Source organism: Nicotiana tomentosiformis, chromosome 3, assembly GCF_000390325.3.
Source record: "Nicotiana tomentosiformis chromosome 3, ASM39032v3, whole genome shotgun sequence".
Lineage (NCBI taxonomy): Eukaryota > Viridiplantae > Streptophyta > Magnoliopsida > Solanales > Solanaceae > Nicotiana > Nicotiana tomentosiformis.
Genome location: NC_090814.1, coordinates 141,789,247 through 141,861,335, shown reverse-complemented (window position 1 = coordinate 141,861,335; position 72,089 = coordinate 141,789,247). Strand labels below are relative to the sequence as shown.

Genomic DNA, 72,089 nt, shown 5'->3' with positions numbered 1-72,089 from the left:
GATTTTAATATCCAACAAAACGCCACGAAGGCTTAACTCTCCAAAACGGGAGTACACAAACCACAAAGGTTTTAGTTTGCAGAATAATAAGAATAACACAAATACAGAAATAAATATTAAATTCCTTAAGATTGTTATTCCCGTCAATATTGCTGTATTTGTAAATAATAATTCTGCAAAATATAAGTTAACGTAATGAAACAGTAATAATAAATTCGAGCCCACTGAATTCACAGTGTTTCCTTAAGGAATTTAATCCCCTCCTAGTACCCAAGGTAATGGATTATTTCCTCCCAGGATAGAACGAATCACACACTGGTGTAGAGGTACTTCAAACCCCAGTGTTTCAGCGAACATAAAGTTCGGTAGCAAATCACACTTACAGTTACTTTGTTTGAAGTTAAGGTGATTGGAGTACTTACCGTCGAGAAAGTCAAGTTTTTTATCAATGGATCTGCGGCAAAGAAAAGGTTGACATGCTACACTTGTTATTTGGAATGAAGGTTTCTGCAGTGCAACTGCATTTGACTCTGTATACACCTTCCATGAAAAGCTTGAATGTCATTGTGGAAACTATGGAGCATCTTTGGAGGAAATCAAGTTTTTATACAGCTAGGATCTAGCCCAGGATACAACACACTTTCGTTAGGATCTTGAATTGTATGCTTGGTAATACTACAAGGTAAAATCAAGATTCTTGGATCTCTCTTATCCAACAACGTCCTTTCCTATTTAGTATTGATAGCTTTATTACAAAATTTACCTAACTGCTTTCATTGTTTTCTTTTGTCACTTGCAGTGAAGTGCTTCCTGGTTACATTAAAGAGGACAACATTAAAGGCATATATGACACTGTTGAGGAGCGTGCTTTATTGGCAAACCAACTGGAGGAAATAGAATATTTATGATTTACAAATATAAAGTATCTTATTGTGTTCAATTTATCACATTTGCAATGTATATAGTAAGTTCATTCTTCGATCTTGGTATGACTTCTTTGAACTCCCTTTAGACAAGCTACTCGAAATTAAACTTACACCATATCTCTCTCAATTGAAAAATGTTTTGTATTCTAAGACTACTGTAGGGGTTGATAGCTCAATTTCTTGGCCGGACAAGCTTTGGTAGGAAAATTACTTATTTATTTTCATTCTTTAACTCTGTATTTCTTACTTCCATATCATCTTAGTTGTTTGGTTAATCTGCAAGAATGTGACTCATCCTAAGAATCATTTGATTCAGTTAGTTATAATATCCAATGTAAATATGCTGAATTCTACATTCAGGTTTAGTAGTTTCAACTCCCTTATTCTTGATAAAAAAATTAATTTCAACTCCTTTCTTCCGGCTTTTCAGGTGATTAGTCTTTTCAAAGAAATAACTCTGACTAGCTGAGGAGTTGTGCCAACAGATTACCCATGAATCATAGGAACCCAACCAAAGTTGTCCCGAGACAAGGTATTGCTAGGCATTTTACTAAGAATAGATTATTAGAAATGAATGAAGAGTGACTAACCAGTACTTCTTTAGGTCCAATAGATGATACAAGAAAAGAAAGTAGAATAAGAAAGCAAAATGATGTTGCTACTTTCTACGACAAGTCCAGCCTTTAAAACACAAGTTGGCCATTTAGCATGCCTATGGTTTGAATATCTTAGACATTAGTTAGAGTAGGCAAAACACAGTATAAAGTGAAGCTTGTTTGATATTTAAAAGGTTTTTTCTTCTCCATCTCAAAAAAAAGGTTTTTTCTTCTACTCCATAGATTCTCATTCTTAATAGTACATGCATCATGTTTATTGACTTTAAAATTGTTCAACGACAACATAGCACCTTTGTTGATCGGTTTCTAGGATTTAATTTCGCTACATCTACTTTCTTTCTTGCCGCCATGAAAAGCATCTGTATTTTGAAAGGAAAAAGAAAGAAAAGAAAGTATCTGTATTCTGTACAATTCATTCCTTTACTCCAATTGAAAACAATGTTGTCGTACTGTGCATTGCAATTTAAAGACTTTATCTAGGTTTTAAGTAAGTTTTTCCTTTGACACAATAATTTGAAAGTGTAAATATTTATTATGGTGCTGCTAACTTTATTATACTAAAACGTTTTGGAGTTGGTTCACTTGAAGATGTGGTTTGTTACCTCTTTAGAGTGTTCACGATAAACTCTTTTTTTGGTTGTTTCGGTATATAAACCTAGGAGTTAAAGAGGCGATGCTAAATGCAAATTGATTTTGTCTTTAAAAAGATTGCCTCAATGGTAAAGTAAACAATCATTTAGGGTGCCATTTCTTGATTTCTTCTTACATAATTTACCTGATTGGATGACTTTTTTTTCATTGTGTCATGACTTTATAAAACCTTGATTTACTGAGTATGCAACATAGTTTAATGATTCTATGTCATGACAACTCAAAATTCCTACTGGAACGGATCTTTGCAGGCAACTTGTGGAATTAGTTGAGGTGTGCATAAACTGGCCTGGACACCATGGTTATTAAAAAAAAGGAATAATTCGTCAGAGATAGTTAATTGGGGCTGCTGGATAATGGAGAAGTATGAAGCAGTGAGTGATACAGATACACCTATGAGCTTTTCTTCTCTTCAGATAGTTTTATGTTTATAATTTAGGAATTTTGAGAAGACTATTAAATTGATGAAATCAGTCGGCAGCTCCATCTCTCAAATGAGCTCTTCAATCATGTGCAGACCGTTTATTAGTAAAATATCATCTGCAATTTATTTAGTATTCAAATAGGTCAATAAGCCTGGAATAGTGCAAGCAGGTAAAGAAGTTTTAACAAATTAGTACCACAGATTTTAAGTGCAAGCAGGTGACGCAATTGCCTTGGTCATCTCTGATTTACTGAAGTCCGTGAGCCATATTTAATGTATCTGATTCATACTATTATAAATAGGAGTATTGCTAGCTTATTTATGTGTGGAGATTTCTAATAAAATATTTTCTGTCAGTATCTAAGATATTTTTATTTTCTTTGGTGGTTGCAGCACAATGAACTTGCTTGTTGACAAATTCAACCCTGCATATGATAGACATAACAGGATGAGACGAACTGCTTTTATTTGAAAATTTATATACTGCCAAGATTGCCTTTTTGCTCCTGTTAAATCTCCTTTGTAGCAGTAGCTTCATGTTTTGCTGAGTTTAGGGATCATATAGGAATCAAAGTAGTGAGTTTGCTTTTCTTTTGTCTCTCTTTAGTCGTAGTTGCCCATATATATAACCTTGATTCTTGTGGCACCATTATATACGTGCGTGAAAGTGGTAGAGGATTTTGGCTTTAGAAGTTTTACTTAGTATGTTTGGGCCCATTGTTGCCCGGTAGCAGTAGTGTTATGCAAGTACTAATTTAATTTGAGATTCTGGGCATGTGTTCTTCCTTTCCCGCAACCCAACCCTTTTAATACCAAGTTAATCTTCATCGTATTTTCTTGGTGAATGTTAGTCTTTACTCGCCTCAAAATTACTTTCAAATTTGCAATTTTTTTCCCCGTTGGAATGAATTTCAGTTTGATTTATACAAAACGTTACTATAAAGTTTCCCTATCTTATGGAATATGAGTTCTTAAAATTTTACAAGTTCACTTGAAGTGCGAAAATACACTGTTTTAATCTTGTTAATCAATCCAATTCTTTTGTGGCCGGTGATGACAGAAAGAACCCATTTGTTTTTCTGTTGAAGATGAAACTCATTGCGATCAAAGATGATGTTTGAATATGACAGACTGCAAATAAGCTAATGCATTTCTCTTGAGAGTTGAGAAGAGATCCTTTTTAATAGGATGGTATCCATTACAATTTAAAGGGTTTATACAACAAAGAGAGAAAAAACAAGACAATCATAACGTTACAACTCAGGCTGCAAATAAGGCTGAAATAAGCATAACCAAGTCTAGCTCAAGCACAAGTACAAACGCAAAAATGTGGTTGCAGCCTTGTAGGCTATCCAACGTGCATCATAGTGAAGCTGTATTTTAGACAAACTAAAGTACAGAAGCAACATTTTGTTGGTGTAAGAACAATGGACTTCCAATTATCTTGACAGCTCTCTCTTCAGAAAGTAATGATACTGAATGGAGTTAATAAATGGCAAGTGCAAAAGCTCAAAGTTCAGTTTTCTATACCCAGACCGTCTAAGAAAGATCATCGAAGGTCAATGAAAAAAAAACTAATAAAAGATTAGCAGATAAATGAATTGGCTCCCAAATATATTTGTATGCCAAAAATTATTTAAGTTAGCAAATCTGCTTCTGGAAATTGAAATGTAATGGCTCAAGTGAACTATTACAATTAAATAAAATTCATTTATGCAGAGAGAATTCCAGGATAATAGCGTTCTCAAACTATATCTCTAATAACAAAAACTTGATACATCTCATAAAAATTTATCCACTTTTTATAAAATAAAAGTGAGAGTCTGGGCTCAGCACAAGCCAATTCTACACTAGTTTCTTAAAGAGAGAAATTCATTTATAGCCCATCGGGCCAAACATATATCATCCGGTAGCCACAAATTGTCTCATACAAGTCATAGCCTAAAAACAATAACAACTGCTAGCCGGATACCTCACTGACCGAATTCCTTTCGTTTAGATACCTCGCTGGAAAATCCTAAAACCGGCCAGATCTAAGAAGATCTGGACTTTTACCCGTTAAAACAACATCAAAACAAGAGAAATAGAGATGAAGGATGAGAGGGATGGCGTATCAATAGCGTGGAACAGTCGCAGTCGATGGGGGTAATACCGTCGCCAGCCAGTGGTCAATTCCGACGGTGACTAGTAAAAATCAGTAGCAACAACCTATAGGGAAGAAGAGGAAAGCGAGAGGAGCACTCATGGTCATCGTTGGCCGACCGGATTTCGACAGAGGTGTAGCATAAGGCAACGAGAGAGACAACCTTGTCTTATTTTTCTGATTTTCTCTTATAGTTTCTGTGAATATGAAGTTAATATTTTGAAGATCTTTTGCTGAAAATTTAAAACTCCGGCGATCTTGTTACCATTTTCGGCGACTGTGAGGCCATGGACGTTGGTGGCTGGTCCCTCAATGAGAGGAAGATGAGAGGAGATAACTATACGTAAAGTTGAAATATATACAAAATAGACTGTCACTATACAAAAATTATACAAAATAGACTGTCACTATATAATTTATACACAATAGAGTGTCATTATACAAAATATATACAAAAATAGAATGTCATTATACAAAAAATATACTAAATAGACTGTCACTATACAAAATATATACAAAATAAATTGTTATTATACAAAAATATACTAAATAGACTGCCACTATAAAGTTTATATGGCTGTCACTATACAAAATATATATAAAATAGACTGTCACTATACAAAATAGACTGTTACTATACAAAAATATACAAAATAGACTGTCACTATACAAAATATATACAAAGTAGACTGTCAATATACAAAATAAACATTTCGGGCTACTAGATGCAATATGTTTGGGCCGAAAGGCCATTTCGTGTCAATGGGAAAAAATATGGGCTATTAAAATTTTGAGGGGCTATAGAGGATAGTTTTCTCTTTTTTAAACACTACAATGCAGCATTGGGGCCCACAATAATTTCATAGTAAAGCCTAGAGCGATGTGCATTTTAAAAAAATTAGAATTATATTTTAATAGTATTAAACCAAACAAAAGTGGATAAAATCAATCTACATCGAATTTAACTATGTATGATATTGATTTAGTATTTTAAAAAATAAAATATCGAAAATATCGAATCAAAATATCTAAAAGATATACCAAACTCGAGTTGAATCCTTCAAATAAACGAAAGAAATAATTTAAATTATGACCTTTTGTTACAAGATCACTGTTCCACGGCTACAGAGTTGATCTCAACACTGTAAAGGTTTTGCTTTTAGGAAACAATATTGGTATAAAATGTATGATGCATAATTACTAATTAGTTAGAAAGATAAACGAATGTCCTTGATGTTATTGGTAATCTTTTCCAAAAAGAATGAGATTAGGACGATTTTTGGCGTCTAAAATTCTCCACCTTAATTTTCGTTTTCCCCTTATAATTATTCTTTAACCTTTTTATTGTTACTTAAACACATGATGGGCCTTAATGTTGGTGTTTAAGAGATGGGAAAAAATGGCAAGCACATTGACATAAACAGCTGTCGTTAGTTTTTTGTATTTTCTAATAATTTTTAATTCAAAATTGCCTTACCTTATTTAATTTATTTACAACAAAATGAATCTAAGCCATGAAATAGTTGGGTGGACACATGGCATGAATCTGTCTATGCATTGAACAATACTGGACCAACTTTCACTATAGGGGATCTCATCCCGTGTGGGTATTGAGTTTATTGAACTCGCAGCAAAGAAATTGCACATTCTTCACTAGTTGCAACATGAATGAGATTTATGTTCTAAATACTACATACAATAACTATAAGGGTATTTAGATTAACTTAAAAGCTGGTCAAACCGCTCTTGTTTAGTTTGAATTTTCTCTAAACATAACTAAACTCGATTTCATGTGCTAAAAGCTCTAATTTTGACAACTCCCTCGCATATAAAATACTTGTTATAAAATAAACACTATAAAGTAAAGACAAGTATAGAGAGAAACTGATATATTATTCAAACTTCAAACTTATATACATAATGAACTGAAATCTTCTCTATTTATAGAAGAAAGCAAGATGTTGTGTAAGTTGTTTCTGCAAGCTGCTGTGTAAACTGCTACTGTACTAAAAATAGATAATCTTTTACCAGGGGGAATATTTATCTGTAACAGAGTACCGACATGATAAACTCATTGTACCAGATATAGATAATCTTCTACATGGGGTGATGTTTATCCATAACGAAGTACTGAAAGGATAAGCTCATTGTACCAGATATAGATAATCTTCTATCGGGTGTGATATTTATCCATAATGGGGTACCAAAAGAATAAGCTCATTGTACCAGATATAGATAATCTTCTACCAGGGGTGATGTTTATCCATAACGGGGTACTGAAAGGATAAGCTCATTGTACCAGATATGGATAATATTCTACCAAGGGTGATATTTATCCATAACGGGGTACCGAAATGATAAGTTTCTTCAAGAGACTTATTTCCAATAGAGTACTAAATAGATAAACATATTTACGACGGAGTCTCATATAGATAAGCTTCTTCAGGAAACTTATTTACAGCGGAGTACTAAATGAGCATCCATAATATAATATATTTATAACATTCTCCCTTGTATGTTCATTAAAAGATAATGTGCCTCATTAAAACCTTATTAGAAAAAATCCCGTGGGAAAAATCCTAGTGAAGGAAAAAGAATACACATATTTAGTAATACATATAACTAGTTGTCTCATTAAAAACCTTATAAGGAAAAGCTTGTGGGAAAAATCTTAGTAAGGGAAAAATAGTATAGCGCGTATTTTACTCCCTCTCATAAAAATCTTGTTTCAAATATTTGAGTCTTCGCATTCTAATATCGTATACCATCTTCTCAAAAGTTTAAGTTGACAAAGATTTAGTGAATAAATCTGTTGGATTGTCACTTGAACGGATTTGTTGCACATCAATGTCACCATTTTTCTGAAGATCATGTGTGTAGAATAATTTTGGTAAAATGTGCTTTATTCTATCTCCTTTTATAAATTCTCCCTTTAATTGGGCTATGCATGCAACATTGTCTTCGTATAAAATTGTGGATCTTTTATCACATTCCAAACCACATTTTCCTTGAATAAAATGAATCACTGATATCAACCATACGCATTCCCTACTTGCTTCATGAATAGCTATTATCTCAGCATGATTTGAAGAAGTAGCAATAATATATTGCTTTGTGGAGCGCAATGATATGACAGTACCTCCACATGTAAACACGTACCCGGTTTGAGATCGAGCTTTATGTGGATCAGATAAATAACTTGTATCTGCATAACCAACAAGATCTACACTACCTTTGTTAGAATAAAATAAACCCATATCAAGTGTGCCCTTTAAATATCGCGATATATGCTTAATCCCGTTCTAATGTCTCTGTATAGGAGAAGAACTATATCTTGCTAGTAAATTAACAGAAAATGCTATGTCAGGCCTTATAGTATTAGCAAGATACATAGGTGCACCAATTGCCCTAAGATAAGGTATTTCGGGACCAAGGAATTCCTCATCCTCTTCTGGAGGTCGGAACAAATCTTTTTCACTTCAAGTGATCGAACAACCATTGATGTACTCAATGGGTAAACTTTGTCCATGTAAAAGCGTTTTAAGGCCCTTTCTGTATAGGCAGATTGCTGGATAAAGATCCCGTCTGCTAAATGTTCAATTTGCAGACCAAGACAAAGTTTTATTTTTCCAAGATCTTTCATCTCAAATTCTTTCTTAAGATATTCAATTACCTTTTGGAGCTCTTCTGGAGTTCCAACAAGATTTATGTTATCAACATAAACAACAAGTATAACAAATTCTGATGTCATTTTCTTTATAAAAATGGACAAATAACATCATTTATGTAACCTTCTTTCATCAAATATGCACTAAGGCGATTATATCACATGCGCCCAGATTGATTTAGACCGTACAAAGATCTTTGTAATCTGATTGAGTACATTTCACGATACTTTGAACTATATGCTTCAGGCATTTTAAATCCTTCGGGGACCTTCATATAGACTTAATCAAATGAGTCATATAGGTTATGACTTGCATTTAGATGGCATTACATCTTCAGGTATTTGGACTACAAGTCTGATCCTCACAATCTTTTATAATATTGTGAACTATATTGTATCAAATATATTGCCGACGATTATTTTGTATCGGTTCCTAAGCGACATAACTTGTTGAGATCTCATCACTTTAATTTTTTATTTTCAAGTACTTAAACTTCTTCTGGAGTTTCATGAAATGTTATGCCGTGGGCTCTTCTAGAGCTCATTCTTCCTCATTATGATCATTTTGATCATTTGCACTTATCATTTTTCAAGGATTGTTACCTTTAGAACCGATCGGTTTACTACGCTTCATGTGTGCAGTAAACTTTATCCTTCAGGGACTTTAATTTTAATAGGAGCATTTGCAACTGATATATGATATTTAATTTTGGATCAGCAAATGCTTTTGGCATTTGACTTGGATTATCTTCTAAGTGAGGATCATATTAATGATAATTCGATTCATATAGCATATTTTTCAGCTGTTTATTTCATCCCCCAAATGTTAGAAAAACTAACACATATCCAAAATCTTCTTTGGGAAACCTATCTTTGTGTATTGTGGTAGAGAAATTAATCATATACTACACATCAAAATTTATTAGATAGTAAAAATATTTGGTTTCTGATCCTAAACCAATTGTAAGGGAATGACTTATCATATTTTGTTGGTTTGATGCATACAAGTGCTGCTGTATGTAATATAGAAAATCTTAAACCAACACATGATGTTTTGTTCTCATAAGCAATAGTTTAATCATTAATAGGAGGTATTCAATGTTAAACTAGCTTGGATATAAACTAGCATCATCAAGATGAACTATCTTGATTTCATAATCTGAAATCTATGCCCTTAATTGAGAAAAGCAATTTCAAATGCCAAACTGCAGGTTGACAATAAATACACATGTAACCATCTCATATATGCATCTATAAGTGGTTTGCATGATAGGTGAATGTGCCCATATTAACCTTGTATATATTCCAGAGTTTAGGGGTCTTAATCCCAACTTTAGTTGGTATAATCAATTTATTATGAGAACAATTAACACAAGAGAATTCTTAAAGAATCTTCTAGTTCTTTAGTATATGCTTATCTGAATTCTCAAATAGCTCATTTAAAAATGGCAAATGAAAACTTCAAGTTTATCATGGCATGTATTATCTCTTAGTAAGCTTCTGATTTACTATGGCATAAACTTTTGCATTAGTAAATTTCTGATTTACTGTGGCTACTTTTGTATCAGCGAATTTCTGTTTTACTATAGCTACCTTTGCCTTAGTAAAACTTCTGATTTACTGTGACTGATTTTGCATTAATAAACTTCTAATTTACCGTGATACATGATATAGTACAAATTGAAGAATAAGGTGGGTCACTTCTCACATACATATTATTTTACTCCCTATAATTGTGGAAACATGAAAAATTCCAATCTTTCAATCATTTGTAGTCTCAATATGATAGCCATTTGTATTAGTAAACTTCAGGTTTACTACAACATATATTTTGACCATAATCATATAATATGAATGACATATTTGTATATAAGCTCTTCGAGAACCTTTGTTTATTATCCACAATCTAATATTTATCGGACACTACTGGTGTCATGTGTCTTCTAGACAAACAACTAGCTCTTCAGGAGTTGTTGATACATTTTGTACTATCAAAAATTACTCACACACTTCTAGTATCATGAGAGAAAATTTCTTCAAAATGACATAAATAAAATAAATATGATAGTAAACATCATTATCAAAGCATAACTTTTATTTATGTACAACAATTACATAACCGTACTATCTACTATAAACAACAAAATTAAAATATTTACATTTCTACATATTCATCACCAATCACATGATTTGTTTCTCCTTCTAGGAGTGTAAAGTAATCAGCTACATCCAAATGCATGAAGTCTAAATTATCTTCAGAAATAAAATTTGCTTCAATATTTTTTTCTGTCTTCTTCAGGGAGGCTTGATATAGCTCAACCAGGTGCCTTGGCGTATGACATGTACGTGACCAATGCTCTTTTCCTCCACATCATTAGCATGCATTTTCTGCCTTTGCTGCTTGCACCGCTTCATGCTTTTGTTCTTTCCTTTTCCACTGATGGTGGTAAGGAGGGTTCTTTGATGCATTATTATTACCATGAATAGAGTTTCTTCCCTAACCATGGCCATGACCATGACTGGGGCCACATTCTCTTCCACGCTTAGCTTAGTGGAAGTTCGTCTCATTCACTTCAGGGAATGGACAAGAACCAGTAGGTCGGCTTTCATGGTTTTTCATTAATAGCCCATTATGTTGCTCGGCTACAAGAAGATGTGAGATAAGTTCAGAATACTTTTTGAATCCCATCTCTCAATATTGCTGCTGCAGGAGCATATTTGAGGCATCAAAAATGGTAAAAGTTTTCTCCAACATATCATGATTAGTAATATTATTACCACATAATTTCAATTGGAAAATAATTTTGAACATAGGAGAATTATACTCACTGATAGATTTAAAATCTTATAGCCTTAGATGAGTCCAATCATAACGTGCCTGTGGAAGAACGACCTTCTTCAGGTGGTCATATCCATCTTTCAAATTACTCCACAGGCCTCTTACCTGCCGACATGAGTGATGAAGACGAGGGTGAACCCATAGACCGAGTTGATTGGGAGAAAAACTTTGTTAATGAGAAGGCATTCCGTGCCTATAAGAAGATACTATTTTCAAAGAAGTATATTCCGGAAAAGCAGATCAACATCGGAGCACTTAAGAAAAAATACTAAGAGTTTCTAAACTCAATTCGAGAGGTGCAACAATGGGGGCCCATCTTGAAAGGTCACGGCAAGGCCAACCTCACCATTGTTAGAGAGCTTTACGCCAATTGGCGTCACACCAAGGGCAACAGTGTGCGAGTAAGAGGGGTCGATATTAATGTGTCAGCTGAAGCTCTGAATAACTTCTTAAGGGTGCCACACACACTTACAGATAGGTTTGACTCCATATGCAAAACACCCGATTATGCACACATTAAGTCTGTCCTATGCCCTACCAGGAAGGATGCAGAATGGAAGCATGGGAGCATGGAGTACCATTCTATAGCCAAGGAATTCATGAGTGCGTTAGCACGTGTGGCTCTAAACTTCATATGTAACCGCCTGATGCCATGCCAACATAAAACTGATGTCCCTCGTCACCACGCACTAGTACTATATGCTTTATTAGAGGGGATACCGCTCAACCTAGGAGCCATCATGCATGATCAAATGCAGCGCACCAGGTTGAATTACAAGTGGAGGTTGTTCTTTGCTAATACTCTATCAGCCTTCTTGACAGAGATGGGAGTACTATGGGACAAGGAGCATGATGACATTGAGGCTAAAGCTCCAGGACCATACGATGTCACTCATGTTCTAGAGCCAAGCAAGGGAAGGTCTTCTAAGCTCACCGTTCAACAATTATTTGAGCAGATGCAAGCAGACATGCAAGAGAATAGAGCTGAGCTGATAGCGACTCGTGTCGAGTTGAGTGTCACCAGGGATGAGTTGAGACAGACTCGTGCGGATCTAAGCCGAGTTCAGACCGAGCAGGCCACGATGATGAAGGAGATATCATTACTTCTCAGAGCCCTGGTTCAATGCGTAGGTACAGACATCTCACAGCTGATTGCATCATCCACTGCCGGACCTTCCACTCTTGTTCCTCCTATAGTCACTGAGGCTCCACACAACAGGCCTACTGAGGTCCCTGTAACACCTGCTACAGAATCAACTTCAGTTGTTGATGATAGGACAATGTCAGCCCTCCCTATGCGTGAAGATGATGTTGAAAGGCCGGAGGGGATCCTGATGGAAGCTATGGATACAGATGCTATTCCACAAACTGCGAAAGAGCCCTCCACCATGACTTGAGGGAGTTCTTCTCACCCTACTCTACCTTGTTTGTGTGCATTGGGGACAACGCACAATCCTAAGTGTGGGGTGGGGGACTATTCATATTTCGTTGTATGGATGAATGTATTAAACCAGTGAATACTAAATTCATCTATATGAAGCCTTCATGTATTGGATATCATGTTTGTGATACCTATGTCTCGTTTAAATGACTTATGTTCACTTTGCGCTTAATGTTTAATATCTCGTGGCTTCGTGAATGCGTGCATTGTTTGAGAGTCGAAATGTGACTGTCCTTAATGAGTCATGTGCCATGTGTGGTGAGGTTTTTGTGTTGTCCATGTATTGTACTTGTGTCTAGAACTTGCCCGGTATGTGAGTTGAAGCGAAATTTTAGGTGATGCTCGGTTTGAAAAATGATTTTTGGCTTTTTTTGATATTTTTGAGCTTATTGCTTATCACAAATAAAATCTATCCCTACTTAACCCTTTTGAGCCTGTAGACCTGTTATTTGGCACCCACATTACAAGCCTATACCCTTTTTATTCTTAATTGACATTGTGTTGATCCTTTTACCTCTTAAAGCACTTTAATTGTTAGATGAGCGCTAAAAGAAGTAAGAAGGGACTAAGTGTGGGGTGACTTTTGAGTGGAACCAATGAAAGAAAGAAGGGTGCACTTATTTCGTAAAATAATACACCACTAGCGGAAATCACATTAAAAAAAAAAAAAAAAAACAGAGAAAGAAAAATATAGATGAATAAATTGTTGTCTTGTTCTTGCTAGTGGGTATGAATTAAAGTAGTGCTTAAAGAAAGAGGAAATATTGTTGGGGTGATATTATTTGTGAAATTGATGTGGTGTTGAAGAATTTGCGCTTAAGTTATTTGATGATGTGTTAAAGTGCTTAGGAGGTTGAGTCACTATTCCTAAAATATATCCTACCTTTCCCTTAGCCCACATTACAACCATGAAAAAGTCCTAATTGATTTTAGATCGAGCGAGCGTACATTAGTAGATATTTACATTAAGGGCAAGCCTATGGTACCAATTGCATGCATGTGACTTCTTTGTGAGAGTGAGCGATTTTCTTTGATATATGTGAGTCATTAAAATATATTTGATCATGAGATTCGAATGTGTGTATTGAACTCGCTCTCTTGTTCTTGTTGTGAGGGCACATGGTTTCACGAGGGATAGGTAACGTTATTAGACTTCTCTATGATGTTGGGTGTTCAAGCCATGAGTGCATAGTGACATTGAGTCGTTCTTTGAGGTTAGGGTTATTGTGAGCATGTTGTCTTTGTTCGAATATGTTTAAAGAAGGGCATAATTAAAGGGAAGTATATGTGATGCATAGTCTAGAGCCTAATTGCTGCAAATTACCATGATCATAGGTGCAGTGTGCTTTGAATGATAAGAGCTTAATTCTGTTTCGTCTACTACAGGATGGTTGTTCGAGGACGAACAAAGGTTTAAGTGTGGGGTAGTGATGTTTGGCATATTTCGATATATGTCTATGTTACTTTACCCATGTTTTAACCGCTTCTTGTTGTTATTTGATCTTTAAAATGCCCAACATGGTTTAATTATTGGTTTGATGACTAATTAAGTTATGTTTGACTATTTAAAGTTTTTGGAGTGCAAAAATATGCAGAAAAGGTGTCCTAGGTAGAGGAAGAGAGATTGGATGCGTCGCATCCAATCTAGAAAAAAAAAACATCATCGTGCATACACCCTGAGCAGTGAAGTTGGACCATAGCGTCCACCATAGCATCCGAAACTGGAAAGTAGAAGAAAAGGGTGGATGCGTCGCATCCACCCTCGCATGAAAAATTCGGAAGTTGAAGAGAATGTGGATGCGTCGCATCCATCCTCACATGCTAAGTTAAGAAATGGAGGACGAGGTGGATGCGTCGCATCCACCTTAGCATCAACCTCTGAAGCCGATTTGGGCTAGGGTAAGGAGAACTCTAGCCCACGACTTTTGGACGCAATATATAAGCTTAAAAACGCTTCTTTTGGAGCGAGGGGGGTGCAAGATTGAAAAAAAGACAGAAGCTACAACCAAGTTGAAGAAAAACCAAGGAATTCGTCTGGAGTTCTTATTCTCTCTTTATTTTATTGATTTTTATGCACTCTTATGAAATTTTGGATGATTACCTGAATATGAGTGGCTAAGAATCCTATTGTTCTAGGGTCATGGGTATACATGAATGTTGATTTTTGAAGTTTATTTTGACTACATTGAGTTTATCATATTGGGTTGTTTATTTAATTCTATTTTTAATTATTTTGCTGAGTAGCTAACAGTGAAATACTATCTATGAATCTAGAGTTGAACTCGAAAGTGGGAGCCCTAGATTGCATATAGGAGTAAATAGAGTAAGTTCTCATATCCGGGCATCGGGGAACGGATTCGCGATTAGGATAGAGATATACCTAATTGCCTTGCTCGGTTGTAATATAGAAATTGTAAATGCGTTCTTGTTAAACTTAATTCCATAGACATATAGGTATTAAGCTAACTTGAATAGGTTTGTCAGAACTCGACAGATTCTTACAAGTGAAATTAACTCTGTGAATCAACAATTCCGATAAATCATTTAGTTATTTTAAACTAAGAATGCAACATGAATGTTAGATGACCCGTGACCCTGGAATATTATATCTTATTGATTGTTATTCAAAAACTATTTAAGTGTTGTGTTTCCTTCTTAGCAATTCATTATTTGATAGTCTGTAGTTAGTAATTTAGAAAATTATATGTTTTGTTAAGAATATCTTGAATCAATAAGCTATTCGAGTTTAAATTAGTCAAAAGTTAATCATAAGTCTTCGTGGGAACGATACTTTATTCACTACTTTATTACTTGACGACCACGTATACTTGCGTGAGTGTATTTGGATTGGACAAGTTTTTGGCGCCGTTGCCGGGGACTTAGAAATTAGCTACTTGACTAAGTTAAGCTTTTATTAGATATTTGTTCAAGTTTTAATTTTCAGTTTGCCTTGTTTGTATCAACGCAGGATCTTCTCTCGAATGCAGAGGAGTATAAGTGCAAACAACCTCATTCCTCTTGATCCAGAAATCGAACGAACACTACATAGAGTGAGAAGGGAACTTGAAGCTAGAACGAGAATAGAAAGAGAGTTGGACATCGCCGTTCAGCCACAGCCAATAGAGATGGCAGGCAATGGAGAGCGTCCGGTGATTGAAGCCGCAAGGCCCAATCTTGCGAATATGACTCAGGCTATTGTGAAGCCTGATATCACTGGGCATTTTGAACTCAAACAGTACATGGTACAACTGATTCAGTCCACAGGACAGTATGTGGGTCTATCTCATGAGGACCCGCAGAGGCATATTCAGAACTTCTTGGAAATTACGGACACTTACAATTATCCGAACGTTTCCAAGGACTATGTCAGGCTGACACTGTTTCCTTTTTCACTGTTGGGGGAAGCTAAGGAATGGTTGCAAAAGGAGCCCGCGAACTCTATCCACACTTGGGATGATCTAGCAAGGAAATTCCTGATCAAGTTTTTCCCAACTAAGAAGACAAAGTCGCTGAGGAGCCAAATTCTTGGGTTCCAACAACGGGATGGCGAGACACTTCGTCAAGCTTGGGAAAGATACAAGAAGCTACTCAGAGACTGCCCGCATCATTGTCAAACTGATGAGGTATTGGGTCACACTTTTGTTGATGGGTTAGATGAAGCATCAAAAATGAATCTTGACTCAGCTTGTGGGGGTAGTTGCATGGCAAAGCCGTATAGTGAAATACAACTCTTGCTAAACAACTTCACTGCTAATGACCATAATTGGCAAGGAGAGGGGGATTCAAGAAGGGGAATTAAACAGAGGGCAGCCGGATTGATTGAGCTTGATGACTTTTCCGCCATGAGAGCCGATATAGCAAAACTGGCAAATCAGATGAACAGAATGACAACACAACAAATTCAACATGTACAGCAGATGTCTATTGGTTGCGACCTATGCGGAGACAGTCATATGATTGACATGTGCCCCACGAATCCTGAATCTATATACTATGTGGGGCAACAAAACAGAGGTCCTATGAATCAACATGCGCAATATGGGAACACTTACAACCCAAACTGGAGGAATCATCCTAACTTCTCATGGGGCGGAAGTCAACAGAATCAGTATAGGCCTCAAGGGAATTTTACTCAACCTCAGAAGCCACCCCAACAAATGGAAGAAAGTACGAATGACTTGCTGAAAAAGTTGTTGCTAGACAATCAACAGCTCAGGACCGATTTCAGAAATCTTGAGAGGCAAATGGGGCAGTTAGCAGCAAACCAAAATACTAGACCTACAGGCTCACTCCCCAGTGATACAGAAAAGAACCCTCAAGTTAATGCAGTTACACTTAGAAACGGGAGGGAGCTAGAGGAAGTGCCAAAGAAGATAAAGGAAAAACCCATACCTGAGGGAGAGCTGACACCTAAGGCAATACAAGAGTCAAAGGAAAATGATGCAAGTTCAGAGCGAATGGAGGTTACAAGGCCACCACCACCTTTCCCCCAAAGGTTGCATAAAAAGAATGACGATCGCATGTTCAACAAATTTCTCTCTATGTTCAGTCAGGTTCAATTAAATATTCCATTAGTGGATGTACTTCGTGAAATTCCAAAGTATGCTAAGTACATAAAAGACATAGTGGCTCACAAGAGGAAATTGACTGAGTTCGAGACGGTTGCACTTACTGAGGAGTGCACATCAAGAGTCCAAAACAAGCTTCCCCAAAAGCTTAAGGATCCTGGCAGCTTCACCATTCCAGTGCGAATCGGTAATATCGACGTGGGACGTGCTCTTTGTGATCTGGGTGCAAGCATAAATCTGATGCCTTTATCCTTGTTTAAGCAATTGGGTCTGGGAGCTCCGAGACCAACTACGGTGATGTTGCAATTAGCTGATAGGTCCATAGCCTACCCCGAAGGAGTGATTGAAGATGTGCTGCTGCAAATTGGAAAATTCATCTTCCCAGCTGACTTCATTATTCTAGACTTCGAAGCTGATGAACAAGTCCCAATCATATTGGGACGACCTCTCTTGGCTACTGGTGATGCAATAAATAAAGTGAGAGAAGGGAAAATGATTATGAGGGTGGACAACGAGGAAGCAGTCTTCAATGTCTATAAGGCAATCCAACTTCCCAACCACTATGAGGAGCTCTCTATGATATCTGTAGTGGAGGTGCATGAGAATCTTCTTGACACGAGTGTATATCTAGACGATTCTCTAGAAAACGAAATCATGATGTTTGATATCTTGGAGATGGATGATGAGTTTGAGGAGATGATGCATATCCTAGATGCATCATGTGCTTACATGCAAGGAATAATCCCGTTTGAGCCCCTGAATAGGCCAAGTGGCCCCCATCAAAGCCGTCAATTGAAGAAGCTCCAAAATTGGAACTTAAACCCCTACCCCTCACCTTCAATATGCTTATTTGGGAAGTTCTGACACTTTACCTGTTATTATTTCTTCTCACTTGTCCAAATTACAGGAAGAAAAGCTATTAAGGGTGCTACGTGAGCACAAGCGAGCAATTGGGTGGACAATGTCTGACATTAAAGGCATTAGTCCAGCATTCTGCATGCACAAAATCCTCATGGAGGACAGACACAAACCAAGTGTAGAGCACCAACGCCGACTAAATCCAATCATGAAAGAAGTGGTAAGAAAAGAAGTGATTAAGTGGCTTGATGCAGGTATTGTATTTCCAATCTCTGATAGTAAATGGGTAAGCCTCGTTCAATGTGTGCCGAAGAAAGGGGGGATAACTGTAGTAGCTAATGAAAATAATGACTTAATCCCTACAAGAACTGTCACTGGATGGAGAATTTGCATAGATTATAGAAAACTGAACAATGCCACCCGGAAAGATCACTTTCCCCTCCCCTTTCTTGACCAAATGCTTGATAGATTAGCTGGCCAGGAATACTACTGTTTCCTGGACGGTTATTCGGGGTATAATCAGATTGCTATAGCCCCAGAAGACCAAGAGAAAACTACATTTACATGTCCTTATGGCACGTATGCGTTCAAGAGAATGCCCTTCGGTCTTTGTAATGCACCTGCGACTTTTCAAAGGTGTATGATGGCTATTTTTACTGACATGGTTGAAAGATTCGTAGAAGTATTCATGGACGATTTTTCTGTGTTTGGATTTTCTTTTGATAGTTGTTTGATGAACCTTGATAAAGTGCTTGCTAGGTGTGAAGAGACGAACCTGGTGCTAAACTGGGAAAAGTGCCATTTCATGGTACGTGAAGGTATAGTTTTGGGGCACAAGGTTTCAAAAGATGGTCTACAGGTGGATAAAGCAAAGGTGGAGACGATTGAAAAATTGCCCCCACCGACATCCGTAAAAGGCATTCGCAGCTTCTTGGGCCATGCAGGTTTTTATCGTCGTTTCATTAAAGATTTTTCAAAAATTTCTTCTCCTTTGTGCAGGCTTCTAGAGAAAGATGTCACCTTCAAGTTTGATAATGCATGTCTGAAAGCATTTGAGGAGCTGAAGGGACGATTGGTGACTGCACCAATTATCATTGGCCCCGATTGGGCACAACCATTTGAGTTGATGTGCGATGCAAGTGACATAGCAATCGGAGCGGTTTTGGGGCAAAGGAGGGATAAAATCTTTCACTCCATTTATTATGCGAGCAAGACTATGAATCCAGCTCAAATGAACTACACAGTCACTGAAAAGGAGTTGCTTGCAGTGGTGTGGGCGTTTGACAAGTTCAGATCCTATCTAGTGGGAACCAAAGTCATCGTCTACACAGATCATTCAGCTATCAGATACTTATTCGAAAAGAAAGACGCCAAGCCAAGGCTGATTCGTTGGGTCCTCCTCTTGCAAGAATTTGACTTAGAGATCCGAGATCGAAAAGGGACAGAAAATCAAGTGGCCGATCATTTGTCCAGATTAGAAAGTCGGGACCATGTAGCTGAAGGAGGGCCAATCAAAGAAACATTTCCGGATGAGAAAATATTGGCAGTCTCCTCGGGTGAAGCCCCATGGTATGCAGATTATGTGAATTTTATTGCAAGTGGGGTGACGCCACTAGAATGGACACCTGACAATAGAAGAAGATTCTTACATGATGTAAGGTTCTACATGTGGGATGAGCCATTCTTATATAGGCAGTGTGCAGATCAGTTGGTGAGAAGGTGTGTTCCTGAGGAAGAGATGAAGGCTATACTGCATGATTGTCATGCTTCGCCGTATGGAGGTCATCACGGCGGGGATAGAACCGCCCAAAAAGTGCTACAATAAGGTTTCTATTGGCCAAAATTGTTTAAGGATGCACATGCCTTCGTTAAAAATTGTGATAGATGCCAAAGAACTAGAACTATCACGAGGAAGCACGAGATGCCCTGCAAAATATTCTGGCAGTAGAACTTTTTGATGTTTGGGGGGTTGACTTTATGGGACCATTCCCATATTCTAACGGGCACAGATACATCTTGGTGGCGGTCGACTATGTTTCTAAGTGGGTGGAAGCCATTGCTCTTCCTACTAATGACGCAAAAGTAGTGGTAAGCTTTGTAAAGAAGCACATCTTCACACGTTTTGGGACTCCAGGAGTGTTGATAAGCGACGGGGGCACTCACTTTTGTAACAAATTGCTGAATAATATTCTTGCAAAATACGGAGTTAAGCACAAAGTTTCCACTTCCTATCATCCCCAAACGAGTGGTCAAGTAGAAGTTTCCAACAGAGAGGTAAAGCAGATTTTGGAAAAGACAGTAAGTATGAATCGAAAGGACTGGGCCGGGAAGCTGGATGAAGCATTATGGGCATATCGCACTGCATACAAGACCCCAATAGGTACTTCTCCGTACAGGTTGGTTTATGGGAAGGCCTGCCATCTTCCCGTCGAGCTTGAACACAAAGCATATTGGGCGATTAAAAAGCTAAATATGGAAATGGACTTGGCCGGTGAGAAGAGATTGCTACAACTCAACGAGCTTGATGAGTTTCGATTGCATGCGTATGAAAATGCCAAATTGTATAAAGAAAAGACCAAAAGATGGCACGATAAGCATATCCAACATCGTGAGTTTGAACCAGGTCAAAAAGTTCTACTGTTTAATTTAAGGCTAAAGCTTTTTCCAGGAAAGCTAAAATCTCGATGGTCGGGTCCGTTTGAAGTGGTTAGCGTGAAACCTCATGGTGCGATAGAATTGTGTGATAAGGGGTCCAATGCGACATTCTTGGTAAATGGCCAAAGAGTAAAACACTATTGGGGTGGTGACATTTCACGTCACAAAACCACGATGGATTTAGTGGAGGCATGAAGAACATGTTGCGTCGTGCCGCGACGTTAAATCAGGCGCTTCTTGGGAGGCCACCCAAGTTAGTTAGTTCATTGTTTTGTAGGAACTAGATCTTATGTGTAAAAAAAAAAAAATAATAATAATAATAAAAATAAATAATAATCAGCTTCAATATGAAGCTGATTATACTAAAAAAAAAAAAGTCGGAAGGCAGTGAAGTCTGCCTATCGCGTCCGTGTCGCGTCCAACAATTTTTTGAAGAAAAAAGAACGGATGCGTCGCATCCCTCTCAGCATGAAAAAATTGACGGGCCAATTGCTCAAGGCAGTGAAGTCTGCCTATCACGTCCGTGTCGCGTCCAACAAATTTTGAAGAAAGAAGGTGGATGCGTCGCGTCTAAGCTCGCACGCACAGGTAAGTACTATATATTTTAACATATCTTAAGAATAAACTGAGGCATACAAACGCACACAAAGTCGTTCAGCGAACTTGCGACGCATACAAACGCATACACATCCCTTTAATTCAACTTGCAAGCATACAAACGCAACAGGTACGCATCATCTCCTTCGTTCTTTCTTTGGCTTCTCTCCGAATTCTTCTCTCTTCTCTCTTTCAATGATAGCAACAATTAGGTTTTACAATTTCAAATATCACATGTATTAAGAAAGGAACTGAAAAAGCCTGGGGTTTAGGGCTGTCGTTCTTGGTTGTTGTAATGGTTGCGAGATGATAAACTATAATTCCTTTCATCTCGTCAAATTTTGGGAGGGTAGTCGAATACCCAACTGATAGAATGCTCTAGGCACACTTGTTGCATATCACATGTTCGACGAATTGTCTATGAGGAAAATTTAGGCGTCGGTGAAGTCTGAGTAACCGAGCAACATTAGTATATGCTTGATAATAAGTGTGGGGTCGAGTGAGGTGCTATGTGAAATTGACCGTGGTTAGTGAGTATCGCTAGGATAGACTTCATGTTGGGCATAACAATATCTATATAGCGCAATGCTTCTCTGTAAAAAAAAAAAAAAAAACAATTTGCAGAGAATTATCACATACTTGCTGAAAACCATGAGCTATAATTCCATGCAGTATTGAATGGCATGACTTTACGAATAGTTGGAAGTGCAAGCTGTTGCAACGGCTTTAAAGCTGAACTTCACTGTTTCATATGCTAATTGTTGATTTCTTTGTATTGCAGGTACTTAGAGTTGTAAAATGACAGCAACAAGTAAACCGTCAAAGCAACAAGACAAAGATGGTAACAAGCAACCGCCCAAAACGCCTACCGGAAGGGCAGCAGGCGGCCCAAATCCACAGAGAAAAAGGAAGCGGACGGAGAAGGAAATGGAACTGCTGCCTAGGCAGTTAAGTGATGAGTCGGAGCAAGAGGAAGAGGATACATTAGTCAGGAGAACAATGAAGAAGGGTATTACACCAAGCAAAGGAATAGAGATAAGAGAGCCTGTGACATACCAAAGAAAAGCCTCCAAAAAGAGAGCTCCGACTGATAAAGGGAAGGAGAAGATTACTACAGAATCTGAGTCCGAATCCAATTCGGATAATGACCTCTTACCTGCCGACATGAGTGATGAAGACGAGGGTGAACCCATAGACCGAGTTGATTGGGAGAAAAACTTTGTTAATGAGAAGGCATTCCGTGCCTATAAGAAGATACTATTTTCAAAGAAGTATATTCCGGAAAAGCCGATCAACATCGGAGCACTTAAGAAAAAATACTCAGAGTTTCTAAACTCAATTCGAGAGGTGCAACAATGGGGGCCCATCTTGAAAGGTCACGGCAAGGCCAACCTCACCATTGTTAGAGAGCTTTACGCCAATTGGCGTCACACCAAGGGCAACAGTGTGCGAGTAAGAGGGGTCGATATTAATGTGTCAGCTGAAGCTCTGAATAACTTCTTAAGGGTGCCACACACACTTACAGATAGGTTTGACTCCATATGCAAAACACCCGATTATGCACACATTAAGTCTGTCCTATGCCCTACTAGGAAGGATGCAGAATGGAAGTATGGGAGCATGGAGTACCATTCTATAGCCAAGGAATTCATGAGTGCGTTAGCACGTGTGGCTCTAAACTTCATATGTAACCGCCTGATGCCATGCCAACATAAAACTGATGTCCCTCGTCACCGCGCACTAGTACTATATGCTTTATTAGAGGGGATACCGCTCAACCTAGGAGCCATCATGCATGATCAAATGCAGCGCACCAGGTTGAATTACAAGTGGAGGTTGTTCTTTGCTAATACTCTATCAGCCTTCTTGACAGAGATGGGAGTACTATGGGACAAGGAGCATGATGACATTGAGGCTAAAGCTCCAGGACCATACGATGTCACTCATGTTCTAGAGCCAAGCAAGGGAAGGTCTTCTAAGCTCACCGTTCAACAATTATTTGAGCAGATGCAAACAGACATGCAAGAGAACAGAGCTGAGCTGATAGCGACTCGTGTCGAGTTGAGTGTCACCAGGGATGAGTTGAGACAGACTCGTGCGGATCTAAGCCGAGTTCAGACCGAGCAGGCCACGATGATGAAGGAGATATCATTACTTCTCAGAGCCCTGGTTCAATGTGCAGGTACAGACATCTCACAGCTGATTGCATCATCCACTGCCGGACCTTCCACTCTTGTTCCTCCTATAGTCACTGAGGCTCCACACAACAGGCCTACTGAGGTCCCTGTAACACCTGCTACAGAATCAGCTTCAGCTGTTGATGATAGGACAATGTCAGCCCTCCCTATGCGTGAAGATGATGTTGAAAGGCCGGAGGGGATCCTGATGGAAGCTATGGATACAGATGCTATTCCACAAACTGCGAAAGAGCCCTCCACCATGACTTGAGGGAGTTCTTCTCACCCTACTCTACCTTGTTTGTGTGCATTGGGGACAACGCACAATCCTAAGTGTGGGGTGGGGGACTATTCATATTTCGTTGTATGGATGAATGTATTAAACCAGTGAATGCTAAATTCATCTATATGAAGCCTTCATGTATTGGATAGCATGTTTGTGATACCTATGTCTCGTTTAAATGACTTATGTTCACTTTGCGCTTAATGTTTAATATCTCGTGGCTTCGTGAATGCGTGCAATGTTTGAGAGTCGAAATGTGACTGTCCTTAATGAGTCATGTGCCATGTGTGGTGAGGTTTTTGTGTTGTCCATGTATTGTACTTGTGTCTAGAACTTGCCCGGTATGTGAGTTGAAGCGAAATTTTAGGTGATGCTCGGTTTGAAAAATGATTTTTGGCTTTTTTTGATATTTTTGAGCTTATTGCTTATCACAAATAAAATCTATCCCTACTTAACCCTTTTGAGCCTGTAGACCTGTTATTTGGCACCCACATTACAAGCCTATACCCTTTTTATTCTTAATTGACATTGTGTTGATCCTTTTACCTCTTAAAGCACTTTAATTGTTAGATGAGCGCTAAAAGAAGTAAGAAGGGACTAAGTGTGGGGTGACTTTTGAGTGGAACCAATGAAAGAAAGAAGGGTGCACTTATTTCGTAAAATAATACACCACTAGCGGAAATCACATTAAAAAAAAAAAAAAAAAACAGAGAAAGAAAAATATAGATGAATAAATTGTTGTCTTGTTCTTGCTAGTGGGTATGAATTAAAGTAGTGCTTAAAGAAAGAGGAAATATTGTTGGGGTGATATTATTTGTGAAATTGATGTGGTGTTGAAGAATTTGCGCTTAAGTTATTTGATGATGTGTTAAAGTGCTTAGGAGGTTGAGTCACTATTCCTAAAATATATCCTACCTTTCCCTTAGCCCACATTACAACCATGAAAAAGTCCTAATTGATTTTAGATCGAGCGAGCGTACATTAGTAGATATTTACATTAAGGGCAAGCCTATGGTACCAATTGCATGCATGTGACTTCTTTGTGAGAGTGAGCGATTTTCTTTGATATATGTGAGTCATTAAAATATATTTGATCATGAGATTCGAATGTGTGTATTGAACTCGCTCTCTTGTTCTTGTTGTGAGGGCACATGGTTTCACGAGGGATAGGTAACGTTATTAGACTTCTCTATGATGTTGGGTGTTCAAGCCATGAGTGCATAGTGACATTGAGTCGTTCTTTGAGGTTAGGGTTATTGTGAGCATGTTGTCTTTGTTCGAATATGTTTAAAGAAGGGCATAATTTAAGGGAAGTATATGTGATGCATAGTCTAGAGCCTAATTGCTGCAAATTACCATGATCATAGGTGCAGTGTGCTTTGAATGATAAGAGCTTAATTCTGTTTCGTCTACTACAGGATGGTTGTTCGAGGACGAACAAAGGTTTAAGTGTGGGGTAGTGATGTTTGGCATATTTCGATATATGTCTATGTTACTTTACCCATGTTTTAACCGCTTCTTGTTGTTATTTGATCTTTAAAATGCCCAACATGGTTTAATTATTGGTTTGATGACTAATTAAGTTATGTTTGACTATTTAAGGTTTTTGGAGTGCAAAAATATGAAGAAAAGGTGTCCTAGGTAGAGGAAGAGAGATTGGATGCGTCGCATCCAATCTAGAAAAAAAACATCATCGTGCATACACCCTGAGCAGTGAAGTTGGACCATAGCGTCCACCATAGCATCCGAAACTGGAAAGTAGAAGAAAAGGGTGGATGCGTCGCATCCACCCTCGCATGAAAAATTCGGAAGTTGAAGAGAAGGTGGATGCGTCGCATCCATCCTCACATGCTAAGTTAAGAAATGGAGGACGAGGTGGATGCGTCGCATCCACCTTAGCATCAACCTCTGAAGCCGATTTGGGCTAGGGTTAGGAGAACTCTAGCCCACGACTTTTGGACGCAATATATAAGCTTAAAAACGCTTCTTTTGGAGCGAGGGGGGAGCAAGATTGAAAAAGACAGAAGCTACAACCAAGTTGAAGAAAAACCAAGGAATTCGTCTGGAGTTCTTATTCTCTCTTTCTTTTATTGATTTTTATGCACTCTTATGAAATTTTGGATGATTGCCTGAATATGAGTGGCTAAGAATCCTATTGTTCTAGGGTCATGGGTATACATGAATGTTGATTTTTGAAGTTTAATTTGACTACATTGAGTTTATCATATTGGGTTGTTTATTTAATTCTATTTTTAATTATTTTGCTGAGTAGCTAACAGTGAAATACTATCTATGAATCTAGAGTTGAACTCGAAAGTGGGAACCCTAAATTGCATATAGGAGTAAATAGAGTAAGTTCTCATATCCGGGCATCGGGGAACGGATTCGCGATTAGGATAGAGATATACCTAATTGCCTTGCTCGGTTGTAATATAGAAATTGTAAATGCGTTCTTGTTAAACTTAATTCCATAGACATATAGGTATTAAGCTAACTGGAATAGGTTTGTCAGAACTCGACAGATTCTTACAAGTGAAATTAACTCTGTGAATCAACAATTCCGATAAATCATTTAGTTATTTTAAACTAAGAATGCAACATGAATGTTAGATGACCCGTGACCCTGGAATATTATATCTTATTGATTGTTATTCAAAAACTATTTAAGTGTTGTGTTTCCTTCTTAGCAATTCATTATTTGATAGTCTGTAGTTAGTAATTTAGAAAATTATATGTTTTGTTAAGAATATCTTGAATCAATAAGCTATTCGAGTTTAAATTAGTCAAAAGTTAATCATAAGTCTTCGTGGGAACGATACTTTATTCACTACTTTATTACTTGACGACCACGTATACTTGCGTGAGTGTATTTGGATTGGACAAGTTTTTGGATAAGCTTCTTCAGAAAATTTATTTACAACGGAGTACTAAATGAACATCCATAATATAATATTTATAACAATACTAACATTCTATCTATCTTTTTTTAATTACTTTTTCGGCATTCTCATTTGGATATGATTAGAAGAGACCGGCTTAAGTTACAAGTAACCACCTACCAATATACGGGCGGGTTGACGAATCATATCAAATTGTCAAAATAGCACGGGCTAGCCGGTTTTCGGACCGGTCATTCAAAAATAGCCAGCGTTTGCCAAGTCATTGAAAAATAATTACTATTTTGCTACAACAGAGACCGGTCTAGTATAATATACTGGAGTTTCAGCAAAGTATACTGGAACTCCAGTATATTATGTTGGAGTATTTTTCTAGATTTTGAAGAGTGTTTTCATTTAGATTTATCTTTACATGAAAAGTGGCTAAATTTCGATAACTTTTGAAACTTTGACTATTTTTGAATGACCACTCGTAAATCTGGCTATTTTGAATTTCTCTCTATCAAATTGGATCGTCAAAGCCCATATACTTCGCAGATTTGTCCATTGGCCTAATTCCAAGTTCAAGTCCAGCATACGTGGGCTTGGGTTACTCGGATCCTAAGAATAATCTTGTTTCTTTTTCCTTTTCTTTTCCTCCAATAAATAACCTTGAGATGGAACTTTGCCCCTTTTGCAGTTCTCTTGGATTATTAATAGACCATAGCTACCCCCACCCATAAATTTATTAAATAAAATAAGCATCTCATTGAAGGAAAAAGGCACCTTTCAGATTTTGTGAAGTCACGATTTCACCATCTTTGTACTGACTTTTCGTGCACGGAAGAGCTGATTGGATTCACAAATACGAGCTCGACACTCAGACTTCGCCTGACTCCTTATCTTGTACTTAAATTGTCCAGTTGGCCAAAACGTATTTGCAGATATAGACAGAGTAAGATATTTATTTGTGCTTTTCTCGATCAACATCAAAAAGCTATCACAGATGGGAATGAATTAATAGCAACGACTCTTCACATATCTAGTAGGATAGAAACATTCCTCACAAGTTAAGAAGAGAAATATGATTAAAGACTATATATTATTGTCTAGACTTTAGCACATATATATGGAACTAATCAAGATTCATACCCTCCATTCGAAATTAATTCATCTTAATATGTATATATATGCTTTCTTATAAAGTGGAATTTAGTTAATTTTTAGCAATGGTAAAAAGATAGGTATATTAGTTATAGTAGTCACTAGAAGAACTTTAGAAGAGAAATGATTCCTTTCATAGAAGTGGCGCTTACTAACATGGAACTTTCACCCTCGCGTTACCAAAATGGTGAATGTTTGCCCATAAAATGGTATATTTAAATTTGTTCGCGGTTTCTAGACAGATGAATCAATTTGATCCCAAATATAATGAATTAATCGATTAGATGTAAGATACTTAGTTCAAAATGTAGATGAAATGATGGATTCGAAGAGCCAGGGAACAAGGTTTCCGGACACAATGATGATAAGATTAACAAACGAGAAAGAGAGAAAAAAGGTATTAGATTGTTGTGTAGAATTTAGTCAATGTATTCTAGAAAAATCGTGCATTACAATGATAGTTGAGCCTATTATTTATAGCTCAGTGGGCGTAATGGTCGGTCCCATCACTAATGACAATTATTGGAGTGTGATAATGAAAATCCAACGGTAAACATAAATGCTTAGATTTCTTTAATGAGCCATCATTAATGCTATGGAATATACTTCATTAAATGTCATCAGGCGCAACATGCTTAATGCCCTTACGAACTTGCCTTTCTCGGTGACACACGGGGTAGTTGTGCCCGATTTTATATCCTCCCGATTTTGATTCCATATGTCCCCTTCTTAGGTGGCCACGTAGCAATACGTATTTTACCCAATACAAATAGTCCCTCTACTTTCCGGTGACATAACTTTGTGTTATCGGAAAGTTGATGAGAATTCTCTTTTGGCGGGAATTACTATAATCCCTTTTGTAGGTTACTGACGGTTGATTAGACGCCTGTCTCCCCACATTTAATGCCTAGAACACGCGTCCTCCTATGATTTAGCATGCTTTCTTCCGGTTATCGAGGTAATTAGAGCCAAGTATTTTAGCCGCCCAAAAATTTACCTATACGTATCAACTCCCTTTTTCTTTGGGTCTTACCAGTTGCTTGAATTTCCAGCCTGCATTTTTGCTCTTCATCTTTTCTTTAATTTTTTCCGAGCACATAATTTCGTCTTCCCCTCTTCTAATGGCTTCTTTATCTAAACATTCTGGTTTTTCAAAAAATAAGAACAAAAACGAAGATTCTGCTCCCCCAACAGTAAGTTCCATAATCCCTAAAAGGCTCAGTACTTTGAAGGAATTAGAGGAGAAATTTTCCACTGATAACCCCCATACATGGGCGGTTAGTGGGTATCCATCTTGCATTCATCCTTCCAGTATCCCTACTGTGAAGGAAGACAGTTGCTGCCTGAATTTGGGTATCATCGCTCCTGACCTATCGGTGCGAGTGACCCTTCCCAGAGAGGGTTTCACATATTTTTACACGTACCTTTTTACCATGGGTACGTTCTCTTTGAGTGGGAAGCTCGATTCTGTGATAGCGGAATTTTGCCTTCATTACCAGGTATGTTTGGCACAAGTAAGCCCCTCCGTGTAGAGGACGGTTGCCTGCCTTTGGCGCTTGTGCTTTGAAACCAGAGAAGAGCTGACCCTGACTCATATGATGAATCTATTCCCCCAAGATCTTCCACGGGAAGATGATAAATCTTTACAAGCGTGGTCACCATGCTTTGATTTCCAGCATGGATGATGACAATGATCGAGGGTGGATGGACAGGTTTGTTGTAGTTGCCTCCTATGACATTATTCCACTAACGACCTCATCATTTCCGGTTGCTTGGAACCGTTCCCGTGAGTTTCTTTCAATACGTTCTCCCCTCCTAAATGATTTTTTACGCCTGTATTGATCTTTCAACTTTTGTATGTTATAGAGACCCGATGGGCCCCACCGGAGGTAGAAGGTTTGGACCAGTGGGTTCAAAATATCTTGGACATTACCACGCCCGAAATTCGCTTGTGGAAAGAACTGTTCATTAAATACGGGTGGAAGGCCAAAAATCATGGTAACTATAATTTCCTCTGCTTCAGTTTTTGCATATGTGGATTTTGGTTGAATTTCCTGACTTGTTTGTCAAATTAGGTCTACCCTCGGGCTTAGTCGAGATCCCCGAAGAGGATGTTTTAGCCGACCCTGCTGATGTAGCGAGACTGCTCCAGGAGGCGCTTTCTCGAACGGGTGCCTCCGGGTCTACTCCGGGCATAAATATTTCTTCACGGAGTCCTCGGCTAGAGAACAAACAACCAAAAAAGGTGTTCTTATGCGCCCGGGGAGAAGAATAGGGGAGCAAATGTTGATGCCCCCGAATCATCCCAGGTGGCGACATTGGCCGGTCCTCCCTCCGGGCCGGTCATAGACACCGTAGTGATTGATGATGAATAAGCTAGTGATGAGGGAGCTTCTCTTCATAGAAGACAACAATCTTTATCCTCTCAACAGGATGCCCAACCTGTTGATCTAGTCATACCCACCGAAGATGATGTCTCGGCACTTTGGGGAGAGTTTGATTTGGTGGAAAATACCAGCTCCCGTTCTCGGCCCCAATCGTTGTATTCGGTACTACGAGGCAGAGTACCGGGTCCTTGCCGTCCTCAGTCGGCGAGCACTCAACTATCAGTGCTGCCTTTGGTGTAGCTGCTTCCCGTTCTTCTTCTTCACCAGCTTTATCACCACCTTCTTCGCTACCAGCAACTGCTACATCATTTTCATATCCATCCACCCTTCTACCGACAACATCATCTCCAACGGTCGCACCTGGATGAAGTCGTTCCTCTTCCTCAGTCCCCTGTTCATAGAAATTTAGGGCAAAATTATGTTGCCCCTTATGAAGATCCTCAGAGGATGAGGAGTGTTACCCTTTCGGTTTCTACCAGGTGTAAGTTTCTTTCCTGGCCGGTGGAGCTTGCAAATTATCTAAAGCCTTTGGCTTCAGAGAAGGATTGGGAAAAGATTCATATACTCTCGGGAGAGTATTTGTCGAACAATGCCATGCATAATGCCGCAACGGTATGTTTATGTCTTTCTCTACTATTTCTCAGTGAGTGCATTTTAAATTTTATCTCTTCTTATCCTGCAGGCCAATTTTCTTGCTTCCGAGGGCCTATAGCGGTTAATCTGTGAGAAGGAGGAACTTTCTTTTGAGCGAGATCGGCTTTTGGCTGAACGAGACCAGACCCTTCTTCGCCTCTCAGAACTGGAAACCAGGGCCACTGAGGCCGTTGCTTTGGAAGCCCGCTTGCAGCAAAGTGAGCAGGAAGTAGATATCCTTAGCCACGAAATTGGGCCGCTGAGGACCAGTTTTGATGAAATCAAAGCTAAATGGGATGAGGTCGAGGATTCAATTCTGGCTGCCAATGACCGTGAGGTTGTTGCTACCGAAAGGGTAACTAATTTAGAAGTTGCCTTGAATTCTAAGGTCGAAGATGTTACTGCTGCGGAGGCAAGATATGCCTGGTTGGAGGAGAAGTATAAGAAAACTACCGAGCACAAGAGGCTCTATAGTTCAACTGTCTGTGATCTCGATGTTAGCCTCCAGTCTGTTAGGTCCGCCCTGGACAATCTTTCTACCGAGACGGCTCAACTCAAAGAAGAACTCAGGCGCCGAGAGGCTTCCCTCGTTGTTGAAAAAACTTACGCCATGTACAATATGAGGAGAAAAACCTTGGAAGAAGCCAAAGCTGGCATTATTGATATTGCATGCGAGCTTGAGTTGGTTGCAAAAAATGGATTCCCAGCACGGTCTGATGTTCCAGGACCTTCTGATTCTGGTTCCAAGATTTCAGACACTGAATAGGAATCAGAAGGCGATGATGCCGAAGATCAAGCTGGCGAAGATGTTGAGCCATCGGTTGAACCGGCTACTACTCTCGATGATGCAGATACTTCTCTTCCTTCTGATTCTTGCGACGTTGTAGCTTAGCGTTTTCTTTCCCTATCTTGTATTTCCTTTTGAAACACCTTTGTAAATAAAGACGTACTGTTGCTCAACTATTTGGATGAGTCTTACTTTGCTAGGATATCTGTTCAAGTTTTTTAACCCTTGTGCATGTCTTCCTGCTTTTCTGCATGTGGTCTCGGGTGCATTTTCTTCGATGCACTTCTGTCTCCGAGTATTATCCCTTTTACATGAGGGTTTCAATAAGTATTTGTGTATGTTTGGTTTCTGTGTCTTTTTTCGTATGTGGCTTCGGGTGTATTTTTTACCGATAGTATTTTTGGTTCCGGGGATATATTCTTCCCGAACTAACCCTTTAACATGAGGGTTTTTATAAGTGTTTGTGCAAGTTTGGTTTCTACATCTTTCTCATATGTGGCTTCGGGTGTATTTTTCCCAGATAGCATTTTTGGTTCCGGGGATATATTCTTCCGAAACTAACCCTTTAACATGAGGGTTTTTATAAGAGAGGACCATCTTATATTTACGGTGCTCTTAAAGAAGACGTCTCATGTTCATTATGACACTAACATTTGAAGTACTTGTTTAACTTTCAAATGACAAAATTAGTTCATCGTGCAGACAAGAAACAAGATAAAAGCAAAAGGATTTCATTTCATTCCTTCTATTTTTATAGTTTACATACGCATTTTGCTATGTAGAAAAGAAGTTGTCATGACTTGTAGCTATCTTGTATAACTTGTTTCTTCGGGGCTGGCTGTGCAGTCCCCGGTCCCGATGATGCGTGGCATTTAGTGTTGCCTTGCCAGATTTTCGTTCCCGGTTGATGTGGCATTCAGTGTTGCCTTGCCGAATTTTCGTTCCCGGTTGACGTGGCATTCAGTGTTGCCTTGCCGGATTTTTGTTCCCGATCAACGTGGCATTCAGTGTTGCCTTGTAAACATATCATTATACCCCCCAGTGTTCTAATGTGAAGAATGCGCGTTGGAACACAGGAATTCTTGTATCTTTGAAGGTTGCACCGATGAATTTCTACATAACCCTTCGCTCGGTAACATATTTTGCTTTCCCCTTAGGAATTCATATTGTCGAGCGAAAGAATACATGACAATCCTCTAGTGGTTTGTGCTCGTGAACGATCGTGTAATCTTTGTTCGGTAGCAAACTTAACTTCCTGGTGGGAATTTGCTAACGAAGCAAAGATTACCTTATCGTCCCAGAATGAAAACTTGTCATAAAAAAGTCTTATTACTGGTGTTTTGTATGCTAGTGGTCACTGCCTCGTTAAAAAACCTTGCCTGAAAAAACTCAATTGAGACAAAAAGCATAACGAAGGATAAAAGAGTGTAGCACATACTTTCCGTCTCACTATTGTTTGTCAGCAGTAATATTTTTTTAGATGAGCCACATTCCAGTTGCTGGGCAACTTGTCTCCGTTGTGGTTTTTCAACTCGTCTGACCCTTTACCGGTGATAGCTGAAACCCGGTAAGGGCCTTCCCATGTAGAGGCTAACTTGCCGGTGTTGTGTTCTCGGGTGTTTTGAGTCACCTTCCTCAAGACCAAGTCCCCTACTTTGAAGTAAAGAAGGTTGGTTCTTTAATTGTAATATCGCTCCATTCTTTGCTTTTGAGCTGCCATTCTAACTCGTGCCAGGTCCCTGCGTCCCTCGAGCAGTTCTAAGTTGATTAGCATTGCCTTGTTATTTGATTATTCATTTATCTAGGAATGCCTTAAAGTGGGCTCCCCCACTTCCACCGGTATCAAAGCTTCTGCGTCGTACACACGGGAAAACGGAGTTTCTCGTGTGCTTGATTTGATAGTTGTTTGGTAGGCCTAGAGTACCCCTGGTAATTCCTCGGGCCAAATGCCTTCTGCTGCTTCTAGCCTTTTCTTCAGATTTTGCACAATTGTTTTGTTTGTTGATTCTGCTTGTCCATTTGCACTCGGATAGTACAGTGACGAGGTAATCCTTTTTACCTTCAAATCTTCAAGGAATTTTGTGACTTTTGCGCAGATAAATTATGGCCCATTGTCGCATGCAATATCATTAGGTATTCCGAACCTGCATATTATATTCTCCCAAAGGAAGTCGACCACTTCGCATTCTTCGATCTTTTGGTAAGGACCTGCTTCCACCCATTTGGAAAAATAGTCAATCAAAATTAAAAGAAATCTTACTTTTCCCATAGCCGGTGGTAGCGATCCGACGATGTCCATTCCCCATTTCATGAATAGCCACGGGGACAGAATTGAATGTAGTGGTTCTGCTAGTTGATGTACCAGTGGTGTGTGGCGTTGGCACTTATCGCATTTTCGTACAAAGTCCTTGGCATCTAGACCCATACGGGGCCAATAATACCCTGCCTGGACTAATTTCAGCACCAAAGAATCTGCGCTCGAGTGGTTGCCACATATTCCTTCATGGATTTCTTTCATGACATAGCTGGCTTTAGACGCTCCTAAGCATCGGGCCAGCAGTCCTTGGAATGGTTTTCTATATAATTGGCCTTTCTCAAAGCTGTATCGCGCAACTTTGGTCCGCAGCGCTCTTGATGCCTTGGGGTCTTTGGGTAGTTTCCCATGTTCGAGATAATCAATTATCTCGTTCCTCCATTCCCAGACCAGGTTGGTCGAATTCACCTTATAGTAACCATTCGTGTCTAAGGTTGAGTTCATCAGTTGAACTACCACCCCCGATTCTAGTCCCTGAATTTCTCTTAATGAGCTCAGATTTGCTAAAGCATCTATTTCCATGTTTTCTTCCCTCGGGATGTGGGCTATTGACCATTCCCGGAATCGTGACAACAAGGCCTGAACCTTTTCCACGTACTATTGCATTCGTTCATCTTTGGTGTCAAAATTCCTTAAACCTGATTTACCACCAGTTGCGAGTCACATTTGATGTTGATTGCTTCAGAGTCAAGCCCCCGGGCCAATTCAAGTCCTCCAATTAAAGCTTCGTATTCCGCTTCATTGTTAGTTAAAGTAACAGTCCTGATGGCTTGCCTTAAGGCTTCTCCCAAAGGCGTGACCAGGACTATTCGAAGCCCGGACCCTTTCACATTTGAAGCTCCATCCGTAAATAAGGTCTACACTTATGATGTCGGCTCTGACACTATTATTTCCTCCTTGGCAGCCAGGGGCATCAACCCTGGGCTGAAATCGGCTACGAAGTTAGCCAGGACCTGCGACTTAATCGCAGTCTGTGGCTTATACTCTATATCGAACTCGCTCATTTGAACGACCCATTTGGCCAATCTACCCGAGAACTCAGGTTTATGGAGGATATTCCTCAGAGGAAAAGTAGTCACCACCGCTATCGGGTGGCACTGGAAGCCTCATCTTCCGGGCGGCTACCACGAGGGCTAATGCCAATTTTTCCAGATGTGGGTAGCGAGTTTCTGGTCCCGATAAAATTTTGCTAACATAATATGTTGGGAATTGCGTACTGTTTTCCTCCTGAACTAAAACTGCGCTTACCGCAACTTCTGAGACCGCCAGGTAGACCAGCAATGTTTCTCCTTCTTTAGGTTTCGAGAGCAAAAGAGGGCTTGACAGGTACTTCTTCAATTCTTTCAAGGCTTGTCGACACTCCGACGTCCACTCGAAGTTATTCTTATTTTTTAGCAGTGCGAAGAAGCGATGACATTTTTTCGATGATCGGGAAATGAATCTGCTCAAAGCCGTTAATCTGCCTGTGAGTCTCTGTACTTCCGTTACGTTGAATAGTTGATCTGTGATATCCTTTATGGCCTTAATTTTGTCGGGATTCACCTCGATTCCTCTTTGTGAGACTAGGAATCCTAATAATTTACCTGAACCGACCCCGAGCGCACACTTCTTGGGGTTAAGCTTCATATTACACTCCCTCAGGTGTCAAATGTTTCTTGCAGGCGTCTCAGGTGGTTACCTGTATCCAAAGACTTAACGAGCATATCGTCTATATATACCTCTATAATTTTTCCTATCTATTTTCAAGCATCTTATTTACTAGCCGTTGGTAAGTGGCTCCGGCATTTTTTAGTCCGAAAGGGCATTACGTTGTAATAGTATGTACCAAAATTTGTAATAAACGAAGTCTTTTCCCGGTCTTCCGAGTTCATCTTGATCTGATTGTACTAGGAATAGGCATCTAGGAAACTCATTAACTCGTGCTCGGCCGTAACATCGATCATTTGATCGATATTCGGTAATGGGAATGAGTCCTTCGGGTATGCCTTATTAAGGTCTTTATAATCTATGCATATGAAAAATTTGTTGTTTTTCTTAGGAACTACTACCACATTAGCTAGCCAGTCCGGATATCTTACCTTTCAGATTGAACCAATCTTAAGTAGACATGTTACTTCTTCTCTGACGAATTTATTCCTTGCTTCTGCAATAGGGCATTTCTTTTGCCTTACCGAAGGTATGCTAGGGTCCAAGCTTAGCTTTTGTACGACTATCTCTGTCGGGATTCCTGTCATATCCTCGAGCGACCATGTAAAACAATCAGCGTTAATTTTAAGGAATTCAATAAAATCTGACATGAGCTCCGGGTGTAGTCCTGTTCCCAAATGGAATTTCCTTTCTGGGAATTTTTTTGAACAGTGCAACCTGCTCTAGCTTCTCTGCCATGGATTTCGTTGTGTTCATTTTCTCTGGTACCTGAAAATACCTTGGTACATGATATTGCTCCGACTCTCCTGCCCCCGGGGAAACTTCTTCAGGCTCGGGGTCAGAAATCGGTTCCGGTAACTGCTATGCTGCAGGTTCCTTCCACTTTCTATGGAAGACCGAGATCGCATTCATCTCTATTGCTACCGGTTGATCACCCTTTATTTACTTGATCCCCTCGTGTGTTGGAAATTTCAACAATTGGTAGTATGTCGAAGGCACAACTTTCATTTCGTGTAGCCATGGCCTTCCCAGGATGATATTATAGCTCGTGTCCCCGTCTACTACTTTGAATAGAGACATCTTCGTTACGCCCTCGGCATCCGTAAGTAGTAAAATTTCCCCTCGGGTTGTCACACTTGCGAGGTTAAATCTAGCAAGGAGCTTTATTATCGGGACGAGGCTCCCGGTGAGTTTAACTTGATCTAGAACTCTCCACTATACGATATTGATGGAAGTTCTTAGATCTACTAAAACACGTTTAATTTTGAAATTTAACACATTTAAAGAGATTACCAGCGCGTCATTGTGCGGTAGTAGTAATCCATCCGCGTCTTCATCCGTGGACGTGATATCATCATCCCGTAGCCTCTTACTATGGGTTGTCGATACTTTTGTCTTCATCGCAGCCGAGAATGTGATCCCATTAATCTCGTTCCCTCCGAAGATCATGTTGATCGTTTGGCATGAAGGTTCCTCTCCTGCTCTCGAGGTTTGTGTGTCGCTCCTGTCCCGGCCGTAATTATTTTTGGCTCGGTCACTCAAGAATTCCCTGAGGTGACCATTTTTAACAGCGTTGCCACTTCTTCACGGAGGTGCCGACAGTCCCAGTCCGGTGACCATTAGTGTCGTGGTATTCACACCATAAATTTGGATCCCTATGGCTGGGATCGGACCTCATCGGTCTCGGGAATCTCGCCTCTTTGATATCTCTCATGGTCGACACTAACTCCACAATACTAATGTTAAAGTTATATTCTGATAATTTTAGATGGGAAGGACCTCGTTGCCCCGGAGTCTCTCTATCCTGTAGCGATCTGTTATTCCGCTAGCGATCAACTCTCCTGTCATTGGTAAACTTATCCACCGACCGGAAGCTCCTGCTGTGACCTTCCGTCTGTTCGTAAGGTAGAAACCGGCCCCTTGAAACTCGTCTATTTGAGTTGACATCGTCTTTCATTTTTTCCTTGCTCTTCTCCCGTCCCTTTGCTGAAGACGAGAAGTCAACCTGATCATCTTCGATCCTAATCTTTGACTCATACCGGTTGTGGATATCTGCCTAAGTTGTTGCTTGAAACTCGAGCAGACTTTCCTTCAACTTTAGGGAAGCATCTGAACTTCTCAGTTTTAAACCCTTAGTGAACGCTTCAGCTGCCCATTCATCCGGGACAGCCGGTAACAACATCCTTTCCTTTTGGAACCGGCTAACGAGCCTTCATAATAATTCGGATTCTCCCTGCGCGATCCTGAATATGTCAGCTTTTTAGGCTTTTACCTTTCTGGCACTCGTATGGGCCTTGATGAACAAATCCGCGAGCATTTCGAAGGAATCTATGAAATGCTCAGGCAATAATGAGTACCATGTCAAGGCGCCCCTCGTGAGAGTCTCACCGAATTCTTTCAATAATACGGACTCAATTTCGTGAGGAGACATATCATTTTCTTTCACTGTTGTTGTGTAGGTGGTGATGTGCTCCTGTGGATCTCTCAAGTCCCGTCGTATTTTGGCACTTCAGGCATTCTGAATCTTTTTGGTATTAGTTTCGGGGCCGCACTCGTCTTGTACGGTAATTGGATGTACTTCTTTGAGCTCAGGCCTTTCAATATTGGATGTGCGTCTGGGATTTGGTCCATGCGGGCATTTACTTCCTTCATGAACAGCAAGAGTTCCTCCTTGAACGGATCGTCATCATTGTTGAGGCCAGATCTACTCCCCCCAGCCCCGTTGGAGCTAGCTTTGCCCCTGGGAGTGTTGTTATCGATTTTCTGCGTTGTTTGGTTTGTAGGAACAATGGGAGGAACTGGATCTCGCCTGCTTGCAGTGTTTGAAGCGCCTGATAGCTCCTGTTTTAACTCCGCCATGACCTGATCCCGCCGCGTGAGGTGGCCTAGAATGATTGCATGTTGCTCTTGCAGGATCCTTACCGCATCTGCCACGTGACCCTAGTCAACATCATCTGGAGTCGTCTCCCGTACTTGTGTGGGGTATTGTCCATCATATATCGGTGTGGCATCTTCCCCCTAATTGAGAGTGTCGTTGATTGAGTTCTCAAAATGGGGGGTGTTCCCCTTGAACCTCAAGATTGCGAGTGTTATTAAGGGTATTGAATGCCATTTTTTTTGTTATTTTGCTAAGACAAGAACAATCAAAGCTCTCGAGTGAAAGAGGTAAGGATCAACTTAACCACACGACTATCTAGGCCCCGCGGTGGGCGCCAAACTATTTGCCCGTAAAATAGTACAGTTGAATTTGTTCGCGGTTTCTAGACAGATGAATCAATTTAATCCCAAAGATAATGAATCAATCGATTAGATGTAAGATACTTAGCTCAAAATGTAGATGAAATGATGGATTCGAAGAGCCCGGGGACAGGTTTTCGGACACAATGATGATAAGATTAACAAGCGAGAAAAAGGGTATCAGATTGTTGTGTAGAATTTAGCCAATGTATTCCAGAAAAATCGTGTCTTACAATAATAGTTGAGACTATTATTTATAGTTCAGTGGGCATAATGGTTGGCCCACCACTAATGATAATTATTGGAATATGGTAATAGAAACCTAATGGTAAACATAAATGTTCAGATTTCTTTAATGAGTCGTTACTCTTTAATGCTGTGGAATATTCTTCATTAAATGCCATCGGGCGTAACATGCTTAATGCCCTTACAAACTTGCCTTTCTCGGTGACACACGAGGTAGTTGTGCCCGATTTTTTATCCTCCCGATTTTGATTCCACATGTCCCCTTCTTAGGTGGCCACGTAGCATAACGTATTTTACCCAATATAGTGAAGCCATTCCAATTTTTCTAAGAATATACCAATGATGATATGTCACACGTGGCGCAAGTTCATCAATATTAATAATTCTTGAATTTTTGAGAGGGCTACCTAACTTCCTTGTTAATCAATATTAATCGTGGTCAAAGCATTAGCTCCAACTAGTTGGTTCGAATTTTTCAATTACCAAATCAAACCAATTGTTTTGGATTTTTAAATTTATAAACCAAACCAACAAAAGTCAGATTTTTCAATCATGGTTTTCTCGGGTTTTTCGATTTTCTTGGGTTTTTCGATTTTTTTCTAACAAAATCTACATAGCATAAAATTTATAATTTGTGCTCTAATATTTCTTAGGTCTTGGTAGAATAAAACTATATAACATGTTATCCAATAAAATAATATAAAATAATGTGAGATGAGTCATAATTATACTAAAATACTCAACAAATCGCATAAGATAAATATTGTTAATTAATAAGCCATAATAAAAATACATATTTTCTAAAAGTAGTAAGTCATGTTAAAATAGGTACGACTAATAAGTACTAAGTATTAATTACATGACTAAATAATATTAAAAGTGAGTTATTCATTTTCACTATCTAAATCAATGCAAAACTAAAAAAATAAATATCCAATACTATTGTAATTTTTTGTTAGCATTAATATTGATTTGATTTTGCTTTGGGCTTTATTTGAGTTACTAACTTTTATAGGCTATAATTCATATTTTTCTATTCAAGATTTCTAAGTTCAAGCTTGAAATAATACATTAAAAAAGAGAACTATTAAAGAGTTTAAATTATATTTATAAATTACATTACCATAATAATTTTTATGTATAAAATATTTTTAAAACTTGTATACATGTAATGTCGGGTTGGTTTAGTTTTGGTTTGACTTGTTTTAGTTAAAACCAAACCAGACCAATTATGATCGGGGTTTTTATTCTAACACCAAATCAAATCAAACCAAATCGTAGTCGAAATTCTTTTCTCGGTTTGACTCGGATTATTGGTTTGGTACGGTTTGTCGGTTTCCTTTGTACACCCCTAGCTCCAACGAATTATTTTATCCGAGTCAAAAGTTACAGGTGTACATTATTTTATAACGTCATCTATCTATATATTATATTAAAAGTACAAATGCCCTTAGTGAAATGTCGTTCGCCTTTTTTATCCTTTAGAAATAGATTTCACAAGGGGTTAAATTATAATTTAAATTAATTTCCTAATCTTTAGGATATTCAAATAAACTTCAATTAATACTTAGCTATAAATTCCTCAACTTAGATTTTCTCTCTTCGTTCGGCATACAACAAATCCTTTAAAGTTGCAAATCTCACACAAAGCTAAAAAGCCACCAAAAAAACTATCGCCACAAAACCTTGTCATCATCAACGCGAAGTAATATTACAAAAGTTTACTTGTTTAAATATTATTATTATTATTATTACTATTACTATTATTATTATTATTATTATTATTAATAATATTATTATTATTTAAATATCATTGATGATTCTTTTAGGAGCATGCTCCAAAAGTTAGACTAACTAACAATATACAAAGCAATGCTCATTCAAAATATTATTGATACGAAGTGATCTCATAATTGATATGTAGCTTTATTTTTTATGCGCGTGCTCAAAAATTTAGAAAATTATAAAAATATACTTAATTGTCAATTTTCTCCAAAACAATGAGCCAAGAATATTCAAAGCATGCATGATCGTACAATGAATAATTAAATTATATTTTTACTGCATGTAAATTTAAAAAAAAATATTTGTTAGAAGTTAGAATATACTATGAACCAAATCACAATATACATGGCTAAATAACTGCTTGCGCTAGAATGATCTCAATTCCATTCGACAAAATAAATCTTCTTTTTTAATGAAAAAAGAAATAAGTTTACTGTGACCCAACTAAAAAATCAAAAAAAAAAAAAAATTACATGAAAGAATTGCTTTAACTTCTTATAGAGGTTCAAGCAACAATCATTACCTTCATTATCTAAGAACACAGGCTATCAAATTCTCTGACTTCATAACCGAATCAAGACAGTGAAAATAAAGAGATGTAACACAAATACATCTTTCGAATAATTAATTATGTTATTTTAATAAAATATTTCTTATTTATACAGGATACACGCGTAACGCGCGTATATTAATACTAGTTAACTAAAATCTTATGGTATGTGTAATATAGCATACTCCTAATATTCCAACCTTCCCCAGTTATTATTAGCAAGAGTGTCATTTTCCGTTTAATTGCGTGCGCGCCACCTTCATAAGTTCATATCACATCTTAAATATTTTATTCCTAATTTTATAAAGTATTCCAATTAAAATTACAATTTAATGAGAACTTGTATAAAATTATATCAATTGATACTAGTATAAGAACACCTTAATAAAAATTTACATAATTTATTGCTATTTTTTTTAAAAAAAATAGTCTTTACCTAAAATAGTCAACAAATAAAACAAAGGCAAAATACATAAGTTACCACCTGAATTATGGACCAAATCCATGTTACACATTTTTTGCGGACGAAAATTACTTTACACACTCACCCTTTTCAAAATGTGTCTAAGACACACCACTTTTTTCTTTATCAATTTCTCATAATGTGTAAATTCACGCACCAATAAGATCGTGACACATGTTATTAAATGTTTTTAAAAATAAAACAGTTATACCCCTTAGCAATTCTCATATCTTTCTCTTTTACAAGGCGTCTTCTCTGACAGAAGGAAACCAGAACACGCCACCTTCAGATTGAACAAAACATTTAGGAGCCCAAGTAATTTTTTAAAGTCAAGTAGCTCATTTACAATAATCAAACAGATTATTTCACTTCAAAAACGCCTAATAACCTATTTCTAATTAATTTGAATACCCACTTAAATCTCACAAAGACTACTTGAAAATAAAAATAGGAGAAAATAATGAAAAACAATCAAGATAAAAACTTAACAAATTCGTGAACTTCACATTGCAATTCACCGTGAAAATTTGATTGGAAACTCGACCCAACCTTTGTTATGTCACAGTTCATGGTGGCGCCGGATAAAGAGAAGATGGGTGGAGAATGAAAAGGAGAATTCATGGTGGCGCCGGATAAAAAGAAGATGGGTGGAGAATGAAAAGGAGAAGAAGGCAATGAGGCTCTGTAATTTTTCTCGATCATTTAGCTATGTTTATCAATTTCTGAAAGTTGGGAACATAGACAAAGTGGGAAAGAAGACAAAAAGTTGAATCTTAAAACAAACAGAAAAAGAAAACTGAATGGGAAAAATCTGAAGATAAAGAACCAAAATACTAAGGATCTTTGAGAGAAATAATTCAAATGAATTGAACAATTTAAAAGAATTTCAGATAGTATGGTTGTATGGGAATTAATAGATGGCTATAATTTTTCAAGAAAAGAAAATGGTGTGAGATGAGGAAGAAGGGTGGGTTTGGGGGAGAGGGGTAAAGAGGAACCAATAATGTTAAAAAGAAAGAAAAAAATCAAACTTTGATATATGTCATCTAAATAAGGATTGGAATAACAAATTAACATGTGAACGCGCTTTCATTTTTTGTTAAGCACGCGCAAGCCACGTTGCAAAAGAAGTGTGTCTTAGACACATTTTAAAAAGATTGAGTATGTAAAATAATTTTCGTTCGCAAAAAATGTGTAATGAAAATTTAGTCTATAGTTCATGTGGTAAATTATGTATTTTGCCTAAAACAATTGAAATAATATTTTTGAAGGAGACATTAGAATTGTTATATATAAATGTATGTAACCATTGTATGTTTTTAATCAAATAAACGTTGAATTATAAAATTACCCAACAGATAATTTTTTTTAATTAAAAGTACTAAATGAAAAAAAGAATAGACAGTGAAGGTGTGAGTGAAGTAGTCTCATTAATTAAGTAGTGCATTCAAAGAAGATAGTAAGGTTAGAATGAGAAATGGGGTCCACTGAAGAATTCAAGTTTGGGTCACCTTGCTTTTGGTTTTTTTCGGTCAATTGAAACCGGCAATCAAACTGTTGAGCCTGTTATACAATGTACTCCGTAGTTACTTTTTTTTTTTTTTCAAACATATTATAATTCAATTTTAAATTTTTTATTTTATTTTTAATGAGAAGTTTTTATAGTAACACAAATATTATAGTCCCACAAAGTTTTTACCCTTTAAATTTTTAAGATCACAAGTTTCAAAAGTCTTTTTTTTCCCTTAAACTCCGTACCGAGTCAAACTACCACATCTAAATTGAAAGGGAGGGAATAGTTATATTTTTGAAATGACAATAATGCCCTTGGTCGACCTCCTCATCTCTTCTATATATATATAAAATATAATATATATAATAGGAAAACAGCGAATACTTCATTCCTTTTAAATATCTTCCCACAATAATAGGATAGTTAAGTAATAAAAAAGAAAAGTATAATTTAAGTTTCATATAGAAAAGTACAATTTAATTAAAAGGTAGCTATAATCTATTAATAGCTCTTGGATTTAGCTATGGTAAATTTCCTTTATTAAATAAATAAATTCATTGGGGGCATCTCATTGATGATTGCAAAATCAACACCTTTCAGATTTTTCGAAGAGCGACCAGCCTTATCCCCAGGGAAAAAGGGACCTTTCAGATTTTGTGTAGTCACGATTTCACCAACTTGGCTCTGACTTTTCGTGTACGGAAGAGCTGATTGGGAAGATCACAATCAAAAGGATTTTTACGAAAATAATCGCTTATATTCCTTATTTACTTTTATTAGTCATATACATAAATTATATATAATTATATATATATATTATACCTATACAAGTTATTTTTAATTTAAATAGTTGGACGAACGACTATTTAGGTTAATTCTTCGAATAAAATGAAATTGATAAATACAACACACACTCCTTATCTGGGACTTAAATTGTCCAGTTGGCCTAACGTATTTGCAGCTATAGACATTGAATAAGATATTTATTTATGCTTTTCTCGATCAACATCAACAACTATCAAAGATGGGAATGAATTAATATCAACGGCTTTTCACATATCTAATAGCAGAGAAACATTCCTCACAAGTTAAAAAGAGAAAGATGATTAAAGACTAGGCTATAAGCTACCTGGCTTCCTTGTTATTAAACAAATATATAAATATAATATATACTACTATATTATATATTAATATATATATTATATTATTAATCGTGGTTGGAATTTTGAATGGGTTAGAAAATTAACTCTCTTAAATTTTAATGTCACGTTTTGCTTAGTAACTTTCTGTTTTCTTCTCATTTTCAAATTTTTGAGCGTAATTAGATTCTTTTTATGGAGTTGCATGTACAATTAAGAGTTCACGACTGTGAGAACGATTAATATCAGTAAATGTTTCAAAATATTGAGAACCACCAAAAAGCATTAGCTCAAAGAATTAATTTATCGGACTCAAAAGCTAAAGGTGTAAATCTTATGGTTTGTACCTGTAACTAGACGTGGGATGGCCCATGCTAACACATAATTACAAAGATAATATTCTTAATTGTATTATTCCAATTATTTTATAAAGATCATTCATGTAAATTTAAATAATATATTTAAAGATAGAAATTTCATATGTATCTTTAGTCAAGAAAAACTATTTTGTTTCCGAGTTAACTATATGATTAAACTTATTTTATTAGAATTAAACATAGAGGAAAAAGGAGTAAAATGGTCCCAATATTTCATCAACTTGCTTTTCTTTGTTGTTGTGTGTTGTTTTTTCCTCATATTCTAATATGAAAGTTACAATATATCTTTTTTAAGTAAAATAATAAGTAAGCTTATTAGTAGCACAAAAATTCATAGGCAACACATTTTGGTAATTTCTGAGCATGTTAAATTTAAGAAAAAAGTTTCTAATTTATTTAAACCTCGTTAACTTGTGAATAACCAAAAAATTTACATTTTTCTATAATTCACTTGTTAATAGTATTAAATAAGATGAGATGTCTTCTTTTAAACAATTGCACCTTGAAATGTTTACTTAATATTCAAAATAATCATGAAGATTCAAATGGTGAAATTAATGCATTTCAAGCGATACTGTGAGATCTAATTTGAGTCTGTATTATTTCTTAATTAGATTACTCAATTCATCTTTTATATATATATATATATATATATATATATATATATATATAAACATAAATTTACAATTTGTATTTTACATTAAGTCGGAGCAAGTTATTTTGTAAATGAGAATAGCTTAATTAACAATTAATAAAAGTAACTCAATGTTTTGGTTTGAGATGGCGTAGTAATATTTAAGGATTAGCCTTTTGTAAAATAATTTGTATTTTGCTTGATTATAGTAGTTAATATTCTGTTTATTCTTATTTTTAATATCAAATAGAATATTAAGACAGAAAATGTTACTCGCTTTTAAACTATAAAGTAAGAGAAAAAACTATATACACAATTTAAACATTACATAATTAGTATACTCATTTAAGGGAAATTTTATTTTTCAAACATGATGTAAATTTTGCTTCTTTTGAGAGTCTTTCTGAAATAGTCTTTTTATTTTTGCGAGGTAAGCGTAAGATCTACGTATATATTATTTTTATCAAATCGCATACTGTAAAAATATATTGGGCATATTGTTGTTGATTTAAGGTGGAGTTGGATGTGAGATGATAAATTTAAGTGGATTTTACTCATTAATCTAAACATGCGCATAAGAACGTAAATTGTAAAATTAGTGTGAAATGATAGTGGGGCCATGAATCATAATAGCCCTCAGCTTGCTGAACGTGTAAATGTGACAAATTAAAGGGGACCACCGTTTCAGTATTTTGTCTAGTCAAATAAATAAAGGCAGAGAATAAAATATATGGCGTTAAAGCACATTCGACTTAAATGTCCAAATTGCCCCAGATAGGCAAGGAGGATGACAGGAGATAATTTGAGTTTTTCAGTCAATTCACTTTGACCGGAAGCATTCTCCCTTATTAATAGTTGTAATGTAATGTAATATATATATATGGTATGTACTCCTAATATTCCAACCTTCCCTAGTTGTTATTAGAAAAAGCCTGTCATTTTCCGTTTAATTGCGTGCCCGCCACCTTCATAAGTTCATATCACATCTGTGATCAGTCCTCCCCTGGCCACTTCCACAGGCAAAAATGGCTGAGCAAACTTCTGACCATACAACTCCCCTCCTCCGTCGCAGCTGGTGGCGAAGCCACCTTTCCACCCTTCCATTCACCACTTCACTCCGTCTCAAAACCTCCCTCCTTTCCGAACTCGGCGGCTCCGTCGGCGACTTAGGCACTTACATCCCCATTGTTCTAACACTAACCTTAGTCTCCCATCTCGACCTCAGCACTACCCTTATCTTCACTGCATTTTACAACATCATCACTGGCGCTCTCTTCGGAATTCCGATGCCTGTTCAACCCATGAAATCCATCGCTGCCGTCGCCGTCTCTGAAACACCTCATCTTACTGTTCCTCAAATCGCCGCCGCTGGTATCTCCACCGCCTCCACCCTTCTCTTCCTTGGAGCCACTGGCCTTATGTCCTTTTTCTACCGCTTTATTCCGCTCCCTGTTGTTCGCGGCGTTCAGCTCTCTCAAGGCCTCGCTTTTGCCTTCTCTGCTATTAAATACATACGCTATGATCAAGACTTTACGGCCACTACTAAAGCCAGCAGTACAACCCCACGTCCGTGGCTTGGTCTTGATGGCCTTATTTTGGCTCTCAGTGCTGTATCTTTTCTTATACTAGTCACCGGCTCCGGTGAAGTTGTTGAGGACGACGAGGAAGACAGAATTATTGTAACCAACGACTGTAATCAACCCAGAGTTCGGCGCAGATTACGTACACTATCAGCGATTCCAGCAGCTCTTATTGTGTTTTTGCTGGGGTTGATCCTCTGTTTCGTGCGCGATCCTTCAATTATTGGTGATATTAAATTTGGCCCGTCAAAGATTCATGTTTTAAAAATCACGTGGGAAGACTGGAAAATCGGTTTTTTAAGGGGCGCGATTCCACAGATTCCGTTATCCGTATTAAATTCCGTGATCGCAGTGTGTAAACTGTCAGCTGATTTGTTCCCAGAAAAGGAAGTGTCAGCTACAAGAGTTTCAGTGAGTGTTGGGTTAATGAATTTGGTAGGCTGTTGGTTTGGAGCAATGCCGTGTTGCCACGGGGCAGGAGGATTAGCTGGACAGTATAGATTTGGTGGGAGGAGTGGGGCTTCAGTGGCTTTTCTTGGATTGGGGAAATTGGTTCTTGGACTTGTATTTGGGAGCTCGTTTGTGAGGATTTTGAGTCAGTTTCCTATTGGGATACTTGGGGTGCTTTTGTTATTTGCTGGGATTGAATTGGCTATGGCGTCAAGGGATATGAATTCGAAGGAAGAATCTTTTGTGATGTTGGTTTGTGCTGCTGTCTCATTGACAGGGTCCAGCGCTGCACTGGGATTTGGGTGCGGTATTGTGCTGTTTTTGCTGTTGAAGTTGAGGCATTTGGACTGCTTTGGTACCGGCATAGGGAGATCAAATTCCAGGTCAAACGTTGATGAAGCCTAGTCTCAATCCGTAAGACGTTTCTGCACGAGAATCTTACGGAACAAGACTAGTCCGTGTAAAAATGCTAGTTTGTGGGGCTACTATCGTTCATTATCTATATAACTTTGATATTTATTTTTAAAAAAAATGAAGGAAAGATTTTGTATTACTTTGACATCTGTTTGTTATGTATATCTCTAGCAGCATCTGAGACTATACAAAGGAGGACAACGGTTTCTAAAAATGAAATTGAACTTAGAAATTGCTCTAAAATTGTGATGAGGAATGAGGAAGCTCATTTTGTTTGAGTGAGGGAATTTCTTCAAACTACTACACTCTCAGGTTAGTAGAGCATCTAAACATAAGGTAGCTATCTCAGCATATTTCTGAAGAATTAATGTGCCTCTAGGCGATTGAGTACTGTACACTGTTTCAAAACCTTGGTTTGACTCTTGGTGTAAAGAAGTAATTTTTCCCGAGAAATGTACTCAGATCGGGAGAACAGAATTATTTCTTTGTGCTTATTCATTTGGTATAAGCTGTTGGCTTTCTTACTCTCTAGGCTTTTTATCATAATTGTTGACTTGTGTTCACATGGTGTAAATCATTAGACAAGGAAAAGTACATACGTATGCTTACAAAATTTCTGAGTCTGAATTTGTTTTATTCCTTAGTGTCACTCAGCACCAGAAAGCAACTATATAATTAGGTATCAATTGACGATCATACATGATAGTTTGTGTATCTTGGGTTCTTGACTTCTTCACTTTTCGTTCTAATAAGTGCGAGATCTATGGGCTTTCATCTTTCAGCATAAGATGATACGAAGAAAAAAGTTTTCTTGTTCTAAATGGTAATTCTGCCTTCATTCTGCTGCCTAGTTCTGGCTCTTTATGCTCTAGGTGATCACTACCCCATAGCCTTTTGGATTTGAACCTTTCAAAGAAGGATGAGAAAATCCAAAGCATTTGCAAGTTTAAATGCCCCTGCAGAGGTTGAATGAGAAGGCAAACCTGTTTTATCTGTATTTTCTAAGATGAAGCTTGGAACTGATAAGATATATGGAAACACTAAAACTCTCTCATTTCAAAAAAATAGAGATTGGGCATAAGAAGCTAGTCAGAACCAATTACTCCTCTCTGAAACTAGCTTCTTTTTGCATATTGTGCATGTATTTGCCCAACAAGGTTGAGAACTTTTCTGATGTGCTGCAAAGATGGTCTCCTCATACAATCCCTAAGCTGCTCTGATCTGACAATGACTTTTGAAGGACTCTATGCGGAGGAATACAGTGAAGAAGAGCGCCTAATAGTAATATGCCTCATGGAGACCGCAGTATACCTTTTTTCAGAAGGCTTTGTTGATTTCTGTGACGATCCTTGATTGACTGCAGCAAGAAAAAATCTTCTAACTTCCTTTAAGTAAGGACAATTGTATAATGCCTTATTAATACCCTCTCGCGGCTATGCTGCAACAATAGGTTGAACCACCCCAACCGGAAATGCTCCTAGGGTCTGATATCCCTGAGTCATCTGCCTCAATGCGAGTAGAGGGAGTTTGAGCTCCTCCCCCAGCCCGAGAAGTAGTTGGTGCCATAGGAAGTACATTTGCCTGAGCCATGCTCTCCATAAGACCAATCATACGGACCAAGGCATTTTGAAGCACTGGGATAGCAATAAACCCCTCTGGGACCTGAGCTGGCCTAACTGGCTCAACCTGAACTAGAACCTCGCCATCTAGAGCAACTAGAAATCAGACGCTAACAACTAGAAATCAGACGCTAAATAAGACAAGCTACTGTGACTGGAATTACCATTTTGTATCTAACAAAATCTACAGCTTTGAAGTCCATGTGTCAAGATGAATTGTGTGATGACAGGATTTGAGTCTATGAAGGAATCGCAATATTGTAAAGTTCTTTGAAAGTTTTTTTTTTCCCTGAAATTTTGACATCGATGTAGTTTTAAAGTGCACAGCATGTTGCTTAGTAAGAATCAGGGATCAGTTATCCTTGTCTGGGAGACTGAAGTGAAAGATCTCATGAATTATAAGCTCGTAAGTGCAGATATGCATTGTTCAGCAGAAACAAATCTAAACTGACTCTAAAACTGCAAAGGTATCTGCTGTCTTGAAAGAACACTCTCGTTTAGAGAATTACATCTATTCAGGAGCAAGAACTGATCTTTTTGGAACAGCCATTTATCCAAAAACATGGGATTCTTCCCATGGTTGGTTGAATGGGAATGGAGAATGACACTGATGGATATGATTCACGAATATGCTTGTGCTTACCTAGCACATTTCCACTCACTCAGCGAAATATTCATTTTGGAAGCATCTGTAGCATGAACAGGCTTATGGTCCTTAGCATTTTGGAAGGAACTTCATCCCGTGGACCTATGGAAAAGGTATCATGGATACAGTAAATCCTACTTATCTTACATACAGGCATACAGCTATACTTAAAAAGAGGTCGCCAGTGGCTTTATAAATAAATACAACAGTAAAGTTATGACGGGAGGATGCTGATGCAGAAAATGATCACAGATTTCCAAGCATTGGAGAAAATAAAAACCTAACTCTCCTATTTTTATCAAATTCGCTATCTTTCCATGTTAAAGCTGTTCCAGATGCCAAACTTATATCAGACTGGAGATCCTCTCTTTAGATCAGTTGTTAGACATAACTGGCCTCACCTGAGAGAATGTACCAGGTAGGAATAGAATTCCTTTACTTCTTTCAATATTTCAGCAGATTAAGCACTTAATTTACTGTGAGAAGTACTTTAGTCATCTAGTTGAAATCTTCTGATCTGTATGCACGCTATAGGCTGCAGTTATTTCCTAATTCTGGCAAGTTGTTTCGAGTAGCAGAAAAGCTGAGAGAAATATGGATTGTGTGATAGAAGTGTAGAGCACGCCTGCTGCTGGAGTATCCATTGCCAGTCAGCTGAATCCAGAAGATCCAATATCTGCTTCAGTCCAATCACTTTAAAAAACCATTTAATTCAATACAAGACAATTCCAGCCCTATGCTTGTTGTGCTTTAATTTTATCCTCAGCAGCATGTTTGTCGAGCATCTCTATCATGTTGAGAACAAGGTGTATGTAAGAATATTTCTAGCTACATAGTTTCTCTCTATCATGTTGAGAACAAGGTTCTATTGCATCTTGAAATTTCCTCTCTTGATCTTGTTTGTCTTCAATCGAAATTTTTTTCACAAGGTTTGGACATCACTAAGAAACATTGACGTCCTATCTATGAATCACAGCCAACTGATAAATGATTTCTCTCTGCCGCAATGATCCCTCGTCTTTCTTTCTCCCCCCTCTTTCTTCTTCTTTTTCCCCTTTTCTTCCTTAATACCTTATCTTGAGCCGATGATTTATCGGAAACAGCCTATCTCTATCTCTCCAGATAGGGGTAAGATCTGCGTACACATTACCCTCCCCAGACCCCACTTGTGGGATTGTATTGGATATGTTGTTGTTGTTGTTGTTTTTGTGTCACACTATGTTGGCTGTGGACAGGGCGCTAGTGACTTATTCAAATATATTCTTTTTCTTTAAATGGATGATCGAGTTTGGTGAAGAACAGACAGACAAGATTTGAAACCGCATTTTAAAAAAACAGCACTTCCTCTAATCTCAGTTTCTCTCCACCAAATTGTTAATACTTGCACTAAAGCTTTTATTGATTTTCATTTGAAGGAATTCCTCATAACCGCTAACTTTTGAACTCAAATAATACCCTCATCACCTATTAACTAGGATAAGAACTCCATTTGACATCAAAATTAACAAACAAAATAAGATATATACTTGATGTCAATTTTTCTAAAATATCATATATATTCTTCAATAATTGTGAATCACAACATGTTCTATAGTTTACATATCTTTCCTTCTTTTGAGTTTCTATGTCTCATTCTTTATGAGACTTCTTTTTTGGCTCTTGAGTTTCAATTTTGCAATGTACATATCTTTCCTCATTTTATGTAAAGAATTTCTTATTTCTTTTATAATGTACATATCTTATGTAAAGAAATAAAGATATGTACATTATAAAAATGGCATGAAAATAAGAAATTCTTTACATAAAATATACTCCTATTAGATATTTATTTTTATGTAGCTCATAGGAGTATATTTTATGTAAAGAATTTCTTATTTTCATACCATTTTTTATATATATTGGTATAATAAGTTGAACATATTATCAAACAAATACTCTGAAAATAAACAATGACCAGTATGCAAATGTTTTGGAGTACTTAATGAGTTATACTTAGGTTATAAAATTCTCTCGTTTGATAAATTAGTAGAAAAGTATTCAAGAAGATTCATTGTCACATTCGCACACTTATTTCTTTTCCAGCTCCAAAAGGGCTAAGGAGGTTTAATTAACTGAGAATTAAGTAAACTGATTAACTCAGATCTCTGCTTATTAATTAAGGGACTATTTTTGTTCTTTTCCGAGCAAAATAATAAAGACACAGATTATATGAGTTAGAGACACGGCTTATAAGAAATAGATTTGACTTAACCCGGTCAGCGGTCACCACTCACCAGAGTCTCCATCATCGGCTGCCTTGACTTCAACTTCACACCTTACTCTCTTACTTACCCTAATAATCAAAATCAAAAATCAAAAATCAAAACACCAATCTTTTTTTCTCCAACTACTCTTTTTCACAATTCCATCTCAAATCATACTCTTCTGGGTTCCATTTCTCTTGCTATGTATCAAGATTTTAAGTAACCACTGAGTTACCAGGTTAGTTCACTTGCTGCTTCCTAGTCAAGATTCAGTAATTTTGTGATCAAAGACTTAATTTTGCTAACTTCCCTATTTTGTATTTGTGTTTTGATAGTGGGTTAGTTATGAATATGAGGAATCTTGATTAATGAATCGTTTGCTATTCAGTATTAGCTGATATTGGAGGTGCGTCTTTTTTTGCTTCTTATTTGACAATGGCTGGTATTATCTGGTTGATGCTGCTGTCAGTAGGTTTTGTTCATTCTTATGTAGTAGATGGAGAATTAGGACCCAGGACTAGAACTTCTATGACTTACAAATATGAAAGAACTGATGAGGTCAAGAAAGAATGTGCTTTCGTTTTAGCTTCTGCTTCTGAAATGAAACCTGATGATAATAGAATCTTTAGCATAAAACATGAATTATCCTCTTTGAATGGAGATTGGTGGCAAGTGTCCAATGAGGCTTCCCTGATGCCCTTTGATGATAGAGATCTTTTGAACAAATCATTAGATCTTCGATCTCTGTCAAACTTAGTTTCGTTTTGGGTTACTGATGTTGATCGTGCTCATCGGTCTAAGAAGTCTGTGAGTGTGAGTGGTATATTGCAGATTGGTGTCACCCTAGATGGGTTGTTTTCGAGTAAACCCTACGAAAGAAGTCCTCATTTTGATATATGGCCCGGTCATTCCCAGCTCTCTGTGTTGTTTGAAGGAGTATACGTTGAATCGAAGAAAAGTCAAGGGGAAAGAGTAATGTGTTTGTTAGGGACAACCATGTTGCCTTCTCGTCAGCAAGAGTCTAGTGATCCGTGGGAGTGGGTAAAGGAATCTGGTTATACTAATCAGCCACCTCTTATGCAAGATGATCGAATTTTGCTCGTGCTTCATTATCCTATAACAAATACACTGACAAATAGAGCTATTGTTGGAACCATGAAAAGCTTAAACCCAAAAACCAGTTTTAAGTACTTTGATGAAGTTCATATGTCTTCTTGGCTAGGAACTTCTTCTAAGTACGAATTTGCCTCGGAAAAGCTTATTTCAAAAGCTTGTGATCCATACCCGTACAAAGATAGTCTGAGTACTGACTTAAATACATATAGAGGGCTTGACTTCTGTTATATTCTTCAAAGATTCACTCACCAAGAAGCCTTAACAGTTGTGCCAAACTGGAAATGCAATGGTACTGATGATTTTTGCAGTCAATTGGGTCCATTTACATCAGATAAGGAGATAAAGGCCACGGAAGGAGGTTTTAAAGATGTCAAGCTTGTCCTTCAGGATGTTCGATGTGATAAAAGTTCTTCAAAAGATAATGTCTCTTTTACAAGGGTCTCTTCCGTTTTTAGAGTGGTGTCTCCGTTTGAGAATCAGTTCACCGCAACACAAAGGACTGGGCTTAATAACATGACTCTTTCTGCTGAAGGAATCTGGAAATCTTCCAGTGGACAGCTTTGTATGGTTGGTTGCCGTGGACTTGCTGGTGCAGAAGGAAGCAACTGTGATTCTCGAATCTGCTTGTATGTTCCGCTGTCTTTTTCCATAACACAGAGGAGCATAATCACTGGCCATTTTTCCAGCATCGATGGAAGCGGTAGGCCTTACTTCCCTTTATTATTTGAGAAACTAATCCGCCCTGTTGAGCTGTGGGATCAATACACTGCTTCTCGTCCATACTACAAGTACTCAAAAATCAATGCAGCTGCGGCAGTCCTTGAGAAAAATGAGCCCTTCAACTTCGGTTCAATGTTTAAAAAATCGCTGTTGACATTCCCAAAACTGGAAGATGCAGATTCTTTTACAGTCAGCCTTTCCATTCTTTCTGAAGATCTCAGCCTTCACACATCAGCAGTAGCGGATCAAATCCCTGATTCAGCTCACCAAAGATTTGATATTGAGATGGAGATTCTCTCTCTTGGTCCAATGTTTGGGCCTTTGACAAATGGCTCAATCAGTGAAAAAGAGAACTCGTATCATGCTAAAGCTGAATACACAGAGAAACAGCTTCTCTTAAATGTTTCTGCTCAACTCAGTCTCGCTGGAACATCATACAACATCTCTTTGCTTTTCATAGAGGGGTTGTATGATCCGCATGTTGGAAAAATGTACCTCATTGGTTGCAGGGATGTTCGAGCCTCGTGGAAACTTCTATCAGAAAGTATGGACCTTGAGGCTGGATTGGATTGTCTAATCGAGGTGGTTATAGCATATCCACCAACCACTGCTCGTTGGTTGGTCAATCCAGCAGCTAAAATCTCCGTATCTAGTCAAAGGAATGAGGATGATCCACTCTATTTTAATCCTGTGAACCTTCAAACATTCCCCATTATGTACAGGAAGCAACGAGAAGAAATTCTTTCGCGCAGGGGCATAGAGGGAATCCTCCGCGTCTTGACACTCTCTGTGGCAATTTTTTGCATTTCCAGCCAACTACTTTACATCAGAGATAATGCAGAATCAGTACCTTATGTCTCGCTTGCGATGCTATGTGTCCAAGCTCTTGGCTACAGCCTGCCTTTGATCACAGGTGCAGAGGCTCTGTTCAAAATGGTGGGTGCTGAAACCAATGAGACTCCATCTTACGATCTTGATAGCAGCCAGTGGATTCGTCTGATCGATTATACTGTCAAGGTTCTTGTGCTTGTTGCCTTTTTAGTAACGGTGAGGCTCAGCCAAAAGGTGTGGAGATCCCGTATCAGATTACTGACGAGGAACCCTCTTGAACCACAGCGCGTTCCAAGTGACAAGTGGGTACTTCTCAGTACACTGATAATACATGCTGTTGGATATACCATTGTTTTGTTCATCCACTCCTTTAATACAAGCCAGAAACCTCTTCGTGCTGAACATTACGTAGATTCCACTGGAAATTTCCACACGTTGAGGGAATGGGAAACTGAATTGGAGGAGTACATGGGTTTGATTCAAGATTTCTTTTTGCTTCCTCAAGTAATAGGCAACCTTGTTTGGCAAATCCATTGCAAACCACTCAGAAAGCTATATTATATTGGGCTTACGTCCGTTAGACTTCTTCCTCATGTATATGATTACATCAGATCTCCTGTTCCCAATCCCTACTTCTCTGAGGAATATGAGTTTGTCAACCCCAGGTTTGATTTTTACACGGAGTTTGGGGACATTGCAATACCTGTGGCTGCAGTTGTTCTTGCAGTTTTAGTATATATTCAGCAGAGGTGGAATTATGAGAAGCTTAGCCAAGCACTTAAACTGGGCAAGATTAAGCTTCTACCGGTTGGGTCCCGGGTATACGAGAGGTTACCTTCTGCGGCATTTGAAGCTGAACTTACCTCAGGGGTCAAAAATCATGAGAAAGAACAGGATGTAGACTGAGTGAGATTACTCTTTGAAAAAACAAAAAAGGGAACATTTACTGACTTCTTGTATGTACATTTTGAGCAGTTTATATCCAGTGTTTCTGAGTTGTTTTTCTTCCTCCAATATGCTTTTACCCGTCTGATAATGAGCACACAATTTACTATAAGAGTCTAATATGCAAGATATATATCCTCCGGCGTTCAGTTGATTTTCCAGTAAAGCCCGTTTGGCCATAAAAAAGATTCCCCCTTTTTTCGGAAAAAATTCACTTTTTTCAGAATCAAAATTTCAAATTTCACTCGAAGTTGAATTTTGGAATTTTTCGAAAATTATAAAAACTCAAAAAAACTATTTTTCAAAATTTTCACTTTCAAACACTCACAAATTTTTTTTTTAAAAAAAACTCTATTTTTAAATACTATTTTCACTTGAAAAAGAATTTCACTTTTATTTTCAAAATTTCACAATTCTTATGTTCAAACGCCCACTTAATATAGAACCTTTACCGATAATTATATTACTAGCTTCACGTAGGCCTGGCAAGTGGGTCGGTCCAGGCCCGGGACCGCGGACCAAACGGCTAAACGGGCCAGGACCGTTTGGTCCGGTTTGAGCGGGCCCGGTCCGGTCTCGTGGGCTGGTCCTATGATTGGGCCCGAGACCGGACCGGGATACCGGCCCGGTCCTTTAGCGGGCCCAACAGTTATTTATTTATTTTTTTAAAGATTTTTTTTTAAAAAAAAAAAAAAATTAAGATATACATATATATATATATATATATATATATATAAGCTTATATTTATACTATACTATATATACATCTCATAAGATATATAAACTATATTCGATATACTATATATACATCTTAAGATATACTATACTATATATATACATCTTAAGATATACTATATATACTATACTATATATACATCTCATAAGATATATAAACTATATTCGATATACTATATATACATCTTAAGATATATTATATATACTATACTATATATACATCTCATAAGATATATAAACTATATTCGATATACTATATATACATCTTAAGATATACTATATATACATAGTATACTAAATATACTAGATATATATAGTAGATATACATTTATATATAGTATATCTTAAGATGTATATATAGTATATAAATCGAATATAGCTTATATATCTTATGAGATGTATATATATATATATAAGCTTATATTTATACTATACTATAGTCTATACTATATATACATCTCATAAGATATATAAACTATATTCGATATACTATATATACATCTTAAGATATACTATATATATATATAGTATACTAGATATATATAGTAGATATACATGTATATATAGTATATATACTATATTATATATATATATTATATATACTATATTATATATATATCTCATAAGATATATAAACTATATTCGATATACTATATACACATCTTAAGATATACTATATATACATAGTATACTAAATATACTAGATATATATAGTAGATATACATGTATATATAGTATATCTTAAGATGTATATATAGTATATAAATCGAATATAGCTTATATATAGTAAGATGTATATATATATAAGCTTATATTTATACTATACTATAGTCTATACTATATATAAATCTCATAAGATATATAAACTATATTCGATATACTATATATACATCTCATAAGATATATAAACTATATTTGATATACTATATATACATCTTAAGATATACTATATATACTATACTATATATACATCTTAAGATATACTATATATACATAGATATACTAGATATATATAGTAGATATATATCTTAAGATATATATACATCTTATAAGATATATAAACTATATTCGATATACTATATACACATCTTAAGATATACTATATATACATAGTATACTAAATATACTAGATATATATAGTAGATATACATGTATATATAGTATATCTTAAGATGTATATATAGTATATAAATCGAATATAGTTTATATATAGTAAGATGTATATATATAAAAGCTTATATTTATACTATACTATAGTCTATACTATATATACATCTCATAAGATATATAAACTATATTCGATATACTATATATACATCTTAAGATATACTATATTTACTATACTATATATACATAGTATACTAGATATATAATAGATATACATGTATATATAGTATATTTTAAGATGTATATATATATATTATATAAATCGAATATAGCTTATATATAGTAAGATGTATATATATATATATAAGCTTATATTTATACTATACTATAGTCTATATTATATATACATCTCATAAGATATATAAACTATATTCGATATACTATATATACAATATATACATCTTAAGATATACTATATATACTATACTATATATACATCTTAAGATATACTATATATACTATACTATATATATATATATATATATATATATATATCTTAAGATATACTATACTATATATACACCATAAGATATACTATATATACTATACTATATATATATATATATCTTAAGATATATATACATCTTAAGATATATTATATATACTATACTATATATACATCTCATAAGATATATAAACTATATTCGATATACTATATATACATCTTAAGATATACTATATATACATAGTATACTAAATATACTAGATATATATAGTAGATATACATTTATATATAGTATATCTTAAGATGTATATATAGTATATAAATCGAATATAGCTTATATATAGTAAGATGTATATATATATAAGCTTATATTTATACTATACTATAGTCTATACTATATATACATCTAATAAGATATATAAACTATATTCGATATACTATATATACATCTCATAAGATATATAAACTATATTCGATATACTATATATACATCTTAAGATATACTATATATACTATACTATATATACATCTTAAGATATACTATATATACATCTTAAGATATACTATATATACATAGTATACTAGATATACTATATATACTATACTATATATATATCTTAAGATATGTATACATCTTAAGATATACTATATTCAATATACTATATATACATCTCATAAGATATATAAACTATATTCGATATACTATATATATACATCTTAAGATATACTATATATACATAGTATACTAGATATACTAGATATATATAGTAGATATACATGTATATATAGTATATCTTAAGATGTATATATAGTATATAAATCGAATATAGCTTATATATAGTAAGATGTATATATATATAAGCTTATATTTATACTATACTATAGTCTATACTATATATACTATACTATATATACATCTTAAGATATACTATGTATACCAGATATACTAGATATATATAGTAGATATACATGTATATATAGTATATCTTAAGATGTATATATAGTATATAAATCGAATATAGCTTATATATAGTAAGATGTATTTATATTATAGTATAGTTTAGTATACATATAAGCTTATATATATGTATATATCGAATATAGCTTATATATCTTAAGCTGTATATATAGTATATACTATACTATAATATATATATATATATATATATATATATATATATATATATATATATATATATTATATCTTAAGATGTATACTATCGAATATGATTTATATACTATGTATGTATAGTACAATGTGTATATATATATATATATATATATATATATACTTAAGATGTATATATAGTATATAAATCGAATATAGCTTATATATCTTAAGATATATACATAGTATAGTATAGTATAGTATATATATATATATAAGCTTATATATATATGTATATCGAATATATCGAATATAACTTATATATCTTAAGTTGTATATATAGTATATACTATACTATACTAAAATATATATACATCTTACTATATATATATATGTATATATAGTATATAAATCGAATATTGCTTATATATCTTAAGATGTATATATAGTATATAAATCGAATATAGCTTATATATCTTAAGATGTATATATAACTATATAACTATATAACTATATATATATCTTAAAATGTATATATATACTATAATATACTATCTATACTATAATATATATATACATAGTTTATAAGTCATATTCGATAGTATACAACTTAAGATATACTATATATACATCTTACTATATATATATATATATAGCTTATATATCTTATAGCTTATATATCTTAAGATGTATATATATCTTAAGATGCATATATATCTTAAGATCTACTATACTATACTATACTATATATATATATATATATAGTATATCTATATATATATAGTATATTTTAAGATGTATATATAGTATATTTTAAGATGTATATATATATATTTTAAGATGTATATATAATATATAAATCGAATATAACTTATATATCTTTATTACTATTTTTTTCTCTAACTTATATGGAAAAAAAAACTAAAAATAGAAACTTTCTGTTGGGCCCGGGACCGGACCGGGACGGGACCACTAAACCCGTGCCCGTTAGCTCGCGGTCCCGGTCCCGAGCCGGTTCCAACAATAGGCCCGCGAAGCCCAGAACCATTTAGGACCGGCCCATTTAGGACCGGGCCCGCGAGGCCCACATAGGACCGGGTGACGGAGACAGACGATTTAAATAACGGAAAATCTAATATTTAAAAATTGTATCGAGAATGACTGGAAAGGTGGAAACCCGGCCCAGTTGCCACCCCTAGTTTCATGTGCTTCCTTTGTTGATGGTTAAGCCCAAGATGTATGTCTAATACGTTGGCTGTTCCCACCTAATGTCTAGCATAGATTTGTAAGGCAAATTAAGGAACATGTGAAGATTAGTGTTACTGGAATAACTTCATCTAACAATTGTTCAATTAATGGAGCTGTAAGTTTGTTGGTCCAACTGCTACTAATCCACTTCCTTTAGATTCCCAATGAGTAAATCTGTCACCTGGCAGCTAGGCACTTTCTATTGCACATAAAAATAACTTTTCTTTTTAAGAACCATACGCCGTTGCCGGGGATCGAACCCGGGTCACCCGCGTGACCGGCGGGAATACTTACCACTATACTACAACGACTTGTTGTTAAGTGGTTGAGTTACACATAATAATAACTGATACAATACGCTGCCAACAAAACGCAAATTTTCTTCCAAATAATGATCAAGTACCACAAAGCCACATGACAAAACCATGTATATTTGCAACAATATACTATCATTTCTTATCAACTGAAATTCAAAAGGAAAAGGTTGATTTTTATATTCAGCAAATAACTCGATAATAAAATACACCTTTAGCCTAACTCAATATCAAAAGTTAACTCGTGGCGTAAAAAATATCTAAGACCATTTCATTTGCACCATCCCACACTGATGTTGATGTGGGACTTCCAATAAAACTTTATCCACTTGGTCAGGTAATGGAACACTGACGAATTTGGGAAAGGGAAAATGATAGGGCATGCATGTCCCTTAGTTTTTAGTGTATGATCAATGTATTCTTAGGTGTTATAGGAATTCAATTGTCTGCTTATTGTGTCAGTGTCATATAGAGACATAGAATAGGCCGGCAAGCATCAGGCTTTATTTAAGGATTTTCAGCTTAACGTACGCGAGGAGACAATTAGAGAGTTTATTACGGCTAAAAATTGTGGGACTCGCTGATCTGAACTTCACCGTTGTAAATCACGATGATTAAGGAAAGCTTCTCAAGTTCATATATCAGCAGAGCACAATAACCGTCACTAAAAATGTTCATGGTTCGATTTGGATCGGTTTTTCCCTAAAAAGAAACCAAATCAAGTGAGTCGATTTTTCAAATATTGGAATCAAACCAAACCAATAATATATTGATGATAATTGAACCAAATAGTGATGAATAATTTAGGACTCAATTAAAAATAAATTATTTCTAACATGAAATAAATAAATTCTTGTACTTAGCAAAAGAAAACTACAAATAAAACTAGAATGTAAAGGCAAAGAACTAGATTACTATAATAGCAAAGAACTCGACTAAAAGTGCAAACTGTTAAAATGTAACAAAATTTTTTAGAAACTTTGTTTAAATATATATATATAGGTATAATAATAAATTTTAAATAGATGCTTCTATATTCGGTTCGATTTTTTCGGTTATTTTTTGATTAAAATCAAAACAAAATCAAATTTGGTTGTTTTTTAAAATTCAAAACCAAAACCAAACCAAACCAAAAAAGTATAGATTTTTTTAGTCGGTTTAGTTTAGTTTTTCGGATTTTTATGAACACCCCTAACCACCACTACAACAGTCAACAATAACAACAACAACAATAATAATAATAATAATAATACGTGAAATTTTAAAGTAATAAGTAGTCAGAAATCAACTATATGCAAGTAGCTCTCCCTCTTATTGTACTCACATGACATAAGTCGTACATTGATAAATTAGCAATGGCTTGATGTTACTAAATTTCGTTATAATAAGTGCTGTTAAGCACTCTTAAAAATTTTGTTTTTGAAAATTTTGCTTAGTTTTTAACTTTAGGTTTTCTGCAAGAATTAAAAATACGTACTACATATAGTAATAAACGCAGTGTTGTGAGAAACATGCAACTGAAGTAATAAATTTGGTTAATATGATATATGGGAGACTTTCAAATTTCTCAATGAGATGTGACCAGTGGCGGAGTCACATACACCAAAGGGGTATCACCCGACACATATTCGTCGGAAAATTAAACTGTATAGCTAGGTAATTTAGAAAAAAAAATTAAAAAAAAAATATATATAATGGTATCTTTTGACTTTTTGATGAGTTTATTTTTTTATGTTTTGGCTCTTCTTAATGAAAATTCTGACTCCGCTACTGAACGTGACATCACAAACTTGGGTCTACCATACTAATTTTATATTATTGTTGATAAATTACACGGAAATATCTAAAAAAACAACTTGAATAATTGAAAGTTGACAAAAGAATCGCAACAACATCCATCCAATAGCAGCTCAATTTAAGGTGAGGCAAAATCCACATAGTCAACACAATCTTACATGTACAGTGACAATCATTAATTTTATCCTATTATTTCACCGCAATATTTTCAGTAGCACACGTGATTTGTCACCCGGCAACCAACAAACGTTATGGCAGAGCGATAAATGTTACACAAATCTTAATTAACAACCGAAATATGATATCGCTTTTGATAGGAATGTTTTATCCTCCTAAGCAGAACTTACCTGGGTTAGTTAACTCCAAACGTATATCGAACAACTAAGCGAAACACTAAAAAAAATTGTTTATCCAGCAGAGACGGGAGGAAGATAAAGAGACTGCAGATCACGACAATCCCAATTCCCTAGGATAGTCATATATATATATCATCTGAATAATCTAAGGCAGAATTCTCTTGGTGCAATGAGGACTCCGGTTACATTAAAAATAACTGTCATATATATATGCATGGGTTTTTAGGCGGATTTGGGAGAGGTTTCACGATTTTAACTTAGTAGGTTAGATCTTCAAAATTTTTAATATGAATTTATTGTACTTTTAAAATTACGAGATCAGATTTAATTTTTATCCTAAAAATCTAAAAATTGTATTAAAATTATTGAGTTCGGATGAATTCGGAGTTGAAGCACAGGATCCGCCCTTGGTTGCATTAGGATCCATTATAATATCGAGAAAAGGCAGATTGTTGCAGAGGGAAATCACTTCCCCAACCCATACTACTATTTTGGAGGGATAAGGGATTGCCTTTCCTATAGCTATCCCATTCTCTCTAAAAATGTCCCTAGAGTTCAGCCACCAGCCAACATTTTTCTTGAGGTATAGAGAAAGACACGAAGAGGGGGAGATCACGTAGTATAAGAGATTAAGACATTTTTGAAAACTGACAAACATGTGGTGGGCTTTTGGGCTTTTGTTTTCTTTTGTTTTACACAACTTGTATTATTCTGCTATGGAATTTTCTCCTTATAATTAACTCACTCACGTCATGGAACATTGATTTCCTCTTTGCCGTGTCGTAACATAGTATGTTTTGATTTAACCATGTTTTTATCTTTATGTACTCTCAGCGTTGTACTACTGTTTTGGGGGTGCTAAAAACATGTCTGTTCTTGTGTCCTCTTACCTTAGTATATATATTCAAACTCATTATCTTTCCCTCTTCCTCTGTAGTCATCTGTCCACAACTACAGAAACGCCAACAGAGGCTGTATTTTTTTTGTTCGGATCTCTTTTTTTATTATTATTTATTTTATGATATTATTGTTTAACTTATCCTCTACTGTCTACTCGGCGCCCCATTATATTTCTGTGGGAACCCAACCCTTATTCTAATTTAATTTTGCCCCTATCTTGTCCAATTGTACTGGCCCTCTTGAGTTAAAACAACAAACAATATATACCTACTCTAGCTAGCTCTCTATGTAATATATCCCTAGTCTAGATTTCTATGTCACATAAATTGTCTTACTTTTGTGTCGCACTCCCTCCCTTCGTTCAATTTACGTGTCTTTTTTTCTTTCTTTTTTTCAAGTAATATATTTTATCAATCTCTTTAATAAAATTATCATCTTTCTATATTTAATAATTTTTTATTCCAAGTTCACATTTTACTCTTAGCTATAGTTTCTTACAAAAAGCACATGGAAGGTTTGGTATTACAAAACAAAATCTAAAAGGTTCTTCTAATATGTTATACACTCACAAGATTTAAAAGTCATTTGTTATATTCTTAAATTTTTTGATTAGTCAAACTAAGACATAGAGCGAAAGAATTAATTTATATTATATTAAAAACACGAAAGATCTTTACGAAATATCGTTCGTCTTTTGTACCCCTTTAAAAATATAGTTCATACTGGATAAAATAGTCATTTGATTAATTTTTTATATTTAGAAATAATCATTTAGTTATTTTCTTAATATTAAAGACTTTAAATTCAACGAAATTCTGTGTATTAAATCTTTCCTTATTTGAATTATGTAATGTATGATATTTTAAAAAAAATATAATAACAAATTGAACAGTAATTCTTTCCAAACATTTTAGGCAAAACTTTAGCACTTCAATTCCTTTAACGTTTGGGATTCTTTACTTTCCGTAGAGGAAAACGATTCTTCAAATTGGTCTTTTTCATGAGTAATTTTTGGCGTGAATTTGGATCTTCAATAGGTAGAACACAATTTCAATTTGATAGACATCACTATTCTATTATTAGTAAATATTGAATTAAACGCAAAGGCCTAAATATTTTAGGTCAAATTTTCGAGCAATTTTAACTTCTTTTAGGTTTAGAAAATACATTAAATTCCACAAGGATTTATAAATCTAATAAAAATATTCTACACATCGACATAACAAAATTCTTTACGTTTGTAACTGAAGTTAACTTTCACAAGAATTTATAAATCTTATAAAAATATCCTTCAATCAACATAACAATATTTTTTACGTTTGTAACTCAAGTTAGTTTTTACAAGGACTATAATTTTATATATCTATATCTATCTATCTAACTATATTTAAGGCACAAATGCTTTTAGCGAAATGTCGTTCGCCTTTTTTATCTTTTAATAATATAATTCACAATGAATAAAATAATTATTTTATTAGTTTCTTAATATTTAGGATTTTAAAATCAACTATAATTTTAGTTATTATAGTAGGAAATCCCAATATTTAAGACATTAAAATAAACTAAGTTTTTCCTTTTATAATTCAAAATCCTAATATTTAGGACTAAATAAACGAACTAATTTTGACGTTGAAATACGTTTCAGGAATTCAAATTTCAAAGCTTTAATATCTCACCACTAAGCATTAGATTTGGATTCAAGACATTAAAGGCAAAAATTGAAGAGCTACTATTACTTTTTAATTTGAAGAAAAGGACTACTATTACTGATTCTTCTTTTTATTTTCCAAGTACTATTGATTATTCTAAAAGTAAAGCTAGATGAGGAATTAGAGTCAAAATAAGCCAATATACGATTAATATAAAGGAATTAATTTCTATTCCCTTCATCTCAAGTTATTTATCGTAATTTATAAAAATAGATGTTTCAAAGTATTTATCATTTTAAAAGTTTAAGACAAAATTAATTATATTTTTATTTTATTCTTAGTAGTAATTGTTTTTGAATATGGAGATGACATATAAATAAAGTAAATGTTCAATGAAAAGATGTTATACTTAAGACATAAATAAAGATTAAATAGTCAAAAATTTATTGAATTAAATAGCCTTCTAATTAATGTTTTCTTTAAGTGTGTGTAAAAGAGAAAGACACAAATAAGTTGAGACAAAGGAAATATCTATTAGTAATCAAGAGATTTTAAATAGGTAGAAAAATAGTAAACTTATTAGTTATATGAAATATTTATTTAAAGAAAAAGAACTTAACTCCAACCAAACAAATAATTGATCAATATAAAAAATCACATCAATTGGTAAATGACGATGAACGATTACCATTACTGATATTAGTACTGAAATTGCACACTTGCACTAATCAATAAACTCATGAAGTTTACTAGCAAAACTAATTAAGTTTTGGTTGGTAGAATTGTATTTTCTAAAAGTTAAAGCCAGTAAATTTTATTGGTATTTGAACTAAAAGAAAAAAACAGAAAAGAAAAATTATAACTCACAAAGTTAAAACTATGTATCAAAATTATTCAAAGTCGCAATAACTCACACAATTCAAACCATGTATCAAAATTATTCAAAGTCGCAATAACTCACACAATTCAAACCATGTATCAAAATTATTCAAAGTCGCAAGTCGAAAGCTATATATTTTTAAATATAAAATGACTAAAAACAAATTACATTAGATCTTTGTTTAAAATTAATTATTATGTATATATTATTTTTGTCTACAACTAAAATATGTACATGAATCTATCTATCCGTTTTTCTTATTTTAATAAAAAAATGTGTTATGTAAAGTAAAATAGAGGAATTAATGTTTATATAGCTTTTTAAAAATTTAGCATTCATCGATATAGGTATACGCGCAAAGCGTTTATCCTAAAGCTAGTAAATTAGAAAATTTAGAAAGGACAGAGGTAGAAAGGATGATAAAATGATCAACATATTTTTCATTTATCTCGAAATATTAACAAAAAAAATTCCAAAGAGTTAAAAGGAACACAAGTAGATATATATTTTCAGAAACCAAAAAGAAAATTAAAAGGTAATTATTAGTAGTCAAATTAGCCAACTTGGACGCTATTATGATCTTTGGGATTGGCAAATCCAATACGAGGAGCGCAAAGCCGCACAGACGAAAGTGCTTTGTCGAAATGCTTTGCCTTAGTCCCCAAATACTCACTCCACGTCACTGGCCTATACATTGGAGGGTGCCCTTGATCTACCAATTTAGAAAGCGGTGAAATTTTCACCCATGACGGTGGCCCATATAAATAAGCCATTGATAAACGGTGTCGGGTTCGGTTCACTACCGCCCGATGTAAAACACTCGGGTACAACCCGTTTGACAATATGTGTAATAAGTCACCTACATTTATAACTAATGCACCGGGCAAAGGAGGAACCGCGACCCAACCATTTCCTTCTTTAAACACTTGTAAACCACTTGTGTTGTTTTGGTGAAGGATAGTTAATATGGTAGAATCCGTATGTGCAGCAAGACCCATTGCCCGATCCGGATCCGGACATGCCGGGTAAGAATTTAGTTGTAGGGCAGAGCATCCTCCTTTGGATTCTACTCCTCTTGGGCCAACAGCCCATTTCACATCGTCCTTATTTATGCCAAGTGACCCAAGCATCAGCCACATCAGTCTTCCTGCTAGCTTTTCCATCTCCTTTTCGTATTCCTCGATTATCTCACTGAAAATTCAAAAAGAAAAAAGATAAGCACTACATAGTGTAAATGACATGAAAAGTTGTAAGCAGTACAACTAATGGATATAAAACTAGGAAACAACAAAAGAAAAAAAGTGGTATCTCTCCAATCTTTCTTAGGGATCATGAAATTTTAAGTCTTGTATCCTTCCGCTAAGAAAGTGTATATGTAACAAATCATGAGTACGGATTAACTTAACCTAATATTTTTGCGATAACTTGAAAATATAAGTAAAAATTTACTAAAGTTTCTGTAAATTAAATAGTAAATTTTGTACCCCTAATTTCGCAGGTGATACGAGTTGGGCTGTACATATCCTAAAAGTTTGAATCCGCCACGTTTAAATCTTGGATTCATCGTTGAGCAACAACGATAAATCTTTTAGTTAATGCTTCCTAGCTCAGTACAGCATGAACAAAAAGGTAAAAGAAAATCGAAAATACACCATGTTTTCTGAGAAAGAAAGATCTTTTCATCAACATGTATACGTGCATGAGAATTAAAATTGGAGTGAGGGATGATATAAGTGAAAGTACCAGAATTTCTTGTAATCATGTGGCCAAAGTTGGCGGGCGTGGTCAAGTGGGGAACCAACAATTGTGAACCCTTCAGACCACATGAGCTTTGAGAAAAAAGACGATATGCGAGCCACCCCATAACCAGCAATTCCATCTGCAGAACGAGCGGCCTTCAATTTTTGCTGCATCGGAAGGGAAAAAAGTCTCTTTCCAGCTCCCTCCATATTATCCAGTAAACTCTGAGATATATTATGGTTTATGATTTGGAATGCACCCCATGTTTTGCATGCATGGCCTATTTTTTCCATTGCGAATTTATTGTCGTTTAGATCAATCACTGGAATAGACTCTAATGAGTCATTGGATTGGTAATCATGATCTAATGATGATCGCCATGCATGGGATTCGGGTAATTCTTTTATTGTGTACAAGTCAAGTTGTTTTTGATGAACATCTGAGATTCTTGAAGGCATAGTGTAATAATCAAATGCTAATGTAATGGAAAGTTAGTTATAAGAAGGAGAGTGGGATTTGTTTTGTGAAGGGAATGATGAAAAGGGAAGTGTATATATACAGGTGATGGATGAGGATGGGGACAACGAATGCTGGGAAGAAAGAAATATATAAAATTAAAGAAAGTTTTGAGTGGTTTTGGGGAAGTTGTGATGTCGATATACAAGGAAGGGGACAAGAAATGAAAGCGAGCTGCTTACGGGATAAACTATCATTGGACGAACAAAAGAACAAAAGTTGAATGGACCATCTTGTCCTCTAGGGAAAAATTGGATCAAAATACTGCAGGTTAAGGTATCTCAATTCTTTTTCTCACACATTCTATATCCCTTTTAAGTATAGTTGCAATGTCTTCGTGGAGGTTTGCCCCACCATCGTATTGTTAATTTGGTTTAGTTCAATCTTTAAAAACCTCAATGTTTTGTTTCATTAAGTTCAATTTAATTCAAAAATCGCCTTAATTTATCGTTAAATACTTAATCCTGACATATATGGCGTCTAGCATTTCGACCTGAAATTTACTTAAGTTAAGCTTCGCAACGAATTCCATTTGTATTCATCTTCTAATTCTAGTTCAACTACTAGCGGTTTGTGAATTGTTACAACAATCCATATATGAAAAGATGAGAGTCTATCTCTCCTCATTTCATGTGCCTTTGTCTTGTCCTCAAGTAGAAAAACATCTACATCATCACTTCCCTACTTGGTCCTAATTTGTTTTCCCTACAAGATAATATAAGCCTTCTTATTCCCGCCCCACATCCTAGAAAACCAAATGCCCCAATTCACCTCTCCTATTGGCCTGTCAAACTGACAATAATACCCTTGCCATATAACCTCGATATGGAGTTTGCCCTTTCGGTATTGGCGAAGGCATATTATCTAGAATCTGTAGTGACTATGTATGAGACTCAAGAACTTGTTAATTGCCTCTACTGCCATGATTGATGCAGGAGTGGCAGAAGATGACTATATTGGAAGCATTTGCGAGGGTATTTCTGTCCTCAAATTAAAAGGAAATTGAATATTGTATGGAGTAGCATTTTTTCTATTTATGCTTTTCTTTTTAATCATTTCTGCGACAAGCAGTAAAGTCACTTTTGATATGTGCGCGGTTAGATTTTGTGTCTTTTGTCCCATCTTACTCAGTGGGGGCAAATATCCATTCTTTAGATATCCCTCTTTAATCAAACATTAGTTTTTCTTTAAGCAATCACTAATTTGTCAATTTTAGTTTTCTTGTTTTATTAGTGTACTTTTGTCTCCAACTTTTTCTTTTTTACGTTAGACAAGAGGTTTTACATAGTGCTCTTATAGATTTTTCTTTGTTCTCTCGGCCATAAACTGTGTGGTCGTAGTGGCCACACATGCAACATAAAGAGAACAAATGGCTCCTAAGAGTGTCAATGTTATGATCATTACTTATTTATTGGACAATCATATCATGGATCGATGGGGCATGTGCAAAAAGAGGATAATATATACAAATACACATGAATAAAATTATCATCTTATTAGTTGCATATGCACTTCACGTGGCACAGACGTGGTTAGGTTGGGCAACTTGTTTTTTTGTGTTTTGGCCAATAATTTTCGGCTAATGTAGAATGTATGTCCTTGGAAGATATGCATTACTCCTATGATTTTCGTAACATAAACAAGTACTTATCATAATGATTTTCGAAACCACGCAAATCATCGGAAAAAACGCACCATAATGACGCATGGCGTCATTTTGATCCAGAAACGACGTAACCCTAAAAGTTGCGGCTCGCGAAAGGCCACGTTGCCATCTCGTCTCAAACATCACGACCCGACCCACTCGTTCAATCTTCTCGACCACGACAAACAGAATCCGCTCATCAAGGCCGTCTGAGGCCGACCATAATAAGCGGAAGACTAACTCTATAGGTCAAAATTTGCCCTAGAATATTTAGGGTAAGATAGCACTAAGGAAAGTGGTCGAGATGTCAACAATGGTCGAGGTCGAGTACCGTTAACAGACCTGTAACGGCTAGTTTTCAAAATAGGATATTAAAGAGAATATTATAGTGGATATTCTCTACACTTGTACTATTATGGCTAATGTAGAATGTATGTCCTTGGAAGATATGCATTACTCCTATGATTTTCGTAACATAAATAAGTACTTACCATAATGATTTTCGAAACGACGCAAAGAATTGGAAAAAATGCACCATAATGACGCATGGTGTCATTTGGATCCAGAAACGACGTGACCCTAAAAGTTGCGGCTCGCGAAAGGCCACGTTGCCATCCCGTCTCAAACATCACGACCCGACCCACTCGTCCAATCTTCTCGACCACGACAAACAGAATCCGCTCATCAAGGCCGTCTGAGGCCGGCCTCAATAAGCAGAGGGACTAACTGTATAGGTCAAAATCTGCCCTAGAATATTTAGGGTAAGATAACACTAATGAAAGGGATAGTCGAGGTCGACCAGAAAGCAGCGAGAATCGTGGTCGAGATGTCAACAATGGTCGAGGTCGAGTGCCGTTAACAGACCTGTAACGGCTAGTTTTCAAAATAGGATATTAAAGAGAATATTATAGTGGATATTCTCTGCACTTGTACTATTATGGCTAATATAGAATGTATGTCCTTGGAAGATATGCATTACTCCTATGATTTTCGTAACATAAATAAGTACTTACCATAATGATTTTCGAAACGACGCAAAGCATCGGAAAAAATGCACCATAATGACGCATGACATCATTTGGATCCAGAAACGACGTGACCCTAAAAGTTGCGGCTTGCGAAAGGCCACGTTGCCATCCTGTCTCAAACATCACAACCCGACCCACTCGTCCAATCTTCTCGACCACGACAAACAGAATCCGCTCATCAAGGTCGTCTGAGGCCGGCCTCAATAAGCAGAGGGACTAACTGTATAGGTCAAAATTTGCCCTAGAATATTTAGGGTAAGATAGCACTAAGGAAAGGGATAGTCGAGGTCGACCAAAAAGCAGCGAGAATCGTGGTCGAGATGTCAACAATGGTCGAGGTCGAGTGCCGTTAACAGACCTGTAATGACTAGTTTTCAAAATAGGATATTAAAGAGAATA

At 36.2% G+C, this 72,089-nt stretch overlaps 3 protein-coding genes and 1 non-coding gene across 5 annotated transcripts; 2 read left to right on the top strand and 2 right to left on the bottom strand.

Moving 5' to 3' along the window:
- Nucleotides 1–46,504: 46,504 nt before the first annotated feature.
- LOC104092476 (molybdate transporter 2) lies at nucleotides 46,505–48,566 on the top strand. The gene has a single exon (XM_009598086.4). The coding sequence runs from the start codon at nucleotides 46,624–46,626 to the stop codon at nucleotides 48,031–48,033; it is 1,410 nt and encodes a 469-aa protein (XP_009596381.1). The 5' UTR covers nucleotides 46,505–46,623; the 3' UTR covers nucleotides 48,034–48,566.
- A 3,975-nt stretch (nucleotides 48,567–52,541) lies between these two features.
- LOC104092477 (uncharacterized) lies at nucleotides 52,542–56,231 on the top strand. 2 transcript variants are annotated; one of them, XM_070197742.1, is made up of 2 exons: nucleotides 52,542–52,788; nucleotides 52,939–56,231. In XM_070197742.1, exon 2 carries the CDS (start codon nucleotides 52,986–52,988, stop codon nucleotides 56,121–56,123), a length of 3,138 nt encoding a protein of 1,045 aa, XP_070053843.1. In that variant the 5' UTR covers nucleotides 52,542–52,788; nucleotides 52,939–52,985; the 3' UTR covers nucleotides 56,124–56,231. The 2 variants fall into 2 exon arrangements, with proteins under 2 accessions (XP_070053843.1, XP_009596382.1); XM_009598087.4 differs by having other exon boundaries at nucleotides 52,886–56,231.
- A 4,873-nt stretch (nucleotides 56,232–61,104) lies between these two features.
- Nucleotides 61,105–61,176, bottom strand: TRNAD-GUC (transfer RNA aspartic acid (anticodon GUC)). Its single transcript has one exon. It is a non-coding gene; the product is annotated as a tRNA-Asp (tRNA).
- Nucleotides 61,177–67,178: 6,002 nt separating this feature from the next.
- On the bottom strand, nucleotides 67,179–69,057 carry LOC104092478 (gibberellin 3-beta-dioxygenase 1-like). The gene is made up of 2 exons (XM_009598088.4): nucleotides 68,505–69,057; nucleotides 67,179–67,952 (listed from the first exon to the last, which is right to left on the bottom strand). Exons 1-2 carry the CDS (start codon nucleotides 68,957–68,959, stop codon nucleotides 67,316–67,318), a joined length of 1,092 nt encoding a protein of 363 aa, XP_009596383.1. The 5' UTR covers nucleotides 68,960–69,057; the 3' UTR covers nucleotides 67,179–67,315.
- Nucleotides 69,058–72,089: the final 3,032 nt, after the last annotated feature.

Excerpts from the sequence above, each read along its gene's own strand:
- LOC104092476 (XM_009598086.4), top strand. The coding sequence starts at position 46,624 with ATGGCTGAGCAAACTTCTGACCATACAACTCCCCTCCTCCGTCGCAGC.
- LOC104092477 (XM_070197742.1), top strand. The coding sequence starts at position 52,986 with ATGGCTGGTATTATCTGGTTGATGCTGCTGTCAGTAGGTTTTGTTCAT.
- LOC104092478 (XM_009598088.4), bottom strand. The coding sequence starts at position 68,959 with ATGCCTTCAAGAATCTCAGATGTTCATCAAAAACAACTTGACTTGTAC. Across the intron at positions 67,953-68,504 it reads CATGATTACAAGAAATTCTG|TGAGATAATCGAGGAATACG; the intron begins GTACTTTCACTT and ends TTGAATTTTCAG.